The sequence below is a fragment of the Schistocerca serialis genome, unplaced genomic scaffold, assembly GCF_023864345.2.
Source record: "Schistocerca serialis cubense isolate TAMUIC-IGC-003099 unplaced genomic scaffold, iqSchSeri2.2 HiC_scaffold_1417, whole genome shotgun sequence".
NCBI classification, from domain to species: domain Eukaryota; kingdom Metazoa; phylum Arthropoda; class Insecta; order Orthoptera; family Acrididae; genus Schistocerca; species Schistocerca serialis.
In genome coordinates this window covers 17,681,486-17,753,574 of record NW_026047644.1, presented here as the reverse complement: position 1 = coordinate 17,753,574, position 72,089 = coordinate 17,681,486, and positions in this window count along the sequence as shown.

Below are 72,089 nucleotides of genomic sequence, written 5' to 3'. Positions count from 1 at the left end.
AGATTCCGATGCTTCACTCCAGGTTTACTGTATCCAGCTGACCTTCTTATTGACGATGAAACACAGAAATTGTATCGGAATTAAATACATAAGGCACAATGCCGACTTAAGTAAAAAAAACTGACTCTTCTTACTATCTAAGTTTTGAACCATTCCTGTGACACTAGTTATAGATTCCGATGCTTCACTTCAGGTTTACTGTATCCCTCTGAACTTCTTATTGACGATGAATCACAGAAATTGCATCGCAATTAAATATAAAAGGCACAATGCCGACTTAAGTACAGGAAGACTGACTCTTCCTACTGTCTATGCTTTGAACCATTCCTGTGACACTAGTTATAGATTCCGATGCTTCACTTCAGGTTTACTGTATCCCTCTGACCTTCTTATTGACGATGAAACTCAGAAATTGCATCGGAAGTAAATACAAAAGACAAAACCCGACTCAAGTACAAGAAGACTGGCTCTTCTTACTGTCTATGTTTTGAACCATTTCTGTGACACTAGTTATAGATTCCGATGCTTCACTTCAGGTTTACTGTAGCCCTCTGACCTTCCTATTGACGATGAAACACCGAAATTGCATCGGAATTAAATACAAAATGTAAAATGCCGACTTAAGTAGAAGAAGACTGACCCTTCTTACTGTCTATGTTTTGAACCATTCCTGTGACGCTAGTTATACATTGCGATGCTTCACTTCGGGTTTACTGTATCCCTCTGACCTTCTTATTGACGATGAAACACAGAAATTGCATCGGAATTATATACAAAAGGCACAATGCGGACTTAAGTACAAGAAGAAAGACTCTTCTTACTGTCAATGTTTTGTACCATTCCTGTGACACTAGTTGTAGATTCCGATGCTTCACTTCAGGTTTACTGAATCCCTCTGACCTTCTTGTTGACGATGAAACACAGAAAGTGCTTCGGAATTAAACTCAAATGGCACAATGCCGACTTAATTACAAGAAAACGGACTCTTCTTACTGTCTATGTTTTGAACCATTCCTGTGACACTAGTTATAGATTCCAATGCTTCACTTCAGGTTTACTGAATCCCACTGACCTTCTTATTGACGATGAAACACAGATATAACATCGGAATGAAATACAAAATGCACAATGCCGACTTAAGTTCAAGAAAACTGACTCTTCTTACTGTATATGTATTGAACCATTCCTGTGACACTAGTTATAGATTCCAATGCTTCACTTCAGGTTTACTGAATCCCACTGACCTTCTTATTGACGATGAAAACCAGGTATAACATCGGAATGAAATACAAAAGGCACAATGCCGACTCAAGTACAAGAAGACTGGCTCTTCTTACTGTCTATGTTTTGAACCATTCCTGTGACACTAGTTATAGATTCCGATGCTTGACTTCAGGTTTACTGAATCCCTCTGACCTACTTATTGACGATGAAACACAGAAGTAACATCGGAATTAAATACAAAGGGCACAATGCCGACTCAAGTACAAGAAGACTGGCTCTTCTTAATGTCTATGTCTTGAACCATTCCTGTGACACTAGTTATAGATTCCGATTCTTCACTTCAAGTTTACTGTATCCCTCTGACCTTCTTATTGACGAAGAAACACAGATATTGCATCGGAATTAAATACAAAAGGCAATATGCCGACTTAAGTACAAGAAGACTGACCCTTCTTACTGTCTATGTTTTGAACCATTCCTGTGACACTAGTTATAGATTCCTATGATTCACTTCATGTTTACTGTATCCCTCTGACCTTCTTATTGACGACGAAACACAGAAATTGCATCGGAATTATATACAAAAGGCTCAATGCCCACTTAAGTACAAGAAGACTGACTCTTCTTACTGTCTAAGTTTTGAACTATTCCTGTGACATTAGTTATTAATTCCGATGATCACTTCAGGTTTAGTGTATCCCTTTGACCTTCGTATTGACGATGAAACACAGAAATTGCATCTTAATTAAATACAACAGGCACAATGCCGACTCCAGTACAAGAAGAGTGACTCTTCTTACAGTCTATGATTTGAACCATTCCTGTGACACTAGTTATAGATTCCGATGCTTCACTTCAGGTTTTCTGTATCCCTCTGACCTTCTTATTGACGACCAAACACAGAAATTTCATCAGAATTAAATACAAAAGGCACAATGGCGACTCAAGTACAAGAAGACGGGCTCTTCTTACAGCCTATGTTTTGAACCATTCCTGTGACACTAGTTATAGATTCCAATGCTTCACTTCAGGTTTACTGTATCCGGCTGACCTTCTTATTGACGATGAAACAAAGAAATTGCATCGGAAGTATACACAAAATGCACAATTCCGACTTAAGTACAAGAAGACTGACTCTTCTTACTGACTATGTTTTGAACCATTCCTAAGACACTAGTTATAGATTCCGATACTTCACTTCAGGTTTACTGTATCCCTCTGACCTTATTATTGACGATGAAACACAGAAATTGCATCTTAATTAAATACGAAAGGCACAATGCCGACTTCAGTACAAGAACACTGAGTCGTCTTACTGTCTATGGTATGAACCATTCCTGTGACACTAGTTATAGATTTCGATGCTTCACTTCAGGTTTACTGTATCCCTCTGACCTTCTTATTGACGATCAAACACAGAAAATTCATAGGAATTAAATAGAAAAGGCACAATGCCGACTCAAGTACAAGAAGACTGACTCTTCTTACTGTCTATGTTTTGAACCATTCCTGTGACACTAGTTATAGATTTCGATGCTTCACTTTAGGTTTACTGTATCCCTCTGACCTTCTTATTGTCCACGAAACACAGAAATTGCTTCGGAATTAAATACAAAGGGCACAATGCCGACTCAAGTACAAGAAGACTGGCACTTCTTACTGTCTATGTTTTGAACCATTCCTGTGACACTAGTTATAGATTTCGATGCTTCACTTTAGGTTTACTGTATCCCTCTGAACTTCTTATTGACGAAGAAACACAGATATTGCATCGCAATTAAATACAAAAGGCAAAATGCCGACTTAAGTACAAGAAAAATGACCCTTCTTACTGTCTATGATTTGATCAATTCCTGTGACACCTGTTATAGATTCCGATGCTTCACTTCAGGTTTACTGTATCCCTCTGACCTTCTTATTGTCCATGAAACACAGAAATTGCTTCGGAATTAAATACAAAGGGCACAATGCCGACTCAAGTACAAGAAGACTGGCTCTTCTTACTGTCTATGATTTGAACCATTCCTGTGACACTAGTTATAGAATCCGATGCTTCACTTCAGGTTTACTGAATCCCTCTGACCCACTTATTGACGATGAAACACAGAAGTAACATCGGAAATAAATACAAAGGGCACAATGCCGAGTCAAGTACAAGAAGACTGGCTCTTCTTACTGTCTATGTTTTGAACCGTTCCTGTGAAACTAGTTATAGATTCCGATTCTTCACTACAAGTTTACTGTATCCCTCTGACCTTCTTATTGACGAAGAAACACAGATATTGCATCGGAATTAAATACAAAAGGCAATATGCCGACTTAAGTACAAGAAGACTGACCCTTCTTACTGTCTATGTTTTGAACCATTCATGTGACACTAGTTATAGATTCCTATGATTCACTTCAGGTTTACTGTATCCCTCTGACCTTCTTATTGACGATGAAACACAGAAATTGTATCGGAATTAATACAAAAGGTACAATGCCGACATAAGTACAAGAAGACTGACTCTTCTTACTGTCTAAGTTTGAACCATTCCTGTGACACTAGTTATAAATTCCGATGCTTCACTTCAGGTTTACTGAATCCCTCTGACCTACTTATTGACGATGAAACACAGAAATAACATCGGAATTAAATACAAAGGGCACAATGCCGACTCAAGTACAAGAAGAGTGGCTCTTCATACTGTCTATGTTTTGAACCATTCCTGTGACACTAGTTACAGATTCTGATGCTTCACTTCAGGTTTACTGCATCCCTCTGACTTCTTATTGACGATAAAACACAGAAATTGCATCGGAATTATATACAAAAGTCTCAATGCCCACTTAAGTACAAGAGGACTTACTCTTCTTACTGTCTATGTTTTGAACCATTCCTGTGACACTAGTTATAGATTCTGATGCTTCACTTCAGGTTTAGTGTATCCCTTTGACCTTCGTATTGACGATGAAACACAGAAATTGTATCTTAATTAAATACAAAAGGCACAATGCCGACTCCAGTACAAGAAGAGTGACTCTTCTTACTGTCTATGTTTTGAACCATTCCTGTGACACTAGTTATAGATTCCGATGCTTTACTTCAGGTTTACTGTATCACTCTGACCTTCTTATTGACGATGAAACACAGAAATTGCATCGGAATTAAATACAAAAGGCACAATGCTGACTCAAGTACAAGAAATCTGACTCTTCTTACTGTCTTTGTTTTGAACCATTCCTGTGACACTAGTTATAGATTCTCATGCTTCACTTCAAGTTTACTGTATCCCTCTGACTTCTTATTGACGATAAAACACAGAAATTGCATCGGAATTATATACAAAAGGCTGAATGCCCACTTAAGTAGAAGAGGACTTACTCTTCTTACTGTCTATGTTTTGAACCATTCCTGTGACATTAGTTATAGATTTCGATGCTTCACTTCAGGTTTAGTGTATCCCTTTGACCTTCGTATTGACGATGAAACACAGAAATTGTATCTTAATTAAATACAAAAGGCACAATGCCGACTTAAGTACAAGAAGACTGACTCTACTTACTGTTTATGTTTTGAACCATTCCTGTGACACTAGTTATAGATTCCGATGCTTCACTCCAGGTTTACTGTATCCAGCTGACCTTCTTATTGACGATGAAACACAGATATTGTATCGGAATTAAATACATAAGGCACAATGCCGACTTAAGTAAAAAAAACTGACTCTTCTTACTATCTAAGTTTTGAACCATTCCTGTGACACTAGTTATAGATTCCGATGCTTCACTTCAGGTTTACTGTATCCCTCTGAACTTCTTATTGACGATGAATCACTGAAATTGCATCGGAATTAAATATAAAAGGCACAATGCCGACTTAAGTACAGGAAGACTGACTCTTCCTACTGTCTATGCATTGAACCATTCCTGTGACACTAGTTATAGATTCCGATGCTTCACTTCAGGTTTACTGTATCCCTCTGACCTTCTTATTGACGATGAAACTCAGAAATTGCATCGGAAGTAAATACAAAAGACAAAACCCGACTCAAGTACAAGAAGACTGGCTCCTCTTACTGTCTATGTTTTGAACCATTTCTCTGACACTAGTTATAGATTCCGATGCTTCACTTCAGGTTTACTGTATCCCTCTGACCTTCCTATTGACGATGAAACACCGAAATTGCATCGGAATTAAATACAAAATGTAAAATGCCGACTTAAGTACAAGAAGACTGACCCTTCTTACTGTCTATGTTTTGAACCATTCCTGTGACACTAGTTATAGATTGCGATGCTTCACTTCGGGTTTACTGTATCCCTCTGACCTTCTTATTGACGATGAAACACAGAAATTGCATCGGAATTATATACAAAAGGCACAATGCGGACTTAAGTACAAGAAGAGTGACTCTTTTTACTGTCTATGTTTTGTACCATTCCTGTGACACTAGTAGTAGATTCCGCTGCTTCACTTCAGGTTTACTGCATCCCTCTGACCTTCTTGTGACGATGAAACACAGAAAGTGCATCGGAATTAAACTCAAATGGCACAATGCCGACTTAATTACAAGAAAACGGACTCTTCTTACTGTCTATGTTTGAACCATTCCTGTGACACTAGTTATAGATTCCGATGCTTCACTTCAGGTTTACTGTATCCCTCTGACCTTCTTATTGACGATGAAACACAGAAATTACATCGGAATTAAATACAAAATGCACAATGCCAACTTAAGTTCAAGAAAACTGACTCTTCTTACTGTATATGTATTGAACCATTCCTGTGACACTAGTTATAGATTCCAATGCTTCACTTCAGGTTTACTGAATCCCACTGACCTTCTTATTGACGATGAAACACAGATATAACATCGGAATGAAATACAAAAGGCACAATGCCGACTCAAGTACAAGAAGACTGGCTCTTCTTACTGTCTATGTTTTGAACCATTCCTGTGACACTAGTTATAGATTCCGATGCTTCACTTCAGGTTTACTGAATCCCTCTGACCTACTTATTGACGATGAAACACAGAAGTAACATCGGAATTAAATACAAATGGCACAATGCCGACTCAAGTACAAGAAGACTGGCTCTTCTTAATGTCTATGTCTTGAACCATTCCTGTGACACTAGTTATAGATTCCGATTCTTCACTTCAAGTTTACTGTATCCCTCTGACCTTCTTATTGACGAAGAAACACAGATATTGCATCGGAATTAAATACAAAAGGCAATATGCCGACTTAAGTACAAGAAGACTGACCCTTCTTACTGTCTATGTTTTGAACCATTCCTGTGACACTAGTTATAGATTCCTATGATTCACTTCATGTTTACTGTATCCCTCTGACCTTCTTATTGACGACGGAACACAGAAATTGCATCGGAATTATATACAAAAGGCTCAATGCCCACTTAAGTACAAGAAGACTGACTCTTCTTACTGTCTAAGTTTTGAACTATTCCTGTGACACTAGTTATTAATTCCGATGCTTCACTTCAGGTTTAGTGTATCCCTTTGACCTTCGTATTGACGATGAAACACAGAAATTGCATCTTAATTAAATACAAAAGGCACAATGCCGACTCCAATACAAGAAGAGTGACTCTTCTTACAGTCTATGATTTGAACCATTCCTGTGACACTAGTTATAGATTCCGATGCTTCACTTCAGGTTTCCTGTATCCCTCTGACCTTCTTATTGACGACCAAACACAGAAATTTCATCAGAATTATATACAAAAGGCACAATGGCGACTCTAGTACAAGAAGACGGGCTCTTCTTACAGCCTATGTTTTGAACCATTCCTGTGACACTAGTTATAGATTCCAATGCTTCACTTCAGGTTTACTGTATCCGGCTGACCTTCTTATTGACGATGAAACAAAGAAATTGCATCGGAAGTATACACAAAATGCACAATTCCGACTTAAGTACAAGAAGACTGACTCTTCTTACTGACTATGTTTTGAACCATTCCTAAGACACTAGTTATAGATTCCGATACTTCACTTCAGGTTTACTGTATCCCTCTGACCTTATTATTGACGATGAAACACAGAAATTGCATCTTAATTAAATACGAAAGGCACAATGCCGACTTCAGTACAAGAACACTGAGTCGTCTTACTGTCTATGGTTTGAACCATTCCTGTGACACTAGTTATAGATTTCGATGCTTCACTTCAGGTTTACTGTATCCCTCTGACCTTCTTATTGACGATCGAACACAGAAAATTCATAGGAATTAAATAGAAAAGGCACAATGCCGACTCAAGTACAAGAAGACTGACTCTTCTTACTGTCTATATTTTGAACCATTCCTGTGACACTAGTTATAGATTCCGATGCTTCACTTCAGGTTTACTGTATCCCTCTGACCTTCTTATTGACGATGAAACACAGAAATTACATCGGAATTAAATACAAAATGCACAATGCCGACTTAAGTTCAAGTAAACTGACTCTTCTTACTGTCTATGTATTGAACCAATACTGTGACACTACTTATACATTCCAATGCTACACTTCAGGTTTACTGAATCCCACTGACCTTCTTATTGACGATGAAACACAGATATAATATCGGAATGAAATACAAAAGGCACAATGCCAACTCAAGTACAAGAAGACTGGCTCTTCTTACTGTCTATGTTTTGAACCATTCCTGTGACACTAGTTATAGATTTCGATGCTTCACTTTAGGTTTACTGTATCCCTCTGACCTTCTTATTGACGAAGAAACACAGATATTGCATCGCAATTAAATACAAAAGGCAAAATGCCGACTTAAGTACAAGAAGAATGACCCTTCTTACTGTCTATGTTTTGATCAATTCCTGTGACACCTGTTATAGATTCCGATGCTTCACTTCAGGTTTACTGTATCCCTCTGACCTTCTTATTGTCCATGAAACACAGAAATTGCTTCGGAATTAAATACAAAGGGCACAATGCCGACTCAAGTACAAGAAAACTGGCTCTTCTTACTGTCTATGTTTTGAACCATTCCTGTGACACTAGTTATAGAATCCGATGCTTCACTTCAGGTTTACTGAATCCCTCTGACCTACTTATTGACGATGAAACACAGAAGTAACATCGGAAATAAATACAAAGGGCACAATGCCGAGTCAAGTACAAGAAGACTGGCTCTTCTTACTGTCTATGTTTTGAACCGTTCCTGTGAAACTAGTTATAGATTCCGATTCTTCACTTCAAGTTTACTGTATCCCTCTGACCTTCTTATTGACGAAGAAACACAGATATTGCATCGGAATTAAATACAAAAGGCAATATGCCGACTTAAGTACAAGAAGACTGACCCTTCTTACTGTCTATGTTTTGAACCATTCCTGTGACACTAGTTATAGATTCCTATGATTCACTTCAGGTTTACTGTATCCCTCTGACCTTCTTATTGACGATGAAACACAGAAATTGTATCGGAATTAATACAAAAGGTACAATGCCGACATAAGTACAAGAAGACTGACTCTTCTTACTGTCTAAGTTTGAACCATTCCTGTGACACTAGTTATAATTTCCGATGCTTCACTTCAGGTTTACTGAATCCCTCTGACCTACTTATTGACGATGAAACACAGAAATAACATCGGAATTAAATACAAAGGGCACAATGCCGACTCAAGTACAAGAAGAGTGGCTCTTCACACTGTCTATGTTTTGAACCATTCCTGTGACACTAGTTACAGATTCTGATGCTTCACTTCAGGTTTACTGCATCCCTCTGACTTCTTATTGACGATAAAACACAGAAATTGCCACGGAATTATATACAAAAGTCTCAATGCCCACTTAAGTACAAGAGGACTTACTCTTCTTACTGTCTATGTTTTGAACCATTCCTGTGACACTAGTTATAGATTCTGATGCTTCACTTCAGGTTTAGTGTATCCCTTTGACCTTCGTATTGACGATGAAACACAGAAATTGTATCTTAATTAAATACAAAAGGCACAATGCCGACTCCAGTACAAGAAGAGTGACTCTTCTTACTGTCTATGATTTGAACCATTCCTGTGACACTAGTTATAGATTCCGATGCTTCACTTCAGGTTTACTGTATCCCTCTCACTTTCTTATTGACGATCAAACACAGAAATTTCATCAGAATTAAATACAAAAGGCACAATGGCTCCTCAAGTACAAGAAGACGGGCTCTACTTACTGCCTATGTTTTGAACCATTCCTGTGACACTAGTTATAGATTCCAATGCTTCACTTCAGGTTTACTGTATCCGGCTGACTTTCTTATTGACGATGAAACACAGAAATTGCATCGGAAGTATATACAAAATGCACAATTCCGACTTAAGTACAAGAAGACTGACTCTTCTTACTGACTATGTTTTGAACCATTCCTATGACACTAGTTATAGATTCCGATACTTCACTTCAGGTTTACTGTATCCCTCTGACCTTATTATTGACGATGAAACACAGAAATTGTATCTTAATTAAATACGAAAGGCACAATGCCAACTTCAGTACAAGAACACTGAGTCGTCTTACTGTCTATGGTTTGAACCATTCCTGTGACGCTAGTTATAGATTCCGATGCTTCACTTCAGGTTTACTGTATCCCTCTGACCTTCTTATTGACGATCAATCACAGAAAATTCATCGGAATTAAATACAAAAGGCACAAGGCCGACTCAAGTACAAGAAGACTGACTCTTCTTACTGTCTATATTTTGAACCATTCCTGTTACACTAGTTATAGATTCCGATGCTTCACTTCAGGTTTACTGTATCCAGCTGACTTTCTTATTGACAATGAAGCACATAAATTGCATCGGAATTAAATACAAAAGGCACAATGCCGACTTAAGTACAAGAAGACTGACTCTACATACAGTTTATGTTTTGAACCATTCCTGTGACACTAGTTATAGATTCCGATGCTTCACTCCAGGTTTACTGTATCCAGCTGACCTTCTTATTGACGATGAAACACAGAAATTGTATCGGAATTAAATACATAACGCACAAAGCCGACTTAAGTAAAAAAAACTTACTCTTCTTACTATCTAAGTTTTGAACCATTCCTGTGACACTAGTTATAGATTCCGATGCTTCACTTCAGGTTTACTGTATCCCTCTGAACTTCTTATTGACGATGAATCACAGAAATTGCATCGGAATTAAATATAAAAGGCACAATGCCGACTTAAGTACAGGAAGACTGACTCTTCCTACTGTCTATGCTTTGAACCATTCCTGTGACACTAGTTATAGATTCCGATGCTTCACTTCAGGTTTACTGTATCCCTCTGACCTTCTTATTGACGATGAAACTCAGAAATTGCATCGGAAGTAAATACAAAAGGCACAATGCCGACTTAAGTACAAGAAGAGTGACTCTTCTTACTGTCTATGCTTTGTACCATTCCTGTGACACTAGTTGTAGATTCCGATGCTTCACTTCAGGTTTACTGCATCCCTCTGACCTTCTTGTTGACGATGAAACACAGAAAGTGCATCGGAATTAAACTCAAATGGCACAATGCCGACTTAATTACAAGAAAACGGACTCTTCTTACTGTCTATGTTTTGAACCATTCCTGTGACACTAGTTATAGATTCCGATGCTTCACTTCAGGTTTACTGTATCCCTCTGACCTTCTTATTGACGATGAAACACAGAAATTACATCGGAATTAAATACAAAATGCACAATGCCGACTTAAGTTCAAGAAAACTGACTCTTCTTACTGTCTATGTATTGAACCATTCCGGTGACACTAGTTATAGATTCCAATGCTTCACTTCAGGTTTACTGCATCCCACTGACCTTCTTATTGACGATGAAACACAGATATAACATCGGAATGAAATACAAAAGGCACAATGCCGACTCAAGTACAAGAAGACTGGCTCTTCTTACTGTCTATGTTTTGAACCCTTTCTGTGACACTAGTTATAGATTCCGATGCTTCACTTTAGGTTTAGTGTATCCCTCTGACCTTCTTATTGACGCAGAAACACAGATATTGCATCGGAATTAAATACAAAAGGCAATATGCCGACTTAAGTACAAGAAGACTGACCCTTCTTACTCTCTATGTTTTGATCCATTCCTGTGACACCTGTTATAGATTCCGATGCTTCACTTCAGGTTTACTGTATCCCTCTGACCTTCTTATTGACCATGAAAAACAGAAATTGCATCGGAATTAAATACAAAGGGCACAATGCCGACTCAAGTACGAGAACACTGGCTCTTCTTACTGTCTATGTTTTGAACGATTCCTGTGACACTAGTTATAGATTCCGATGCTTCACTTCAGGTTTACTGAATCCCTCTGACCTACTTATTGACGATGAAACACAGAAGTAACATCGGAATTAAATACAAAGGGCACAATGCCGACTCAAGTACAAGAAGACTGGCTCTCCTTAATGTCTATGTCTTGAAGCATTCCTGTGACACTAGTTATAGATTCCGATTCTTCACTTCAAGTTTACTGTATCCCTCTGACCTTCTTATTGACGAAAAAACACAGATATTGCATCGGAATTAAATACAAAAGGCAATATGCCGACTTAAGTACAAGAAGACTGACCCTTCTTACTGTCTATGTTTTGAACCATTCCTGTGACACTAGTTATAGATTCCTGTGATTCACTTCAGGTTTACTGTATCCCTCTGACCTTCTTATTGACGACGAAACACAGAAATTGCATCGGAATTATATACAAAAGGCTCAATGCCCACTTAAGTACAAGAAGACTGACTCTTCTTACTGTCTAAGTTTTGAACCATTCCTGTGACACTAGTTATTAATTCCGATGCTTCACTTCAGGTTTAGTGTATCCCTTTGACCTTCGTATTGACGATGAAACACAGAAATTGCATCTTAATTAAATACAAAAGGCACAATGCCGACTCCAGTACAAGAAGAGTGACTCTTCTTACTGTCTATGATTTGAACCATACCTGTGACAGTAGTTATAGATTCCGATGCTTCACTTCAGGTTTTCTGTATCCCTCTGACATTCTTATTGACGACCAAACACTGAAATTTCATCAGAATTAAATACAAAAGGCACAATGGCGACTCAAGTACAAGAAGACGGGCTCTTCTTACAGCCTATGTTTTGAACCATTCCTGTGACACTAGTTATAGATTCCAATGCTTCACTTCAGGTTTACTGTATCCGGCTGACCATCTTATTGACGATGAAACAAAGAAATTGCATCGGAAGTATACACAAAATGCACAATTCCGACTTAAGTACAAGAAGACTGACTCTTCTTACTGACTATGTTTTGAACCATTCCTAAGACACTAGTTATAGATTCCGATACTTCACTTCAGGTTTACTGTATCCCACTGACCTTATTATTGACGATGAAACACAGAAATTGCATCTTAATTAAATACGAAAGGCACAATCCCGACTTCAGTACAAGAACACTGAGTCGTCTTACTGTCTGTGGTTTGAACCATTCCTGTGACACTAGTTATAGATTTCGATGCTTCACTTCAGGTTTACTGTATCACTCTGACCTTCTTATTGACGATGAAACACAGAAATTACATCGGAATTAAATACAAAATGCACAATGCCGACTTAAGTTCAAGTAAACTGACTCTTCTTACTGTCTATGTATTGAACCAATACTGTGACACTAGTTATACATTCCAATGCTACACTTCAGGTTTACTGAATCCCACTGACCTTCTTGTTGACGATGAAACACAGATATAACATCGGAATGAAATACAAAAGGCACAATGCCAACTCAAGTACAAGAAGACTGGCTCTTCTTACTGTCTATGTTTTGAACCATTCCTGTGACACTAGTTATAGATTCCGATGCTTCACTTTAGGTTTACTGTATCCCTCTGAACTTCTTATTGGCGAAGAAACACAGATATTGCATCGCAATTAAATACAAAAGGCAAAATGCCGACTTAAGTACAAGAAGAATGACCCTTCTTACTGTCTATGTTTTGATCAATTCCTGTGACACCTGTTATAGATTCCGATGCTTCACTTCAGGTTTACTGTATCCCTCTGACCTTCTTATTGACCATGAAACACAGAAATTGCATCGGAATTAAATACAAAGGGCACAATGCCAACTCAAGTACAAGAAGACTGGCTCTTCTTACTGTCTATGTTTTGAACCATTCCTGTGACACTAGTTATAGATTCCGATGCTTCACTTCAGGTTTACTGAATCCCTCTGACCTACTTATTGACGATGAAACACAGAAGTAACATCGGAATTAAATACAAAGGGCACAATGCCGAGTCAAGTACAAGAAGACTGGCTCTTCTTACTGTCTAAGTTTGAACCATTCCTGTGACACTAGTTATAAATTCCGATGCTTCACTTCAGGTTTACTGAATCCCTCTGACCTACTTATTGACGATGAAACACAGAAATAACATCGGAATTAAATACAAAGGGCACAATGCCGACTCAAGTACAAGAAGAGTTGCTCTTCATACTGTCTATGTTTTGAACCATTCCTGTGACACTAGTTACAGATTCTGATGCTTCACTTCAGGTTTACTGCATCCCTCTGACTTCTTATTGACGATAAAACACAGAAATTGCATCGGAATTATATACAAAAGGCTCAATGCCCACTTAAGTACAAGAGGACTTACTCTTCTTACTGTCTATGTTTTGAACCATTCCTGTGACACTAGTTATAGATTCCGATGCTTCACTTCAGGTTTAGTGTATCCCTTTGACCTTCGTATTGACGATGAAACACTGAAATTGCATCTTAATTAAATACAAAAGGCACAATGCCGACTCCAGTACAAGAAGAGTGACTCTTCTTACTGTCTATGATTTGAACCATTCCTGTGACACTAGTTATAGATTCCGATGCTTCACTTCAGGTTTTCTGTATCCCTCTGACCTTCTTATTGACGACCATACACAGAAATTTCATCAGAATTAAATACAAAAGGCACAATGGCGACTCAAGTACAAGAAGACGGGCTCTTCTTACTACCTATGTTTAGAACCATTCCTGTGACACTCGTTATAGATTCCAATGCTTCACTTCAGGTTTACTGTATCCGGCTGACCTTCTTATTGACGATGAAACACAGAAATGGAATCGGAAGTATACACAAAATGCACAATTCCGACTTAAGTACAAGAAGACTGACTCTTCTTACTGACTATGTTTTGAACCATTCCTATGACACTAGTTATAGATTCCGATGCTTCACTTCAGGTTTACTGAATCCCTCTGACCTTCTTATTGACAATGAAGCACAGATGTAATATCGGAATGAAATACAAAAGGCACAATGCCGACTCAAGTACAAGAAGACTGGCTCTTCTTACTGTCTGTGTTTTGAACCATTCCTGTGACACTAGTTATAGATTCTGATGCTTCACTTCAGGTTTACTGAATCCCTCTAACCTACTTATGGACGATGAAACACAGAAGTAACATCGGAATTAAATACAAAGGGCACAATGCCGACTCAAGTACAAGAAGACTGGCTCATCTTACTGTCTATGTTTTGAACCATTCCTCTGACACTAGTTATAGATTCCGATGCTTCACTTCTGGTTTACTGTATCCCTCTGACCTTCTTATTGACGAAGAAACACAGATATTGCATCGGAATTAAATACAAAAGGCAATATGCCGACTTAAGTACAAGAAGACTGACCCTTCTTACTGTCTATGCTTTGAACCATTCCTGTGACACTAGTTATAGATTCCGATGCTTCACTTCAGGTTTACTGTATCCCTCTGACCTTCGTATTGACGATGAAACACAGAAATTGCATCGGAAATTAAATACAAAAGGCACAATGCCGACTTAAGTACTAAAAGAATGACTCTTCTTACTGTCTATGTTTTGAACCATTCCTGTGACACTAGTTAGAGATTCCGATGCTTTACTTCAGGTTTACGTATCCCTCTGACCTTCTTATTGACGATTAAACACAGAAATTGCATTGGAATTAAATACAAAAGGCACAATGCCGACTTAAGTACAAGAAAACAGATTCTTCTTACTGTCAATGTTTTGAACCTTTCCTGTGACACTAGTTATAGATTCCTATGATTCACTTCAGGTTTACTGTATCCCTCTGACCTCCTTATTGACGACGAAACACGTAAATTGCATCGGAATTAATACAAAAGGCACAATGCCGACATAAGTACAAGAAGACTGACTCTTCTTACTGTCTACGTTTTGAACCCTTCCTGTGACACTAGTTATAGATTCCGATGCTTCACTTCAGGTTTACTGAATCCCTCTGACCTACTTATTGACGATGAAACACAGAAATAACATCGGAATTAAATACAAAGGGCACAATGCCGACTCAAGTACAAGAAGACTGGCTCTTCTTACTGTCTATGTTTTGAACCATTCCTGTGACACTAGTTATAGATTCCGATGCTTCGCTTCAGGTTTACTGTATGTTTCTGACCTTCGTATTGACGTAGATACACAGATATTGCATTGGAATTAAATACAAAAGGCAATATGCCAACTTAAGTACAAGAAGACTGACCCTTCTTACTGTCTATGTTTTGAACCATTCCTGTGACACTAGTTATGGATTCCGATGCTTCACTTCAGGTTTACTGTATCCCTCTGACCTTCGTATTGACGATGAAACACAGAAATAACATCGGAATTAAATACAAAAGGCACAATGCCGACTTAAGTACAAGAAAACTGACTGTTCTTACTCTCTATGTTATGAACCATTCCTGTGACACTAGTTATGGATTCCGATGCTTCACTTCAGGTTTACTGTATCCCTTTGACCTTCTTATTGACGATGAAACACAGAAATTGCATCTTAATTAAATACAAAAGGCACAATGCCGACTCCAGTACAAGACGAGTGACTCTTCTTACTGTCTATGATTTGAACCATTCCGGTGACACTAGTTATAGATTCCGATGCTTCACTTCAGGTTTACTGTATCCCTCTGACCTTCTTATTGACGATGAAACTCAAAATTTCATCAGAATTAAATACAAAAGGCACAACGGCGACTCAAGTACAAGAAGACGGGCTCTTCTTACTGCCTATGTTTTGAACCATTCCTGTGACACTAGTTATAGATTCCAATGCTTCACTTCAGGTTTACTGTATCCGGCTGACCTTCTTATTGACGATGAAACACAGAAATTGCATCGGAAGTATATACAAAATGCACAATGCCGACTTAAGTACAAGAAGACTGACTCTTCTTACTGACTATGTTTTGAACCATTCCTATGATATTAGTTATAGATTCCGATACTTCACTTCAGGTTAACTGTATCCCTCTGACATTATTATTGACGATGAAACACAGAAATTGCATCTTAATAAAATACAAAAGGCACAATGCCGTCTTCAGTACAAAAACACTGAGTCGTCTTACTGTCTATCGTTTGAATCATTCCTGTGTCACTAGTTATAGATTCCGATGCTTCACTTCAGGTTTACTGTATCCCTCTGACCATCTTATTGACGATCAAACACAGAAAATACATCGGAATTAAATACAAATGGCACAATGCCGACTCAAGAACAAGAAGACTAACTCTTCTTACTGTCTATATTTTGAACCATTCCTGTGACACTAGTTATAGATTCCGATGCTTCACTTCAGGTTTACTGTATCCAGCTGACTTTCTTATTGACGATAAAACACAGAAATTGTATCGGAATTAAATACATAAGGCACAATGCCGACTTAATTACAAGAAAACTGTCTCCTCTTACTGTCTATGTTTTGAACCATTCCTGCGACACTACTTATAGATTCCGATGCTTCACTTCAGGTTTACTGAATCCCTCTGACCTTCTTATTGACGATGAAACACAGATATAACATCGGAATGAAATACAAAAGGCACAATGCCGACTCAAGTACAAGAAGACTGGCTCTTCTTATTGTCTATATTTGGAACCATTTCTGTGACACTAGTTATAGATTCCGATGCTTCACTTCAGGTTTACTGTATTACTCTGACCATCTTATTGACGAAGAAACACAGATATTGGATCGGAATTAAATACAATATGCAATATGCCGACTTTGGTACAAGAAGACTGACCCTTCTTACTGTCTATATTTTGATCCATTCCTGTGACACATGTTATAGATTCCGATGCTTCACTTCAGGTTTACTGTATCCCTCTGACCTTCTTATTGACGATGAAACACAGAAATTGCATCGGAATTAAATACAATAGTCACAATGCCGACTTAAGTACAAGAGATCTCATTCTTCTTACTGTCTATGGTTTGAACCATTCCTGTGACACTAGTTATAAATTCCTATGCATCACTACAGGTTTACTGTATCCCTCTGACCTTCTTATTGACGATGAAACACGTAAATTGCATCGGAATTAAATACAAAAGGCACAATGCCGACCCAAGTACAAGAAGACTGGCTCTTCTTACTGTCTATGTTTTGAACCATTTCTGTGACACTAGTTATAGATTCCGATGCTTCACTTCAGGTTTAGTGTATCACTCTGACCTTCTTACTGACGAAGAAACACAGATATTGCATCGGAATTAAATACAAAAGGCACAATGCCGACTTAAGTACAAGAAAACTAACACTTCTTCATGTCTATGTTTTGAACCAATCCTGTGACACTAGTTATAGATTCCTATACTTCACTTCAGGTTTACTGTATCCCTCCGAGCTTCTTATTGTCGATGAAACACAGTAATGACATCGGAAGTATATACAAAAGGCACATTGCCGACTTAAGTGCAAGAAGACTGACTCTTCTTACTGTCTATATTTTGAACAATTGATGTGACACTAGTTATAGATTCCGATGCTTCACCTCAGGTTTACTGTATCCCTCTGACATTTTTATTGACGATGAAACACAGAAATTGCATCGGAATTAAATACAAAAGGCACAATGCAGACTTAAGTACAAGAAAACTGACTCTTCTTACTGCCTATGATTTGAACCATTCCTGTGACACTAGTTATAGATTCCGATGCTTCACTTCAGGTTTACTGTATCCCTCTGACCTTCTTAATGACGATGAAACACAGAAATTGCATAGGAATTAAATAAAAAACGCACAATGTCACTTAAGTACAAGAAAACTGACTCTTCTTACTCTCTATGTTTTGAACCATTCATGTGACACTAATTATAGATTCCGATGCTTCACTTCTGGATTACTGTATCCCTCTGACCTTCTTATTGACGATGAAACACAGAAATTGCATCGGAATTATATACAAAAGGCACAATGCCACTTAAGTACAAGAAAACTGACTCTTCTTACTGTCTATTTTTGAACCATTCCTGTGACGATAGTTATAGATTCCGATGCTTCACTTCAGGTTTACTGTATCCCTCTGACCTTCTTATTGACGATGAAGCACAGAAATTGCATCGGAGTTAAATCCAAAAGGCACAATGCCGACTTAAGTACAAGAAAACTGACTCTTCTTACTGTCTATGCTTTGATCCGCTCCTGCGACACTAGTTATAGATTCCGATGCTTCACTTCAGGTTTACTGTATCCCTCTGACCTTCTTATTGACGATGAAACGTAGAAATTGCATCGGAATTAAATAGAAAAGGAACAATGCCGACTTAAGTACAAGAAAACTGACTCTTCTTACTGTCTATGTTTTGAACTATTCCTGTGACACTAGTTATAGATTCCGATGCTTCACTTCAGGTTTACTGTATGCCTCTGACCTTCTTATTGACGATGAATCACAGAAATTGCATCAGAATTAAATACAAAAGGCACAATGCCGACTTAAGTACAAGATAACTGACTCTTCTTACTGTCTACGTTTTGAACTATTCTTGTGACACTAGTTATAGATTCCGAAGTTTCACTTCAGGTTTACTGTATCCCTCTGACCTTCTTATTGACGATAAAACACTGAAATTGCATCGGAATTATATACAAAAGGCTCAATGCCCACTTAAGTACAAGAGGACTTACTCTTCTTACTGTCTATGCTTTGAACCATTCCTGTGACACTAGTTATAGATTCCGATGCTTCACTTCAGGTTTACTGTATGCCTCCGACCTTCTTATTGACGATAAAACACAGAAATTGCATCTTAATTACATACAAAAGGCACAATGCCGACTCCAGTACAAGAAGAGTGCCTCTTCTTACTGTCTATGATTTGAACCATTCCTGTGACACTAGTTATAGATTCCAATGCTTCACTTCAGGTTTACTGTATCCGGCTGACCTTCTTATTGACGATGAAACACAGAAATTACATCGGAAGTATATACAAAATGCACAATGCGGACTTAAGTACAAGAAGACTGACTCTTCTTACTGACTATGTTTTGAACCATTCCTATGACACTAGATATAGATTCCGAAACTTCACTTCAGGTTTACTGTATCCCTCTGACCTTATTATTGACGATGAAACACAGAAATTGCATCTTAATTAAATACAAAAGGCACAATGCCGACTTAAGTACAAGAACACTGAGTCGTCTTACTGTCTATGGTTTGAACCATTCCTGTGACACTAGTTACAGATTCCGATGCTTCACTTCAGGTTTACTGTATCCCTCTGTCCTTCTTATTGACGATCAAACACAGAAAATTCATCGGAATTAAATACAAAAGGCACAATGTCGACTCAAGTACAAGAAGACGGGCTCTTCTTACTGCCTATGTTTTGAACCATTCCTGTGACACTAGTTATAGATTCCAATGCTTCACTACAGGTTTACTGTATCCAACAGACTTTCTTATTGACGATGAAGCACATAAATTGCATCGGAATTAAATACAAAAGGCACAATGCCGACTTAAGTACAAGAGGACTGACTCTACTTACTGTTTATATTTGAACCATTCCTGTGACACTAGTTATAGATTCCTATGCATCACTTCAGGTTTACTGTATCCCTCTGACCTTCTTATTGACGGTGAAACACGTAAATTGCATCGGAATTAAAGACAAAAGGCACAATGGCGACTCAAGTACAAGAAGACTGGCTCTTCTTACTGTCTATGTTTTGAATCATTTCAGTGACAATAGTTATAGATTCCGATGCTTCACTTCAGGTTTACTGTATCACTCTGACCTTCTTATTGACGAAGAAACACAGATATTGGATCGGAATTAAATACAAAAGGCAATTTGCCGACTTAAGTACAAGAAGACTAACCCTTCTTACTGTCTATGTTTTGAACCACTCCTGTGACACTAGTTATAGATTCCTATACTTCACTTCAGGTTTACTATATCCCTCCGAGCTTCTTATTGACGATGAAACACAGTAATAACATCGGAAGTATATACAAAAGGCACATTGCCGACTTAAGTGCAAGAAGACTGACTCTTCTTACTGTCTATATTTTGAACAATTGATGTGACACTAGTTACAGATTCCGATGCTTCACCTCAGGTTTACTGTATCCCTCTGACATTTTTATTGACGATGAAACACAGAAATTGCATCGGAATTAAATAGAAAACGCACAATGCAGACTTAAGTACAAGAAAACTGACTCTTCTTACTGTCTCTGTTTTGAACCATTCCTGTGACACTAGTTATAGATTACGATGCTTCACTTCAGGTTTACTGTATCCCTCTGACCTTCTTATTGACGATGAAACACAGAAATTGCATCGGAATTAAATACAAAACGCACAATGTCGACTTAAGTACAAGAAAACTGACTCTTCTTACTCTCTATGTTTTGAACCATTCATGTGACACTAATTATAGATTCCGATGCTTCACTTCAGGATTACTGTATCCCTCTGACCTTCTTATTGACGATGAAACACAGAAATTGCAGCGGAATTAAATACAAAAGGCACAACGCCGACTTATGTACAAGAAAACTGACTCTTCTTACTGTCTATGTTTGAACCATTCATGTGACACTAGTTATAGATTCCGATGCTTCACTTCAGTTTTACTGTATCCCTCTGACCTTCTTATTGACGATGAAACACAGAAATTGCATCGGAATTATATACAAAAGGCACAATGCCGACTTAAGTACAAGAATACTGACTCTTCTTACTGTCTATGTTTGAACCATTCCTGTGACACTAGTTATAGATTCCGATGCTTCACTTCAGGTTTACTGTATCACTCTGACCTTCTTATTGACGATGAAACACAGAAATTGCATCGGAGTTAAATCCAAAAGGCACAATGCCGACTTAAGTACAAGAAAGCTGACTCTTCTTACTGTCTATGCTTTGATCCGCTCCTGTGCCACTAGTTATAGATTCTGATGCTTCACTTCAGGTTTACTGTATCCCTCTGACGTTCTTATTGACGATGAAACACGTAAATTGCATCGGAATTAAATACAAAAGGCACAATGCCGACTCAAGTACAAGAAGACTGGCTCCTCTTACTGTCTATGTTTTGAATCATTTCAGTGACACATGTTATAGATTCCGATGCTTCACTTCAGGTTTACTGTATTCTTATGAAATTCTTATTGACGATGAAACACAGAAATTGCATTGGAATTAAATACAAAAGTCACAATGCCGACTTAAGTACAAGAGATCTCTTTCTTCTTACTGTCTATGTTTTGAACCATTCCTGTGACACTAGTTATAAATTCCTATGCATCACTTCAGGTTTACTGTATCCCTCTGACCTTCTTATTGACGATGAAACACGTAAATTGAATCGGAATGAAATACAAAAGTCACAATGCCGACTTAAGTACAAGAAGACTGACCCTTCTTACTGTCTATGTTTTGAACCATTCCTGTGACACTAGTTATAGATTCCTATACTTCACTTCAGGTTTACTATATCCCTCCGAGCTTCTTATTGACGATGAAACACAGTAATTACATCGGAAGTATATACAAAAGGCACATTGCCGACTTAACTGCAAGAAGACTGACTCTTCTTACTGTCTATATTTTGAACAATTGATGTGACACTAGTTACAGATTCCGATGCTTCACCTCAGGTTTACTGTATCCCTCTGACCATCTTATTGACGATGAAACACAGAAATTGCATCGGAGTTAAATCCAAAAGGCACAATGCCGACTGAAGTACAAGAAAGCTCACTCTTCTTACTGTCTATGCTTTGATCCGCTCCTGTGCCACTAGTTATAGATTCTGATGCTTCACTTCCGGTTTACTGTATCCCTCCGACGTTCTTATTGACGATGAAACATAGAAATTGCATCGGAATTAAATAGAAAAGTAACAATGCCGACTTAAGTACAAGAAAACTGACTCTTCTTACTGTCTATGTTTTGAACTATTCGTGTGACACTAGTTATAGATTCCGATGCTTCACTTCAGGTTTACTGTATCCCTCTGACCTTCTTATTGACGATGAAACACAGAAATTGCATCGGAACTAAGTACAAAAGGCACAATGCCGACTTAAGTACAAGAAAACTGACTCTTCTTACTGTCTATGTTTGAACCATTCAGGTGACACTAGTTATAGATTCCGATGCTTCACTTCAGGTTTACGGTATCCCTCTGACCTTCTTATTGACGATGAAACACAGAAATTGCATCGGAGTTAAATCCAAAAGGCACAATGCTGACTTAAGTACAAGAAAACTGACTCTTCTTACTGTCTATGCTTTGATCCGCTCCTGTGACACTAGTTATAGATTCCGATGCTTCACTTCAGGTTTACTGTATGCCTCTGACCTTCTTATTGACGATGAATCACAGAAATTGCATCGGAATTAAATACAAAAGGCACAATGCCGACTTAAGTACAAGATAACTGACTCTTCTTACTGTCTATGATTTGAACTATTCCTGTGACACTAGTTATAGATTCCGAAGTTTCACTTCAGGTTTACTGTATCCCTCTGGCCTTCTTATAGACGATAAAACACAGAATTTGCATCGGAATTATATACAAAAGGCTCAATGCCCACTTAAGTACAAGAGGACTTACTCTTCTTACTGTCTATGCTTTGAACCATTCCTGTGACACTAGTTATAGATTCCGATGCTTCACTTCAGGTTTACTGTATCCCTTTGACCTTCTTATTGACGATGAAACACAGAAATTGCATCTTAATTAAATACAAAAGGCACAATGCCGACTCCAGTACAAGAAGAGTGACTCTTCTTACTGTCTATGATTTGAACCATTCCTGTGACACTAGTTATAGATTCCGATGCTTCACTTCAGGGTTACTGTATCCCTCTTACCTTCTCATTGACGATCAAACACAGAAATTTCATCAGAATTAAATACAAAAGGCACAATGGCGACTCAAGTACAAGAAGACGGGTTCTTCTTACTGCCTATGTTTTGAACCATTCCTGTGACACTAGTTATAGATTCCAATGCTTCACTTCAGGTTTACTGTATCCGGCTGACCTTCTTATTGACGATGAAACACAGAAATTACATCGGAAGTATATACAAAATGCACAATGCGGACTTAAGTACAAGAAGACTGACTCTTCTTACTGACTATGTTTTGAACCATTCCTATGACACTAGATATAGATTCCGATACTTCATTTCAGGTTTACTGTATCCCTCTGACCTTATTATTGACGATGAAACACAGAAATTGCATCTTAATTAAATACAAAAGGCACAATGCCGACTTAAGTACAAGAGCACTGAGTCGTCTTACTGTCTATGGTTTGAACCAATCCTGTGACACTAGTTATAGATTCCGATGCTTCACTTCAGGTTTACTGTATCCCTCTGACCTTCTTATTGACGATCAAACACAGAAAATTCATCGGAATTAAATACAAAAGGCACAATGCCGACTCAAGTACTAGACGACTGACTCTTCTTACTGTCTATATTTTGAACCATTTCTGTGACACTAGTTATAGATTCCGATGCTTCACTACAGGTTTACTGTATCCAGCTGACTTTCTTATTGACGATGAAGCACATAAATTGCATCGGAATTAAATACAAAAGGCACAATGCCGACTTAAGTACAAGAAGACTGACTCTACTTACTGTTTATGTTTGTACCATTCCTGTGACACTAGTTATAGATTCCTATGCATCACTTCAGGTTTACTGTATCCCTCTGACCTTCCTATTGACGGTGAAACACGTAAATTGCATCGGAATTAAATACAAAAGGCACAATGCCGACTTATGTACAAGAAAACTGACTCTTCTTACTGTCTATGTTTGAACCATTCATGTGACACTAGTTATAGATTCCGATGCTTCACTTCAGTTTTACTGTATCCCTCTGACCTTCTTATTGACGATGAAACACAGAAATTGCATCGGAATTATATACAAAAGGCACAATGCCGACTTAAGTACAAGAATACTGACTCTTCTTACTGTCTATGTTTGAACCATTCCTGTGACACTAGTTATAGATTCCGATGCTTCACTTCAGGTTTACTGTATCACTCTGACCTTCTTATTGACGATGAAACACAGAAATTGCATCGGAGTTAAATCCAAAAGGCACAATGCCGACTTAAGTACAAGAAAGCTGACTCTTCTTACTGTCTATGCTTTGATCCGCTCCTGTGCCACTAGTTATAGATTCTGATGCTTCACTTCAGGTTTACTGTATCCCTCTGACGTTCTTATTGACGATGAAACACGTAAATTGCATCGGAATTAAATACAAAAGGCACAATGCCGACTCAAGTACAAGAAGACTGGCTCCTCTTACTGTCTATGTTTTGAATCATTTCAGTGACACATGTTATAGATTCCGATGCTTCACTTGAGGTTTACTGTATTCTTATGAAATTCTTATTGACGATGAAACACAGAAATTGCATTGGAATTAAATACAAAAGTCACAATGCCGACTTAAGTACAAGAGATCTCTTTCTTCTTACTGTCTATGTTTTGAACCATTCCTGTGACACTAGTTATAAATTCCTATGCATCACTTCAGGTTTACTGTATCCCTCTGACCTTCTGATTGACGATGAAACACGTAAATTGAATCGGAATGAAATACAAAAGTCACAATGCCGACTTAAGTACAAGAAGACTGACCCTTCTTACTGTCTATGTTTTGAACCATTCCTGTGACACTAGTTATAGATTCCTATACTTCACTTCAGGTTTACTATATCCCTCCGAGCTTCTTATTGACGATGAAACACAGTAATTACATCGGAAGTATATACAAAAGGCACATTGCCGACTTAACTGCAAGAAGACTGACTCTTCTTACTGTCTATATTTTGAACAATTGATGTGACACTAGTTACAGATTCCGATGCTTCACCTCAGGTTTACTGTATCCCTCTGACCATCTTATTGACGATGAAACACAGAAATTGCATCGGAGTTAAATCCAAAAGGCACAATGCCGACTGAAGTACAAGAAAGCTCACTCTTCTTACTGTCTATGCTTTGATCCGCTCCTGTGCCACTAGTTATAGATTCTGATGCTTCACTTCCGGTTTACTGTATCCCTCCGACGTTCTTATTGACGATGAAACATAGAAATTGCATCGGAATTAAATAGAAAAGTAACAATGCCGACTTAAGTTCAAGAAAACTGACTCTTCTTACTGTCTATGTTTTGAACTATTCGTGTGACACTAGTTATAGATTCCGATGCTTCACTTCAGGTTTACTGTATCCCTCTGACCTTCTTATTGACGATGAAACACAGAAATTGCATCGGAACTAAATACAAAAGGCACAATGCCGACTTAAGTACAAGAAAACTGACTCTTCTTACTGTCTATGCTTTGATCCGCTCCTGTGACACTAGTTATAGATTCCGATGCTTCACTTCAGGTTTACTGTATGCCTCTGACCTTCTTATTGACGATGAATCACAGAAATTGCATCGGAATTAAATACAAAAGGCACAATGCCGACTTAAGTACAAGATAACTGACTCTTCTTACTGTCTATGTTTTGAACTATTCCTGTGACACTAGTTATAGATTCCGAAGTTTCACTTCAGGTTTACTGTATCCCTCTGGCCTTCTTATTGACGATAAAACACAGAATTTGCATCGGAATTATATACAAAAGGCTCAATGCCCACTTAAGTACAAGAGGACTTACTCTTCTTACTGTCTATGCTTTGAACCATTCCTGTGACACTAGTTATAGATTCCGATGCTTCACTTCAGGTTTACTGTATCCCTTTGACCTTCTTATTGACGATGAAACACAGAAATTGCATCTTAATTAAATACAAAAGGCACAATGCCGACTCCAGTACAAGAAGAGTGACTCTTCTTACTGTCTATGATTTGAACCATTCCTGTGACACTAGTTATAGATTCCGATGCTTCACTTCAGGGTTACTGTATCCCTCTTACCTTCTCATTGACGATCAAACACAGAAATTTCATCAGAATTAAATACAAAAGGCACAATGGCGACTCAAGTACAAGAAGACGGGTTCTTCTTACTGCCTATGTTTTGAACCATTCCTGTGTCACTAGTTATAGATTCCAATGCTTCACTTCAGGTTTACTGTATCCGGCTGACCTTCTTATTGACGATGAAACACAGAAATTACATCGGAAGTATATACAAAATGCACAATGCGGACTTAAGTACAAGAAGACTGACTCTTCTTACTGACTATGTTTTGAACCATTCCTATGACACTAGATATAGATTCCGATACTTCACTTCAGGTTTACTGTATCCCTCTGACCTTATTATTGACGATGAAACACAGAAATTGCATCTTAATTAAATACAAAAGGCACAATGCCGACTTAAGTACAAGAGCACTGAGTCGTCTTACTGACTATGTTTTGAACCATTTCTGTGACACTAGTTATAGATTCCGATGCTTCACTACAGGTTTACTGTATCCAGCTGACTTTCTTATTGACGATGAAGCACATAAATTGCATCGGAATTAAATACAAAAGGCACAATGCCGACTTAAGTACAAGAAGACTGACTCTACTTACTGTTTATGTTTGTACCATTCCTGTGACACTAGTTATAGATTCCTATGCATCACTTCAGGTTTACTGTATCCCTCTGACCTTCCTATTGACGGTGAAACACGTAAATTGCATCGGAATTAAATACAAAAGGCACAATGCCGACTCAAGTACAAGAAGACTGGCTCTTCTTACTGTCTATGTTTTGAACCATTTCAGTGACACTAGTCATATATTCCGATGCTTCACTTCAGGTTTACTGTATCACTCTGACCTTCTTATTGACGAAGAAACACAGATATTGGATCGGAATTAAATAAAAAAGGCAATATGCCAACTTAAGTACAAGAAGACTGACCCTTGTTACTGTCTATGTTTTGATCCATTCCTGTGACACATGTTATAGATTCCGATGCTTCACTTCAGGTTTACTGTATTCCTCTGACCTTCTTATTGACGATGAAACACAGAAATTCTATCGGAATTAAATACAAAAGGCACAATGCCGACTCAAGTACACGAAATCTGACTCTTCTTACTGTCTATATTTTGAACCATTCCTGTGACACTAGTTATAGATTCCTATACTTTACTTCAGGTTTACTATATCCCTCCGAGGTTCTTGTTGACGATGAAACACAGTAATTACATCGGAAGTATATACAAAAGGCACATTGCCGACTTAAGTGCAAGAAGACTGACTCTTCTTACTGTCTATATTTTGAACAATTGATGTGACACTAGTTACAGATTCCGATGCTTCACCTCAGGTTTACTGTATCCCTCTGACATTTTTATTGACGTTGAAACACAGAAATTGCATCGGAATTAAATACAAAAGGCACAATGCAGACTTAAGTACAAGAAAACTGACTCTTCTTACTGTCTATGCTTTGATCCGCTCCTGTGCCACTAGTTATAGATTCTGATGCTTCACTTCAGGTTTACTGTATCCCTCTGACGTTCTTATTGACGATGAAACATAGAAATTGCATCGGAATTAAATAGAAAAGTAACAATGCCGACTTAAGTACAAGAAAACTGACTCTTCTTACTGTCTGTGTTTTGAACTATTCCTGTGACACTAGTTATAGATTCCGATGCTTCACTTCAGGTTTAGTGTATCCCTCTGACCTTCTTATTGACGATGAAACACAGAAATTGCAACGTAACTAAATACAAAAGGCACAATGCCGACTTAAGTACAATAAAACTGACTCTTCTTACTGTCTATGTTTGAACCATTCATGTGACACTAGTTATAGATTTCGATGCTTCACTTCCGGTTTACGGTATCCCTCTGACCTTCTTATTGACGATGAGACACAGAAATTACATCGGAGTTAAATCCAAAAAGCACAATGCCGACTTAAGTACAAGAAAACTGACTCTTCTTACTGTCTATGCTTTGATACGCTCCTGTGACACTAGTTATAGATTCCGATGCTTCACTTCAGGTTTACTGTATCCCTCTGACCTTCTTATTGACGATGAAACATAGAAATTGCATCGGAATTAAATAGAAAAGGAACAATGCCGACTTAAGTACAAGAAAACTGACTCTTCTTACTGTCTATGTTTTGAACTATTCCTGTGACACTAGTTATAGATTCCGATGCTTCACTTCAGGTGTACTGTATGCCTCTGACCTTCTTATTGACGATGAATCACAGAAATTGCATCGGAATTAAATACAAAAGGCACAATGCCGACTTAAGTACAAGATAACTGACTCTTCTTACTGTCTATGTTTTGAACTATGCCTGTGACACTAGTTATAGATTCCGAAGTTTCACTTCAGGTTTACTGTATCCCTCTGACCTTCTTATTGACGATAAAACACAGAAATTGCATCGGAATTATATACAAAATGCTCAATGCCCACTTAAGTACAAGAGGACTTTCTCTTCTTACTGTCTATGCTTTGAACCATTCCTGTGACACTAGTTAAAGATTCCGATGCTTCACTTCAGGTTTACTGTATCCCTTTGACCTTCTTATTGACGATGAAACACAGAAATTGCATCTTAATTAAATACAAAAGGCACAATGCTGACTCCAGTACAAGAAGAGTAACTCTTCTTACTGTCTATGATTTGAACCATTCCTGTGACACTAGTTATAGATTCCTATGCTTCACTTCAGGGTTACTGTATCCCTCTTACCTTCTTGTTGACGATCAAACACAGAAATTTCATCAGAATTAAATACAAAAGGCACAATGGCGACTCAAGTACAAGAAGACGGGCTCTTCTTACTGCCTATGTTTTGAACCATTCCTGTGACACTAGTTATAGATTCCAATGCTTTACTTCAGGTTTACTGTATCCGGCTGACATTCTTATTGACGATGAAACACAGAAATTACATCGGAAGTATATACAAAATGCACAATGCGGACTTAAGTACAAGAAGACTGACTCTACTTACTGTTTATGTTTGAACCATTCCTGTGACACTAGTTATAGATTCCTATGCATCACTTCAGGTTTGCTGTATCCTTCTGACCTTCTTATTGACTGTGAAACACGTAAATAGCATCGGAATTAAATACAAAAGGCACAATGCCGACTGAAGTACAAGAAGACTGGCTCTTCTTACTGTCTATGTTTTGAACCATTCCTGTGACACTAGTTATAGATTCTGATGCTTCACTTCAGGTTTACTGTATCCCTCTGACCTTCTTATTGACGATGAAACACAGAAATTGCAGCGGAATTGAATACAAAAGGCACAATGCCGACTTAAGTAGAAGAAAACTGACTCTTCTTACTGTCTATGTTTGAACCATTCATGTGACACTAGTTATAGATTCCGATGCTTCACTTCAGGTTTACTGTATCCAGCTGACCTTCTTATTGACGATGAAACACAGAAATTGTATCGGAATTAAATACATAAGGCACAATGCCGACTTAAGTAAAAGAAAACTGACTCTTCTTACTATCTATGTTTGAACCATTCATGTGACACTAGTTATAGATTCCGATGCTTCACTTCAGGTTTACTGTATCCCTCTGACCTTCTTATTGACGATGAAACATAGAAATTGCATCGGAATTAAATAGAAAAGGAACAATGCCGACATAAGTACAGGAGAACTGACTCTTCTTACTGTCTATATTTTGAACTATTCCTGTGACACTAGTTATAGATTCCGATGCTTCACTTCAGGTTTACTGTATGCCTCTGACCTTCTTATTGACGATGAATCACAGAAATTGCATCGGAATTAAATACAAAAGGCACAATGCCGACTTAAGTACAAGATAACTGACTCTTCTTACTGTCTATGTTTTGAACTATTCCTGTGACACTAGTTATAGATTCCGATGTTTCACTTCAGGTTTACTGTATCCCTCTGACCTTCTTATTGACGATAAAACACAGAAATTGCATCGGAATTATATACAAAAGGCTCAATGCCCACTTAAGTACAAGAGGACTTACTGTTCTTACTGTCTATGCTTTGAACAATTCCTGTGACACTAGTTATAGATTCCGATGCTTCACTTCAGGTTTACTGTATCCGGCTGACCTTCGTATTGACGATGAAACACAGAAATTACATCGGAAGTATATACAAAATGCACAATGCGGACTTAAGTACAAGAAGACTGACTCTACTTACTGTTTATGTTTGAACCATTCCTGTCACACTAGTTATAGATTCCGATGCTTCACTTTAGGTTTACTGTATCCAGCTGACCTTCTTATTGACGATGAAACACAGAAATTGTATCGGAATTAAATACATGAGGCACAATGCCGACTTAAGTAAAAGAAAACTGACTCTTCTTACTGTCTATGTTTTGAACCAATCCTCTGCCACTAGTTATAGATTCCGATGCTTCACTTCAGGTTTACTGTATCCGTCTGACCTTCTTATTGACGATGAAACACAGAAATTGCATCGGAATTAAATATAAAAGGCACAATGCCGACTTAAGTACAAGATGACTGACTCTTCCTACTGTCTATGTTTTGAACCATTCCTGTGACACTAGTTATAGATTCCGATGCTTCACTTCAGGTTTACTGTATCCCTCTGACCTTCTTATTGACGATGAAACATCGAAATTGAATCCGAATTAAATACAAAATGCACAGTGCTGACTCAAGTACAAGAAGACTGGCTCTTCTTACTGTCTATGATTTGAACCATTACTGCGACACTAGTTATAGATTCCGATGCTTCACATCAGGTATACTGTAGCCCTCTGACCTTCCTATTGACGAAGAAACACAGAAATTGCATCGGAATTAAATACAAAAGGCAAATGCCGACTCAAGTACAAGAAGACTGGCTCTTCTTACTGTCTATGTTTTGAACCATCTCTGTGACACTAGTTATAGTTTCCGATGCTTCACTTCAGGTTTACTGTATCCCTCTGACCTTCCTATTGACGATGAAACACAGAAATTGCATCGGAATTAAATACAAATTGCAAAATGCCGACTTAAGTACAAGAAGCCTGACCCTTCTTACTGTCTATGTTTTGAACCATTCCTGTGACACTAGCTATAGATTCCGATGCTTCACTTCGGGTTTACTGTATCTCTCTGAGTTTCTTATTGACGATGAAACACAGAAATTGCATCGGAATTATATACAAAAGGCACAATGCCGACTTAAGTACAAGACGAGTGACTCTTCTTACTGTCTATGGTTTGAACCATTCCTGTGACACTAGTTATAGATTCCGATGCTTCACTTCAGGTTTACTGCATCCCTCTGACCTTCGTATTGACGATCAAACACAGATATTGCATCGGAATTAAATACAAAAGGCACAATGCCGACTTCAGTAAAAGAAAACCCATTCTTCTTACTGTCTAAGTTTTGAACCATTCCTGTGACACTAGTTATAAATTCCTATGCATCACCTCAGGTTTACTGTATCCCTCTGACCTTCTTATTGACGATGAAACACGTAAATTGCATCGGAATTAAATACAAAAGGCACAATGCCGACTTAAGTACATGAAGACTGACTCTTCTTACTGTCTATGTTTTGAACCATTCCTGTGACACTAGTTATAGATTCAGATGCTTCCCTTCAGGTTTACTGAATCCCTCTGACCTTCTTATTGACGATGAAACACAGATATAACATCGGAATTAAATACAAAAGGCACAATGCCGACTCAAGTACAAGAAGACTGGCTCTTCTTACTGTCTATGTTTTGAACCATTTCTGTGACACTAGTTATAGATTCCGATGCTTCACTTCAGGTTTAGTGTATCACTCTGACCTTCTTATTGACGAAGAAGCACAGATATTGCATCGGAATTAAATACAAAAGGCACAATGCCGACTAAAGTACAAGATAACTGACTCTTCTTACTGTCTATGTTTTGAACCATTCCTGTGACACTAGTTATAGATTCCTATACTTCACTTCAGGTTTACTGTATCCCTCCGAGCTTCTTATTGACGATGAAACACAGTAATTACATCGGAAGTATATACAAAAGGCACATTGCCGACTTAAGTGCAAGAAGACAGACCCTTCTTACTGTCTATATTTTGAACAATTGATGTGACACTAGTTATAGATTCCGATGCTTCACCTCAGGTATACTGTATCCCTCTGACATTTTTATTGACGATGAAACACAGAAATTGCATCGGAATTAAATACAAAAGGCGCAATGCAGACTTAAGTACAAGAAAACTGACTCTTCTTACTGTCATTGTTTTGAACCATTCCTGTGACACTAGTTATAGATTCCGATGCTTCACTTCAGGTTTACTGTATCCCTTTGACCTTCTAATTGACGATGAAACACAGAAATTGCAACTGAATGAAATACAAAAGGCACAATGCAGACTTATGTACGAGAAAACTGACTCTTCTTACTGTCTATGTTTGAACCATTCATGTGACACTAGTTATAGATTCCGATGCTTCACTTCAGTTTTACTGTATCCCTCTGACCTTCTTATTGACGATGAAACACAGAAATTGCATCGGAATTAAATACAAAAGGCACAATGCCGACTTAAGTAAAAGAAAACCCATTCATCTTACTGTCTATGTTTTGAACCATTCCTGTGACTCTAGTTATAAATTCCTATGCATCACCTCAGGTTTACTGTATCCCTCTGACCTTCTTATTGACGATGAAACACGTAAATTGCATCGGAATTAAATACAAAAGGCACAATGCCGACTTAAGTACAGGAAGACTGACTCTTCTTAATGTCTATGTTTTGCACCATTCCTGTGACACTACTTATAGATTCAGATGCTTCCCTTCAGGTTTACTGAATCCCTCTGACCTTCTTATTGACGATGAAACACAGATATAACATCGGAATTAAATACAAAAGGCACAATGCCGACTCAAGTACAAGAAGACTGGCTCTTCTTACTGTCTATGTATTGAACCATTTCTGTGACACTTGTTATAGATTCCGATGCTTCACTTCAGGTTTAGTGTATCACTCTGACCTTCTTATTGACGAAGAAGTACAGATATTGCATCGGAATTAAATACAAAAGGCACAATGCCGACCTAAGTACAAGATAACTGACACTTCTTACTGTCTATGTTTTGAACCATTCCTGTGACACTAGTTATAGATTCCTATACTTCACTTCAGGTTTACTGTATCCCTCCGAGCTTCTTATTGACGATGAAACACAGTAATTACATCGGAAGTATATACAAAAGGCACATTGCCGACTTAAGTGCAAGAAGACTGACTCTTCTTACTGTCTATATTTTGAACAATTGATGTGACACTAGTTCCGATGCTTCACCTCAGGTTTAGTGTATCCCTCTGACATTTTTATTGACGATGAAACACAGATATTGCATCGGAATTAAATATAAAAGGCACAATGCCGACTTAAGTACAAGATGACTGACTCTTCCTACTGTCTATGTTTTGAACCATTCCTGTGACACTAGTTATAGATTCCGATGCTTCACTTCAGGTTTACTGTATCCCTCTGACCTTCTTATTGACGATGAAACATCGAAATTGAATCCGAATTAAATACAAAATGCACAGTGCTGACTCAGGTACAAGAAGACTGGCTCTTCTTACTGTCTATGTTTTGAACCATTACTGCGACACTAGTTATAGATTCCGATGCTTCACATCAGGTATGCTGTAGCCCTCTGACCTTCCTATTGACGAAGAAACACAGAAATTGCATCGGAATTAAATACAAAAGGCAAATGCCGACTCAAGTACAAGAAGACTGGCTCTTCTTACTGTCTATGTTTTGAACCATCTCTGTGACACTAGTTATAGTTTCCGATGCTTCACTTCAGGTTTACTGTATCCCTCTGACCTTCCTATTGACGATGAAACACAGAAATTGCATCGGAATTAAATACAAATTGCAAAATGCCGACTTAAGTACAAGAAGCCTGACCCTTCTTACTGTCTATGTTTTGAACCATTCCTGTGACACTAGCTATAGATTCCGATGCTTCACTTCGGGTTTACTGTATCTCTCTGAGTTTCTTATTGACGATGAAACACAGAAATTGCATCGGAATTATATACAAAAGGCACAATGCCGACTTAAGTACAAGACGAGTGACTCTTCTTACTGTCTATGATTTGAACCATTCCTGTGACACTAGTTATAGATTCCGATGCTTCACTTCAGGTTTACTGCATCCCTCTGACCTTCGTATTGACGATCAAACACAGAAATTGCATCGGAATTAAATACAAAAGGCACAATGCCGACTTAAGTAAAAGAAAACCCATTCTTCTTACTGTCTATGTTTTGAACCATTCCTGTGACACTAGTTATAAATTCCTATGCATCACCTCAGGTTTACTGTATCCCTCTGACCTTCTTATTGACGATGAAACACGTAAATTGCATCGGAATTAAATACAAAAGGCACAATGCCGACTTAAGTACATGAAGACTGACTCTTCTTACTGTCTATGTTTTGAACCATTCCTGTGACACTAGTTATAGATTCAGATGCTTCCCTTCAGGTTTACTGAATCCCTCTGACCTTCTTATTGACGATGAAACACAGATATAACATCGGAATTAAATACAAAAGGCACAATGCCGACTCAAGTACAAGAAGACTGGCTCTTCTTACTGTCTATGTTTTGAACCAGTTCTGTGACACTAGTTATAGATTCCGATGCTTCACTTCAGGTTTAGTGTATCACTCTGACCTTCTTATTGACGAAGAAGCACAGATATTGCATCGGAATTAAATACAAAAGGCACAATGCCGACTAAAGTACAAGATAACTGACTCTTCTTACTGTCTATGTTTTGAACCATTCCTGTGACACTAGTTATAGATTCCTATACTTCACTTCAGGTTTACTGTATCCCTCCGAGCTTCTTATTGACGATGAAACACAGTAATTACATCGGAAGTATATACAATAGGCACATTGCCGACTTAAGTGCAAGAAGACAGACCCTTCTTACTGTCTATATTTTGAACAATTGATGTGACACTAGTTATAGATTCCGATGCTTCACCTCAGGTATACTGTATCCCTCTGACATTTTTACTGACGATGAAACACAGAAATTGCATCGGAATTAAATACAAAAGGCGCAATGCAGACTTAAGTACACGAAAACTGACTCTTCTTACTGTCATTGTTTTGAACCATTCCTGTGACACTAGTTATAGATTCCGATGCTTCACTTCAGGTTTACTGTATCCCTTTGACCTTCTAATTGACGATGAAACACAGAAATTGCAACGGAATTAAATACAAAAGGCACAATGCAGACTTATGTACGAGAAAACTGACTCTTCTTACTGTCTATGTTTGAACCATTCATGTGACACTAGTTATAGATTCCGATGCTTCACTTCAGTTTTACTGTATCTCTCTGACCTTCTTATTGACGATGAAACACAGAAATTGCATCGGAATTAAATACAAAAGGCACAATGCCGACTTAAGTACAGGAAGACTGACTCTTCTTAATGTCTATGTTTTGCACCATTCCTGTGACACTACTTATAGATTCAGATGCTTCCCTTCAGGTTTACTGAATCCCTCTGACCTTCTTATTGACGATGAAACACAGATATAACATCGGAATTAAATACAAAAGGCACAATGCCGACTCAAGTACAAGAAGACTGGCTCTTCTTACTGTCTATGTATTGAACCATTTCTGTGACACTAGTTATAGATTCCGATGCTTCACTTCAGGTTTAGTGTATCACTCTGACCTTCTTATTGACGAAGAAGTACAGATATTGCATCGGAATTAAATACAAAAGGCACAATGCCGACCTAAGTACAAGATAACTGACACTTCTTACTGTCTATGTTTTGAACCATTCCTGTGACACTAGTTATAGATTCCTATACTTCACTTCAGGTTTACTGTATCCCTCCGAGCTTCTTATTGACGATGAAACACAGTAATTACATCGGAAGTATATACAAAAGGCACATTGCCGACTTAAGTGCAAGAAGACTGACTCTTCTTACTGTCTATATTTTGAACAATTGATGTGACAGTAGTTCCGATGCTTCACCTCAGGTTTAGTGTATCCCTCTGACATTTTTATTGACGATGAAACACAGATATTGCATCGGAATTAAAAACAAAAGGCGCAATGCAGACTTAAGTACAAGAAAACAAACTCTTCTTACTGTCATTGTTTTGAACCATTCCTGTGACACTAGTTATAGATTCCGATGCTTCACATCAGGTTTACTGTATCCCTCTGACCTTCTTATTGACGATGAAACACAGAAATTGCATCGGAATTAAATACAAAAGTCACAATGCTGACTTAAGTACAAGAGATCTCATTCTTCTTACTGTCTATGTTTTGAACCATTCCTGTGACACTAGTTATAAAATCCTATGCATCACTTCAGGTTTACTGTATCCCTCTGACCTTGTTATTGACGATGAAGCACGTAAATTGCATCGGAATTAAATACAAAAGGCACAATGCCGACTCAAGTACAAGAAATCTGACTCTTCTTACTGTCTATGTTTTGATCCATTCCTGTGACACTCGTTATAGATTCCTATACTTCACTTCAGGTTTACTATATCCCTCTGAGCTTCTTATTGACGATGAAACACAGTAATTACATTGGAAGTATATACAAAAGGCACATTGCCGACTTAAGTGCAAGAAGACTGACTCTTCTTGCTGTCTATATTTTGAACAATTGATGTGACACTACTTACAGATTCCGATGCTTCACCTCAGGTTTACTGTTTCCCTCTGACATTTTTATTGACGATGAAACACAGAAATTGCATCGGAATTAAATACAAAAGGCACAATGCAGACTTAAGTACAAGAAAACTGACTCTTCTTACTGTCTATGTTTTGAACCATTCCTGTGACACTAGTTATAGATTCCGATGCTTCACTTCAGGTTTACTGTATCCCTCTGACCTTCTTATTGACGATGAAACACAGAAATTGCATCGGAATTAAATACAAAACGCACAATGTCGACTTTAGTACAAGAAAACTGACTCTTCTTACTCTCTATGTTTTGAACCATTCATGTGACACTAATTATAGATTCCGATGCTTCACTTCAGGATTACTGTATCCCTCTGACCTTCTTATTGACGATGAAACACAGAAATTGCAACGGAATGAAATACAAAAGGCACAATGCCGACTTATGTACAAGAAAACTGACTCTTCTTACTGTCTATGTTTGAACAATTCATGTGACACTAGTTATAGATTTCGATGCTTCACTTCAGTTTTAATGTACCCCTCTGACCTTGTTATTGACGATGAAACACAGAAATTGCATCGGAATTATATACAAAAGGCACAATGCCGACTTAAGTACAAGAAAACTGACTCTTCGTACTGTCTATGCTTGAACCATTCCTGTGACACTAGTTATAGATTCCGATGCTTCACTTCAGGTTTACTGTATCCCTCTGACCTTCTTATTGACGATGAAACACAGAAATTGCATCGGAATTAAATACAAAACGCACAATGTCGACTTTAGTACAAGAAAACTGACTCTTCTTACTCTCTATGTTTTGAACCATTCATGTGACACTAATTATACATTCCGATGCTTCACTTCAGGATTACTGTATCCCTCTGACCTTCTTATTGACGATGAAACACAGAAATTGCAGCGGAGTTGAATACAAAAGGCACAATGCCGACTTAAGTAGAAGAAAACTTACTCTTCTTACTGTCTATGTTTGAACCATTCATGTGACACTAGTTATAGATTCCGATGCTTCACTTCAGGTTTACTGTATCCAGCTGACCTTCTTATTGACGATGAAACACAGAAATTCTATCGGAATTAAATACATAAGGCACAATGCCGACTTAAGTAAAAGAAAACTGACTCTTCTTACTGTCTATGTTTGAACCATTCATGTGACACTAGTTATAGATTCCGATGCTTCACTTCAGGTTTACTGTATCCCTCTGACCTTCTTATTGACGATGAAACATAGAAATTGCATCGGAATTAAATAGAAAAGGAACAATGCCGACATAAGTACAAGAAAACTGACTCTTGTTACTGTCTATGTTTTGAACTATTCCTGTGACACTAGTTATAGATTCCGATGCTTCACATCAGGTATACTGTATCCCTCTGACCTTCTTATTGACGAAGAAACACAGAAATTGCATCGGAATTAAATACAAAAGGCAAATGCCGACTCAAGTACAAGAAGACTGGCTCTTCTTACTGTCTATGTTTTGAACCATCTCTGTGACAATAGTTATAGATTCCGATGCTTCACTTCAGGTTTACTGTATCCCTCTGACCTTCTTATTGACGATGAAACACAGAAATTGCATCGGAATTAAATATAAAAGGCACAATGCCGACTTAAGTACAAGATGACTGACTCTTCCTACTGTCCATGTTTTTAACCATTCCTGTGACACTAGTTATAGATTCCGATGCTTCACTTCAGGTTTACTGTATCCCTCTGACCTTCTTATTGACGATGAAACATAGAAATTGAATCCGAATTAAATACAAAAGGCACAATGCCGACTCAGGTACAAGAAGACTGGCTCTTCTTACTGTCTATGTTTTGAACCATTACTGCGACACTAGTTATAGATTCCGATGCTTCACATCAGGTATAGTGTATCCCTCTGACCATCTTATTGACGAAGAAACACAGAAATTGCATTGGAATTAAATACAAAAGGCAAATGCCGACTCAAGTACAAGAAGACTGGCTCTTCTTACTGTCTATGTTTTGAACCATCTCTGTGACACTAGTTATAGATTCCGATGCTTCACTTCAGGTTTACTGTATCCCTCTGACCTTCCTATTGACGATGAAACACAGAAATTGCATCGGAAATTAATACAAATTGCAAAATGCCGACTTAAGTATTAGAAGACTGACCCTTCTTACTGTCTATGTTTTGAACCATTCCTGTGACACTAGCTATAGATTCCGATGCTTCACTTCGGGTTTACTGTATCCCTCTGAGTTTCTTATTGACGATGAAACACAGAAATTGCATCGGAATTATATACAAAAGGCACAATGCCGACTTAAGTACAAGAGGAGTGACTCTTCTTACTGTCTATGATTTGAACCATTCCTGTGACACTAGTTATAGATTCCGATGCTTCACTTCAGGTTTACTGCATCCCTCTGACCTTCGTATTGACGATGAAACACAGAAATTGCATCGGAATTAAATACAAAAGGCACAATGCCGACTTAAGTAAAAGAAAACCCATTCTTCTTACTGTCTATGTTTTGAACCATTCCTGTGACACTAGTTATAAATTCCTATGCATCACCTCAGGTTTACTGTATCCCTCTGACATTCTTATTGACGATGAAACACGTAAATTGCATCGGAATTAAATACAAAAAGCACAATGCCGACTTAAGTACAGGAAGACTGACTCTTCTTACTGTCTATGTTTTCAACCATTCCTGTGACACTAGTTATAGATTCAGATGCTTCCCTACAGGTTTACTGAATACCTCTGATCTTCTTATTGACGATGAAACACAGATATAACATCGGAATTAAATACAAAAGGCACAATGCCGACTCAAGTACAAGAAGACTGGCTCTTCTTACTGTCTATGTTTTTAACCATTTCTGTGACCCTAGTTACAGATTCCGATGCTTCACTTCAGGTTTAGTGTATCACTCTGACCTTCTTATTGACGAAGAAGCACAGATATTGCATCGGAATTAAATACAAAATGCACAATGCCGACTTAAGTACAAGATAACTGACTCTTCTTACTGTCTATGTTTTGAACCATTCCTGTGACACTAGTTATAGATTCCTATACTTCACTTCAGGTTTACTGTATCCCTCCGAGCTTCTTATTGACGATGAAACACAGTAATTACATCGGAAGTATATACAAAAGGCACATTGCCGACTTAAGTGCAAGAAGACTGACTCTTCTTACTGTCTATATTTTGAACAATTGATGTGACACTAGTTATAGATTCCGATGCTTCACCTCAGGTTTACTGTATCCCTCTGACATTTTATTGACGATGAGACACAGAAATTGCATCGGAATTAAATACAAAAGGCGCAATGCTGACTTAAGTACAAGAAAACTGACTCTTCTTACTGTCATTGTTTTGAACCATTCCTGTGACACTAGTTATAGATTCCGATGCTTCACTTCAGGTTTACTGTATCCCTCTGACCTTCTTATTGACGATGAAACACGTAAATTGCATCGGAAATAAATACAAAAGGCACAATGCCGACTTAAGTACAGGAAGACTGACTCTTCTTAATGTCTATGTTTTGCACCATTCCTGTGACACTACTTATAGATTCAGATGCTTCCCTTCAGGTTTACTGAATCCCTCTGACCTTCTTATTGACGATGAAACACAGATATAACATCGGAATTAAATACAAAAGGCACAATGCCGACTCAAGTACAAGAAAACGGGCTCTTCTTACTGCCTATGTTTTGAACCATTCCTGTGGCACTAGTTATAGATTCCGATGCCTCACTTCAGGTTTACTGTATCCCTCTGACCTTCTTATTGACGATGAAACACAGAAATTGCATCGGAATTAAATATAAAAGGCACAATGCCGACTTAAGTACAAGATGACTAACTCTTCCTACTGTCTATGTTTTGAACCATTCCTGTGACACTAGTTATAGATTCCGATGCTTCACTTCAGGTTTACTGTATCCCACTGACCTTCTTATTGACGATGAAACACAGAAATTGAATCCGAATTAAATACAAAAGGCACAATGCCGACTCAGGTACAAGAAGACTGGCTCTTCTTACTGTCTATGCTTTTGAACCATTCCTGCGACACTAGTTATAGATTCCGATGCTTCACATCAGGTATACTGTATCCCTCTGACCTTCTTATTGGCGAAGAAACACACAAATTGCATCGGAATTAAATGCAAAAGGCAAGTGCCGACTCAAGTACAAGAAGACTGGCTCTTCTTATTGTCTATGTTTTGAACCATCTCTGTGACACTAGTTATAGATTCCGATGCTTCACTTCAGGTTTACTGTATCCCTCTGACCTTCCTGTTGACGATGAAACACAGATATTGCATCGGAATTAAATACAATAGGCACAATGCCGACTTAAGTAAAAGAAAACCCATTCTTCTTACTGTATATGTTTTGAACCATTCCTGTGACACTAGTTATAAATTCCTTTGCATCACCTCAGGTTTACTGTATCCCTCTGACCTTCTTATTGACGATGAAACACGTAAATTGCATCGGAATTAAATACAAAAGGCACAATGCCGACTTAAGTACAGGAAGACTGACTCTTCTTACTGTCTATGTTTTGCACCATTCCTGTGACACTAGTTATAGATTCAGATGCTTCCCTTCAGGTTCACTGAATCCCTCTGACTTTCTTATTGACGATGAAACACAGATATAACATCGGAATTAAATACAAAAGGCACAATGCCGACTCAAGTACAAGAAGACTGGCTCTTCTTACTGTCTATGTCTTGAACCATTTCTATGACACTAGTTATAGATTCCGATGCTTCACTTCAGGTTTAGTGTATCACTCTGACCTTCTTATTGACGAAGAAGCACAGATATTGCATCGGAATTAAATACAAAAGGCACAATGTCGACTTAAGTACAAGATAACTGACTCTTCTTACTGTCTATGTTTTGAACCATTCCTGTGACACTAGTTATAGATTCAGATGCTTCACTTCAGGTTTACTGCATCCCTCTGACCTTCGTATTGACGATGAAACACAGAAATTGCATCGGAATTAAATACAAAAGGCACAATGCCGACTTAAGTAAAAGAAAACCCATTCTTCTTACTGTATATGTTTTGAACCATTCCTGTGACACTAGTTATAAATTCCTTTGCATCACCTCAGGTTTACTGTATCCCTCTGACCTTCTTATTGACGATGAAACACGTAAATTGCATCGGAATTAAATACAAAAGGCACAATGCCGACTTAAGTACAGGAAGACTGACTCTTCTTACTGTCTATGCTTTTGAACCATTCCTGCGACACTAGTTATAGATTCCGATGCTTCACATCAGGTTTACTGTATCCCTCTGACCTTCTTATTGACGAAGAAACACAGAAATTGCATCGGAATTAAATGCAAAAGGCAAGTGCCGACTCAAGTACAAGAAGACTGGCTCTTCTTATTGTCTATGTTTTGAACCATCTCTGTGACACTAGTTATAGATTCCGATGCTTCACTTCAGGTTTACTGTATCCCTCTGACCTTCCTGTTGACGATGAAACACAGATATTGCATCGGAATTAAATACAAATTGCAAAATGCCGACTTAAGTACAAGAAGAATGACTCTTCTGACTGTCTATGTTTTGAACCATTCCTGTGACACTAGTTATAGATTCCGATGCTTCACTTCAGGTTTACTGCATCCCTCTGACCTTCGTATTGACGATGAAACACAGAAATTGCATCGGAATTAAATACAAAAGGCACAATGCCGACTTAAGTAAAAGAAAACCCATTCTTCTTACTGTATATGTTTTGAACCATTCCTGTGACACTAGTTATAAATTCCTTTGCATCACCTCAGGTTTACTGTATCCCTCTGACCTTCTTATTGACGATGAAACACGTAAATTGCATCGGAATTAAATACAAAAGGCACAATGCCGACTTAAGTACAGGAAGACTGACTCTTCTTACTGTCTATGTTTTGCACCATTCCTGTGACACTAGTTATAGATTCAGATGCTTCCCTTCAGGTTTACTGAATCCCTCTGACTTTCTTATTGACGATGAAACACAGATATAACATCGGAATTAAATACAAAAGGCACAATGCCGACTCAAGTACAAGAAGACTGGCTCTTCTTAATGTCTATGTCTTGAACCATTTCTATGACACTAGTTATAGATTCCGATGCTTCACTTCAGGTTTAGTGTATCACTCTGACCTTCTTATTGACGAAGAAGCACAGATATTGCATCGGAATTAAATACAAAAGGCACAATGTCGACTTAAGTACAAGATAACTGACTCTTCTTACTGTCTATGTTTTGAACCATTCCTGTGACACTAGTTATAGATTCCTATACTTCACTTCAGGTTTACTGTATCCCTCCGAGCTTCGTATTGACGATGAAACACAGTAATTACATCGGAAGTATATACAAAAGGCACATTGCCGACTTAAGTGCAAGAAGACTGACTCTTCTTACTGTCTATATTTTGAACAATTGATGTAACACTAGTTATAGATTCCGATGCTTCACCTCAGGTTTACTGTATCCCTATGACATTTTTATTGACGATGAAACACAGAAATTGCATCGGAATTAAATACAATAGGCACAATGCCGACTTAAGTACAAGAAAACTGACTCTTCTTACTGTCTATGTTTGAACCATTCCTGTGACACTAGTTATAGATTCCGATGCTTCACTTCAGGTTTACTGTATCCCTCTGACCCTCTTATTGACGATGAAACACAGAAATTGCATCGGAATTAAATACAAAAGGCACAATGCCGACTTAAGTAAAAGAAAACCCATTCTTCTTACTGTATATGTTTTGAACCATTCCTGTGACACTAGTTATAAATTCCTTTGCATCACCTCAGGTTTACTGTATCCCTCTGACCTTCTTATTGACGATGAAACACGTAAATTGCATCGGAATTAAATACAAAAGGCACAATGCCGACTTAAGTACAGGAAGACTGACTCTTCTTACTGTCTATGTTTTGCACCATTCCTGTGACACTAGTTATAGATTCAGATGCTTCCCTTCAGGTTCACTGAATCCCTCTGACTTTCTTATTGACGATGAAACACAGATATAACATCGGAATTAAATACAAAAGGCACAATGCCGACTCAAGTACAAGAAGACTGGCTCTTCTTACTGTCTATGTCTTGAACCATTTCTATGACACTAGTTATAGATTCCGATGCTTCACTTCAGGTTTAGTGTATCACTCTGACCTTCTTATTGACGAAGAAGCACAGATATTGCATCGGAATTAAATACAAAAGGCACAATGTCGACTTAAGTACAAGATAACTGACTCTTCTTACTGTCTATGTTTTGAACCATTCCTGTGACACTAGTTATAGATTCCTATACTTCACTTCAGGTTTACTGTATCCCTCCGAGCTTCGTATTGACGATGAAACACAGTAATTACATCGGAAGTATATACAAAAGGCACATTGCCGACTTAAGTGCAAGAAGACTGACTCTTCTTACTGTCTATATTTTGAACAATTGATGTAACACTAGTTATAGATTCCGATGCTTCACCTCAGGTTTACTGTATCCCTATGACATTTTTATTGACGATGAAACACAGAAATTGCATCGGAATTAAATACAATAGGCACAATGCCGACTTAAGTACAAGAAAACTGACTCTTCTTACTGTCTATCTTTGAACCATTCCTGTGACACTAGTTATAGATTCCGATGCTTCACTTCAGGTTTACTGTATCCCTCTGACCTTCTTATTGACGATGAAACACAGAAATTGCATCGGAATTAAATACAATAGGCACAATGCCGACTTAAGTAGAAGAAAACTGACTCTTCTTACTGGCTATGTTTGAACCATTCATGTGACACTAGTTATAGATTCCGATGCTTCACTTCAGGTTTACTGTATCCCTCTGACCATCTTATTGACGATGAAACACAGAAATTGCATCGGAGTTAAATCCAAAAGGCACAATGCCGACATAAGTACAAGAAAACTGACTCTTCTTACTGTCTATGCTTTGATCCGCTCCTGTGCCACTAGTTATAGATTCCGATGCTTCACTTCAGGTTTACTGTATACCTCTGACGTTCTTATTGACGATGAAACACAGATATAACATCGGAATTAAATAGAAAAGTAACAATGCCGAATTAAGTACAAGAAAACTGACTCTTCTTACTGTCTATGCTTTGATCCGCTCGTGTGACACTAGTTATAGATTCCGATGCTTCACTTCAGGTTTACTGTATCCCTCTGACCTTCTTATTGACGATGAAACATAGAAATTGCATCGGAATTAAATAGAAAAGGAACAATGCCGACTTAAGTACAAGAAAACTTTCTCTTCTTACTGTCTATGTTTTGAACTATTCCTGTGACACTAGTTATAGATTCCGATGCTTCACTTCGGGTTTACTGTATGCCTCTGACCTTCTTATTGACGATGAATCACAGAAATTGCATCGGAATTAAATACAAAAGGCATAATGCCGTCTTAAGTACAGGATAACTGACTCTTCTTACTGTCTATGTTTTGAACTATTCCTGTGACACTAGTTATAGATTCCGATGTTTCACTTCAGGTTTACTGTATTCCTCTGACCTTCTTATTGACGATAAAACACAGAAATTGCATCGGAATTATATACAAAAGGCTCAATGCCCACTTAAGTACAAGAGGACTTACTCTTCTTACTGTCTATGCTTTGAACAATTCCTGTGACACTAGTTATAGATTCCGAAGCTTCACTTCAGGTTTACTGTATCCCTTTGACCTTCATATTGACGATGAAACACAGAAATTGCATCTTAATTAAATACAAAAGGCACAATGCCGACTCCAGTACAAGAAGAGTGACTCTTCTTACTGTCTATGATTTTAACCATTCCTGTGACACAAGTTATAGATTCCGATGCTTCATGTCAGGGTTACTGTATCCCTCTGACCTTGTTATTGACGATCAAAGACAGAAAATTCATCGGAATTAAATACAAAAGGCACAATGCTGACTCAAGTTCAAGAAGACTGACTCTTCTTACTGTCTATATTTTGAACCATTTCTGTGACACTAGTTATAGATTCCGATGCTTCACTACAGGTTTACTGTATCCAGCTGACTTTCTTATTGACGATGAAGCACATAAATTGCATCGGAATTAAATACAAAAGGCACAATGCCGACTTAAGTACAAGAAGACTGACTCTACTTACTGTTTATGTTTGAACCATTCCTGTGACACTAGTTATAGATTCCGATGCTTCACTTCAGGTTTACTGTATCCAGCTGACCTTCTTGTTGACGATGAAACACAGAAATTGTATCGGAATTAAATACATAAGGCACAATGCCGACTTAAGTAAAAGAAAACGGACTCTTCCTACTGTCTATGATTTGAACCATTCCTGTGACACTAGTTATAAATTCCTATGCATCACCTCAGGTTTACTGTATCCCTCTGACATTCTTATTGACGATGAAACACGTAAATTGCATCGGAATTAAATACAAAAAGCACAATGCCGACTTAAGTACAGGAAGACTGACTCTTCTTACTGTCTATGTTTTCAACCATTCCTGTGACACTAGTTATAGATTCAGATGCTTCCCTACAGGTTTACTGAATACCTCTGATCTTCTTATTGACGATGAAACACAGATATAACATCGGAATTAAATACAAAAGGCACAATGCCGACTCAAGTACAAGAAGACTGGCTCTTCTTACTGTCTATGTTTTTAACCATTTCTGTGACCCTAGTTACAGATTCCGATGCTTCACTTCAGGTTTAGTGTATCACTCTGACCTTCTTATTGACGAAGAAGCACAGATATTGCATCGGAATTAAATACAAAATGCACAATGCCGACTTAAGTACAAGATAACTGACTCTTCTTACTGTCTATGTTTTGAACCATTCCTGTGACACTAGTTATAGATTCCTATACTTCACTTCAGGTTTACTGTATCCCTCCGAGCTTCTTATTGACGATGAAACACAGTAATTACATCGGAAGTATATACAAAAGGCACATTGCCGACTTAAGTGCAAGAAGACTGACTCTTCTTACTGTCTATATTTTGAACAATTGATGTGACACTAGTTATAGATTCCGATGCTTCACCTCAGGTTTACTGTATCCCTCTGACATTTTATTGACGATGAAACACAGAAATTGCATCGGAATTAAATACAAAAGGCGCAATGCTGACTTAAGTACAAGAAAACTGACTCTTCTTACTGTCATTGTTTTGAACCATTCCTGTGACACTAGTTATAGATTCCGATGCTTCACTTCAGGTTTACTGTATCCCTCTGACCTTCTTATTGACGATGAAACACGTAAATTGCATCGGAAATAAATACAAAAGGCACAATGCCGACTTAAGTACAGGAAGACTGACTCTTCTTAATGTCTATGTTTTGCACCATTCCTGTGACACTACTTATAGATTCAGATGCTTCCCTTCAGGTTTACTGAATCCCTCTGACCTTCTTATTGACGATGAAACACAGATATAACATCGGAATTAAATACAAAAGGCACAATGCCGACTCAAGTACAAGAAAACGGGCTCTTCTTACTGCCTATGTTTTGAACCATTCCTGTGGCACTAGTTATAGATTCCGATGCCTCACTTCAGGTTTACTGTATCCCTCTGACCTTCTTATTGACGATGAAACACAGAAATTGCATCGGAATTAAATATAAAAGGCACAATGCCGACTTAAGTACAAGATGACTAACTCTTCCTACTGTCTATGTTTTGAACCATTCCTGTGACACTAGTTATAGATTCCGATGCTTCACTTCAGGTTTACTGTATCCCACTGACCTTCTTATTGACGATGAAACACAGAAATTGAATCCGAATTAAATACAAAAGGCACAATGCCGACTCAGGTACAAGAAGACTGGCTCTTCTTACTGTCTATGCTTTTGAACCATTCCTGCGACACTAGTTATAGATTCCGATGCTTCACATCAGGTATACTGTATCCCTCTGACCTTCTTATTGGCGAAGAAACACACAAATTGCATCGGAATTAAATGCAAAAGGCAAGTGCCGACTCAAGTACAAGAAGACTGGCTCTTCTTATTGTCTATGTTTTGAACCATCTCTGTGACACTAGTTATAGATTCCGATGCTTCACTTCAGGTTTACTGTATCCCTCTGACCTTCCTGTTGACGATGAAACACAGATATTGCATCGGAATTAAATACAATAGGCACAATGCCGACTTAAGTAAAAGAAAACCCATTCTTCTTACTGTATATGTTTTGAACCATTCCTGTGACACTAGTTATAAATTCCTTTGCATCACCTCAGGTTTACTGTATCCCTCTGACCTTCTTATTGACGATGAAACACGTAAATTGCATCGGAATTAAATACAAAAGGCACAATGCCGACTTAAGTACAGGAAGACTGACTCTTCTTACTGTCTATGTTTTGCACCATTCCTGTGACACTAGTTATAGATTCAGATGCTTCCCTTCAGGTTCACTGAATCCCTCTGACTTTCTTATTGACGATGAAACACAGATATAACATCGGAATTAAATACAAAAGGCACAATGCCGACTCAAGTACAAGAAGACTGGCTCTTCTTACTGTCTATGTCTTGAACCATTTCTATGACACTAGTTATAGATTCCGATGCTTCACTTCAGGTTTAGTGTATCACTCTGACCTTCTTATTGACGAAGAAGCACAGATATTGCATCGGAATTAAATACAAAAGGCACAATGTCGACTTAAGTACAAGATAACTGACTCTTCTTACTGTCTATGTTTTGAACCATTCCTGTGACACTAGTTATAGATTCAGATGCTTCACTTCAGGTTTACTGCATCCCTCTGACCTTCGTATTGACGATGAAACACAGAAATTGCATCGGAATTAAATACAAAAGGCACAATGCCGACTTAAGTAAAAGAAAACCCATTCTTCTTACTGTATATGTTTTGAACCATTCCTGTGACACTAGTTATAAATTCCTTTGCATCACCTCAGGTTTACTGTATCCCTCTGACCTTCTTATTGACGATGAAACACGTAAATTGCATCGGAATTAAATACAAAAGGCACAATGCCGACTTAAGTACAGGAAGACTGACTCTTCTTACTGTCTATGCTTTTGAACCATTCCTGCGACACTAGTTATAGATTCCGATGCTTCACATCAGGTTTACTGTATCCCTCTGACCTTCTTATTGACGAAGAAACACAGAAATTGCATCGGAATTAAATGCAAAAGGCAAGTGCCGACTCAAGTACAAGAAGACTGGCTCTTCTTATTGTCTATGTTTTGAACCATCTCTGTGACACTAGTTATAGATTCCGATGCTTCACTTCAGGTTTACTGTATCCCTCTGACCTTCCTGTTGACGATGAAACACAGATATTGCATCGGAATTAAATACAAATTGCAAAATGCCGACTTAAGTACAAGAAGAATGACTCTTCTGACTGTCTATGTTTTGAACCATTCCTGTGACACTAGTTATAGATTCCGATGCTTCACTTCAGGTTTACTGCATCCCTCTGACCTTCGTATTGACGATGAAACACAGAAATTGCATCGGAATTAAATACAAAAGGCACAATGCCGACTTAAGTAAAAGAAAACCCATTCTTCTTACTGTATATGTTTTGAACCATTCCTGTGACACTAGTTATAAATTCCTTTGCATCACCTCAGGTTTACTGTATCCCTCTGACCTTCTTATTGACGATGAAACACGTAAATTGCATCGGAATTAAATACAAAAGGCACAATGCCGACTTAAGTACAGGAAGACTGACTCTTCTTACTGTCTATGTTTTGCACCATTCCTGTGACACTAGTTATAGATTCAGATGCTTCCCTTCAGGTTTACTGAATCCCTCTGACTTTCTTATTGACGATGAAACACAGATATAACATCGGAATTAAATACAAAAGGCACAATGCCGACTCAAGTACAAGAAGACTGGCTCTTCTTAATGTCTATGTCTTGAACCATTTCTATGACACTAGTTATAGATTCCGATGCTTCACTTCAGGTTTAGTGTATCACTCTGACCTTCTTATTGACGAAGAAGCACAGATATTGCATCGGAATTAAATACAAAAGGCACAATGTCGACTTAAGTACAAGATAACTGACTCTTCTTACTGTCTATATTTTGAACCATTCCTGTGACACTAGTTATAGATTCCTATACTTCACTTCAGGTTTACTGTATCCCTCCGAGCTTCGTATTGACGATGAAACACAGTAATTACATCGGAAGTATATACAAAAGGCACATTGCCGACTTAAGTGCAAGAAGACTGACTCTTCTTACTGTCTATATTTTGAACAATTGATGTAACACTAGTTATAGATTCCGATGCTTCACCTCAGGTTTACTGTATCCCTATGACATTTTTATTGACGATGAAACACAGAAATTGCATCGGAATTAAATACAATAGGCACAATGCCGACTTAAGTACAAGAAAACTGACTCTTCTTACTGTCTATGTTTGAACCATTCCTGTGACACTAGTTATAGATTCCGATGCTTCACTTCAGGTTTACTGTATCCCTCTGACCCTCTTATTGACGATGAAACACAGAAATTGCATCGGAATTAAATACAAAAGGCACAATGCCGACTTAAGTAAAAGAAAACCCATTCTTCTTACTGTATATGTTTTGAACCATTCCTGTGACACTAGTTATAAATTCCTTTGCATCACCTCAGGTTTACTGTATCCCTCTGACCTTCTTATTGACGATGAAACACGTAAATTGCATCGGAATTAAATACAAAAGGCACAATGCCGACTTAAGTACAGGAAGACTGACTCTTCTTACTGTCTATGTTTTGCACCATTCCTGTGACACTAGTTATAGATTCAGATGCTTCCCTTCAGGTTCACTGAATCCCTCTGACTTTCTTATTGACGATGAAACACAGATATAACATCGGAATTAAATACAAAAGGCACAATGCCGACTCAAGTACAAGAAGACTGGCTCTTCTTACTGTCTATGTCTTGAACCATTTCTATGACACTAGTTATAGATTCCGATGCTTCACTTCAGGTTTAGTGTATCACTCTGACCTTCTTATTGACGAAGAAGCACAGATATTGCATCGGAATTAAATACAAAAGGCACAATGTCGACTTAAGTACAAGATAACTGACTCTTCTTACTGTCTATGTTTTGAACCATTCCTGTGACACTAGTTATAGATTCCTATACTTCACTTCAGGTTTACTGTATCCCTCCGAGCTTCGTATTGACGATGAAACACAGTAATTACATCGGAAGTATATACAAAAGGCACATTGCCGACTTAAGTGCAAGAAGACTGACTCTTCTTACTGTCTATATTTTGAACAATTGATGTAACACTAGTTATAGATTCCGATGCTTCACCTCAGGTTTACTGTATCCCTATGACATTTTTATTGACGATGAAACACAGAAATTGCATCGGAATTAAATACAATAGGCACAATGCCGACTTAAGTACAAGAAAACTGACTCTTCTTACTGTCTATCTTTGAACCATTCCTGTGACACTAGTTATAGATTCCGATGCTTCACTTCAGGTTTACTGTATCCCTCTGACCTTCTTATTGACGATGAAACACAGAAATTGCATCGGAATTAAATACAATAGGCACAATGCCGACTTAAGTAGAAGAAAACTGACTCTTCTTACTGGCTATGTTTGAACCATTCATGTGACACTAGTTATAGATTCCGATGCTTCACTTCAGGTTTACTGTATCCCTCTGACCATCTTATTGACGATGAAACACAGAAATTGCATCGGAGTTAAATCCAAAAGGCACAATGCCGACATAAGTACAAGAAAACTGACTCTTCTTACTGTCTATGCTTTGATCCGCTCCTGTGCCACTAGTTATAGATTCCGATGCTTCACTTCAGGTTTACTGTATACCTCTGACGTTCTTATTGACGATGAAACACAGATATAACATCGGAATTAAATAGAAAAGTAACAATGCCGAATTAAGTACAAGAAAACTGACTCTTCTTACTGTCTATGCTTTGATCCGCTCGTGTGACACTAGTTATAGATTCCGATGCTTCACTTCAGGTTTACTGTATCCCTCTGACCTTCTTATTGACGATGAAACATAGAAATTGCATCGGAATTAAATAGAAAAGGAACAATGCCGACTTAAGTACAAGAAAACTTTCTCTTCTTACTGTCTATGTTTTGAACTATTCCTGTGACACTAGTTATAGATTCCGATGCTTCACTTCGGGTTTACTGTATGCCTCTGACCTTCTTATTGACGATGAATCACAGAAATTGCATCGGAATTAAATACAAAAGGCATAATGCCGTCTTAAGTACAGGATAACTGACTCTTCTTACTGTCTATGTTTTGAACTATTCCTGTGACACTAGTTATAGATTCCGATGTTTCACTTCAGGTTTACTGTATTCCTCTGACCTTCTTATTGACGATAAAACACAGAAATTGCATCGGAATTATATACAAAAGGCTCAATGCCCACTTAAGTACAAGAGGACTTACTCTTCTTACTGTCTATGCTTTGAACAATTCCTGTGACACTAGTTATAGATTCCGAAGCTTCACTTCAGGTTTACTGTATCCCTTTGACCTTCATATTGACGATGAAACACAGAAATTGCATCTTAATTAAATACAAAAGGCACAATGCCGACTCCAGTACAAGAAGAGTGACTCTTCTTACTGTCTATGATTTTAACCATTCCTGTGACACAAGTTATAGATTCCGATGCTTCATGTCAGGGTTACTGTATCCCTCTGACCTTGTTATTGACGATCAAAGACAGAAAATTCATCGGAATTAAATACAAAAGGCACAATGCTGACTCAAGTTCAAGAAGACTGACTCTTCTTACTGTCTATATTTTGAACCATTTCTGTGACACTAGTTATAGATTCCGATGCTTCACTACAGGTTTACTGTATCCAGCTGACTTTCTTATTGACGATGAAGCACATAAATTGCATCGGAATTAAATACAAAAGGCACAATGCCGACTTAAGTACAAGAAGACTGACTCTACTTACTGTTTATGTTTGAACCATTCCTGTGACACTAGTTATAGATTCCGATGCTTCACTTCAGGTTTACTGTATCCAGCTGACCTTCTTGTTGACGATGAAACACAGAAATTGTATCGGAATTAAATACATAAGGCACAATGCCGACTTAAGTAAAAGAAAACGGACTCTTCCTACTGTCTATGATTTGAACCATTCCTGTGACACTAGTTATAGATTCCGATGCTTCACTTCAGGTTTACTGTATCCCTCTGACCTTCTTATTGACGATGAAACACAGAAATTGCATCGGAATTAAATATAAAAGGAACAATGCCGACTTAAGTACAAGATGACTGACTCTTCCTACTGTCTATGTTTTGAACCATTCCTGTGAGACTAGTTATAGATTCCGATGCTTCACTTCAGGTTTACTGTATCCCTCTGACCTTCTTACTGACGATGAAACACAGAAATTGAATCCGAATTAAATACAAAATTCACAATGCCGACTCAGGTACAAGAAGACTGGCTCTTCTTACTGTCTATGTTTTGAACCATTCCTGCGACACTAGTTATAGATTCCGATGCTTCACATCAGGTATACTGTATCCCTCTGACCTTCTTACTGACGGAGAATCACAGAAATTGCATCAGAATTAAATACAAAAGGCAAATGCCGACTCAAGTACAAGAACACTAGCTCTTCTTACTGTCTATGTTTTGAACCATCTCTGTGACACTAGTTGTAGATTCCAATGCTTCACTTCAGGTTTACTGTATCCCTCTGACCTTCCTATTGACGATGAAACACAGAAATTGCATCGGAATAAATACAAAATGCAAAATACCAACTTAAGTACAAGAAGACAGACCCTTCTTACTGTCTATGTTTTGAACCATTCCTGTGACACTAGCTATAGATTCCGATGCTTCACTTCGGGTTTACTGTATCCCTCTGAGCTTCTTATTGACGAAGAAACACAGAAATTGCATCGGAATTATATACAAAAGGCACAATGCCGACTTAAGTACAAGAAGAGTGACTCTTCTTACAGTCTATGATTTGAACCATTCCTGTGACACTAGTTATAGATTCCGATGCTTCACTTCAGGTTTACTGCATCCCTCTGACCTTCTTATTGACGATGAAACACAGAAAGTGCATCGGAATTAAACTCAAAAGGCACAATGCCGACTTAATTACAAGAAAACGGACTCTTCTTACTGTCTATGTTTTGAACCATTCCTGTGACACTAGTTATAAATTCCTATGCATCACTTCAGGTTTACTGTATCCCTCTGACCTTCTTATTGACGATGAAACACGTAAATTGCATCGGAATTAAATACAAAAAGCACAATGCCGACTTAAGTACAGGAAGACTGACTCCCCTTACTGTCTATGTTTTGCACCATTCCTGTGACACTACTTATAGATTCAAATGCTTCACTTCAGGTTTACTGAATCCCTCTGACCTTCTTATTGACGATGACACACAGATATAACATCGGAATTAAATACAAAAGGCACAATGCCGACTCAAGTACAAGCAGACTGGCTCTTCTTACTGTCTATGTTTTGAACCACTCCTGTGACACTAGTTATAGATTGCGGTGCTTCACTTCAGGTTTAGTGTATCACTCTGACCTTCTTATTGATGAAGAAACACAGATATTGCATCTTAATTAAATACAAAAGGCACAATGCCGACTTAAGTACAAGAAAACTGACTCTTCTTACTGTCTATGTTTTGAACCATTCCTGTGACACTACTTATAGATTCCTATACTTCACTTCGGGTTTACTGTATCCCTCTGAGCTTCTTATTGACGATGAAACACAGTAATTACATCGGAAGTATATACAAAAGGCACATTGCCGACTTAAGTGGACGAAGACTGACTCTTCTTACTGTCTAAATTTTGAACAATTGATGTGACACTAGTTATATATTCCGATGCTTTACTTCAGGTTTACTGTATCCCTCTGACCTTCTTATTGACGATGAAACACAGAAATTGGATCGGAATTAAATACAAAAGGCACAATGTCGACCTAAGTACAAAAAAACTGACACTTCTTACTCTCTATCTTTTGAACCATTCATGTGAAACTAATTATAGATTCCGATGCTTCACTTCAGGTTTACTGTATCCCTCTGACCTTCTTATTGACGATGAAACACAGAAATTGCATCGGAGTTAAATCCAAAAGGCACAATGCCGACTTAAGTACAAGAAAACTGACTCTTCTTACTGTCTATGCTTTGATCCGCTCCTGTGACACTAGTTATAAATTCCGATGCTTCTCCTCAGGTTTACTGTATCCCTCTGACCTTCTTATTGACGATGAAGCACAGAAATTGCATCGGAATTAAATACAAAAGGCACAATGCAGACTTAAGTACAAGATAACTGACTCTTCTTACTGTCTATGTTCTAAACCATTCATGTGACACTAGTTATAGATTCCGATGCATCACTTCAGGTTTACTGTATCCCTCTGACCTTCGTATTGAAGATGATACACAGAAATTGCATAGGAATTTAATACAAAAGGCACAATGCCGACTTAAGTACAAGAAAACTGTCTCTTCTTACTGTCTATGATTTGAACCATTCATGTGACACTAGTTATAGATTCCGATGCTTCACTTCAGGTTTACTGTATCCCCCTGACCTTCGTATTGACGATGAAACAAAGAAATTGCATCGGAATTAAATACAAAAGGCACAATGCCGAATTAAGTACAAGAAAACTATTTCTTCTTACTGTCTATGTTTTGAACCATTCCTGTGACACTAGTTATAAATTCCTATGCATCACTTCAGATTTACTGTATCCCTCTGACCTTCTTATTGACGATGAAAAACGTAAATTGCATCGGAATTAAATACAAAAGGCACAATGCCGACTTAAGTACAGGAAGACTGACTCTTCTTACTGCCTATGTTTTCAACCATTCCTGTGACACTAGTTATAGATTCAGATGCTTCCCTACAGGTTTACTGAATCCCTCTGACCTTCTTATTGACGATGAAACACAGATATAACATCGGAATTAAATACAAAAGGCACAATGCCGACTTAAGTACAAGAAGACTGACTCTACTTACTGTTTATGTTTGAACCATTCCTGTGACACTAGTTATAGATTCCGATGCTTCACTTCAGGTTTACTGTATCCAGCTGACCTTCTTGTTGACGATGAAACACAGAAATTGTATCGGAATTAAATACATAAGGCACAATGCCGACTTAAGTAAAAGAAAACGGACTCTTCCTACTGTCTATGATTTGAACCATTCCTGTGACACTAGTTATAGATTCCGATGCTTCACTTCAGGTTTACTGTAACCCTCTGACCTTCTTATTGACGATGAAACACAGAAATTGCATCGGAATTAAATATAAAAGGAACAATGCCGACTTAAGTACAAGATGACTGACTCTTCCTACTGTCTATGTTTTGAACCATTCCTGTGAGACTAGTTATAGATTCCGATGCTTCACTTCAGGTTTACTGTATCCCTCTGACCTTCTTACTGACGATGAAACACAGAAATTGAATCCGAATTAAATACAAAATTCACAATGCCGACTCAGGTACAAGAAGACTGGCTCTTCTTACTGTCTATGTTTTGAACCATTCCTGCGACACTAGTTATAGATTCCGATGCTTCACATCAGGTATACTGTATCCCTCTGACCTTCTTACTGACGGAGAATCACAGAAATTGCATCAGAATTAAATACAAAAGGCAAATGCCGACTCAAGTACAAGAACACTAGCTCTTCTTACTGTCTATGTTTTGAACCATCTCTGTGACACTAGTTGTAGATTCCAATGCTTCACTTCAGGTTTACTGTATCCCTCTGACCTTCCTATTGACGATGAAACACAGAAATTGCATCGGAATAAATACAAAATGCAAAATACCAACTTAAGTACAAGAAGACAGACCCTTCTTACTGTCTATGTTTTGAACCATTCCTGTGACACTAGCTATAGATTCCGATGCTTCACTTCGGGTTTACTGTATCCCTCTGAGCTTCTTATTGACGAAGAAACACAGAAATTGCATCGGAATTATATACAAAAGGCACAATGCCGACTTAAGTACAAGAAGAGTGACTCTTCTTACAGTCTATGATTTGAACCATTCCTGTGACACTAGTTATAGATTCCGATGCTTCACTTCAGGTTTACTGCATCCCTCTGACCTTCTTATTGACGATGAAACACAGAAAGTGCATCGGAATTAAACTCAAAAGGCACAATGCCGACTTAATTACAAGAAAACGGACTCTTCTTACTGTCTATGTTTTGAACCATTCCTGTGACACTAGTTATAAATTCCTATGCATCACTTCAGGTTTACTGTATCCCTCTGACCTTCTTATTGACGATGAAACACGTAAATTGCATCGGAATTAAATACAAAAAGCACAATGCCGACTTAAGTACAGGAAGACTGACTCCCCTTACTGTCTATGTTTTGCACCATTCCTGTGACACTACTTATAGATTCAAATGCTTCACTTCAGGTTTACTGAATCCCTCTGACCTTCTTATTGACGATGACACACAGATATAACATCGGAATTAAATACAAAAGGCACAATGCCGACTCAAGTACAAGCAGACTGGCTCTTCTTACTGTCTATGTTTTGAACCACTCCTGTGACACTAGTTATAGATTGCGGTGCTTCACTTCAGGTTTAGTGTATCACTCTGACCTTCTTATTGATGAAGAAACACAGATATTGCATCTTAATTAAATACAAAAGGCACAATGCCGACTTAAGTACAAGAAAACTGACTCTTCTTACTGTCTATGTTTTGAACCATTCCTGTGACACTACTTATAGATTCCTATACTTCACTTCGGGTTTACTGTATCCCTCTGAGCTTCTTATTGACGATGAAACACAGTAATTACATCGGAAGTATATACAAAAGGCACATTGCCGACTTAAGTGGACGAAGACTGACTCTTCTTACTGTCTAAATTTTGAACAATTGATGTGACACTAGTTATATATTCCGATGCTTTACTTCAGGTTTACTGTATCCCTCTGACCTTCTTATTGACGATGAAACACAGAAATTGGATCGGAATTAAATACAAAAGGCACAATGTCGACCTAAGTACAAAAAAACTGACACTTCTTACTCTCTATCTTTTGAACCATTCATGTGAAACTAATTATAGATTCCGATGCTTCACTTCAGGTTTACTGTATCCCTCTGACCTTCTTATTGACGATGAAACACAGAAATTGCATCGGAGTTAAATCCAAAAGGCACAATGCCGACTTAAGTACAAGAAAACTGACTCTTCTTACTGTCTATGCTTTGATCCGCTCCTGTGACACTAGTTATAGATTCCGATGCTTCTCCTCAGGTTTACTGTATCCCTCTGACCTTCTTATTGACGATGAAGCACAGAAATTGCATCGGAATTAAATACAAAAGGCACAATGCAGACTTAAGTACAAGATAACTGACTCTTCTTACTGTCTATGTTCTAAACCATTCATGTGACACTAGTTATAGATTCCGATGCATCACTTCAGGTTTACTGTATCCCTCTGACCTTCGTATTGAAGATGATACACAGAAATTGCATAGGAATTTAATACAAAAGGCACAATGCCGACTTAAGTACAAGAAAACTGTCTCTTCTTACTGTCTATGATTTGAACCATTCATGTGACACTAGTTATAGATTCCGATGCTTCACTTCAGGTTTACTGTATCCCCCTGACCTTCGTATTGACGATGAAACAAAGAAATTGCATCGGAATTAAATACAAAAGGCACAATGCCGAATTAAGTACAAGAAAACTATTTCTTCTTACTGTCTATGTTTTGAACCATTCCTGTGACACTAGTTATAAATTCCTATGCATCACTTCAGATTTACTGTATCCCTCTGACCTTCTTATTGACGATGAAAAACGTAAATTGCATCGGAATTAAATACAAAAGGCACAATGCCGACTTAAGTACAGGAAGACTGACTCTTCTTACTGCCTATGTTTTCAACCGTTCCTGTGACACTAGTTATAGATTCAGATGCTTCCCTACAGGTTTACTGAATCCCTCTGACCTTCTTATTGACGATGAAACACAGATATAACATCGGAATTAAATACAAAAGGCACAATGCCGACTCAAGTACAAGAAGACTGGCTCTTCTTACTGTCTATGTTTTTAACCATTTCTGTGACCCTAGTTACAGATTCCGATGCTTCACTTCAGGTTTAGTGTATCACTCTGACCTTCTTATTGACGAAGAAGCACAGATATTGCATCGGAATTAAATACAAAATGCACAATGCCGACTTAAGTACAAGATAACTGACTCTTCTTACTGTCTATGTTTTGAACCATTCCTGTGACACTAGTTATAGATTCCTATACTTCACTTCAGGTTTACTGTATCCCTCCGAGCTTCTTATTGACGATGAAACACAGTAATTACATCGGAAGTATATACAAAAGGCACATTGCCGACTTAAGTGCAAGAAGACTGACTCTTCTTACTGTCTATATTTTGAACAATTGATGTGACACTAGTTATAGATTCAGATGCTTCACCTCAGGTTTACTGTATCCCTCTGACATTTTTATTGACGATGAAACACAGAAATTGCATCGGAATTAAATACAAAAGGCGCAATGCAGACTTAAGTACAAGAAAACTGACTCTTCTTACTGTCATTGTTTTGAACCATTCCTGTGACACTAGTTATAGATTCCGATGCTTCACTTCAGGTTTACTGTATCCCTCTGACCTTCTTATTGACGATGAAACACAGAAATTGCAACGGAATTAAATACAAAAGGCACAATGCAGACTTATGTACGAGAAAACTGACTATTCCTACTGTCTATGTTTGAACCATTCATGTGACACTAGTTATAGATTGCTATACTTCACTTCAGGTTTACTGTATCCCTCCGAGCTTCTTAAGGACGATGAAACACAGTAATTACATCGGAAGTATATACAAAAGGCACATTGCCGACTTAAGTGCAAGAAGACTGACTCTTCTTACTGTCTATATTTTGAACAATTGATGTGACACTAGTTATAGATTCCGATGCTTCACCTCAGGTTTACTGTATCCCTCTGACATTTTATTGACGATGAAACACAGAAATTGCATCGGAATTAAATACAAAAGGCGCAATGTTGACTTAAGTACAAGAAAACTGACTCTTCTTACTGTCATTGTTTTGAACCATTCCTGTGACACTAGTTATAGATTCCGATGCTTCACTTCAGGTTTACTGTATCCCTCTGACCTTCTTATTGACGATGAAACACGTAAATTGCATCGGAAATAAATACAAAAGGCACAATGCCGACTTAAGTACAGGAAGACTGACTCTTCTTAATGTCTATGTTTTGCACCATTCCTGTGACACTACTTATAGATTCAGATGCTTCCCTTCAGGTTTACTGAATCCCTCTGACCTTCTTATTGACGATGAAACACAGATATAACATCGGAATTAAATACAAAAGGCACAATGCCGACTCAAGTACAAGAAGACTGGCTCTTCTTACTGTCTATGTATTGAACCATTTCTGTGACACTAGTTATAGATTCCGATGCTTCACTTCAGGTTTAGTGTATCACTCTGACCTTCTTATTGACGAAGAAGTACAGATATTGCATCGGAATTAAATACAAAAGGCAAAATGCCGACCTAAGTACAAGATAACTGATACTTCTTACTGTCTATGTTTTGAACCATTCCTGTGACACTAGTTATAGATTATTATACTTCACTTCAGGTTTACTGTATCCCTCCGAGCTTCTTATTGACGATGAAACACGGTAATTACATCGGAAGTATATACAAAAGGCACATTGCCGACTTAAGTGCAAGAAGACTGACACTTCTTACTGTCTATATTTTGAACAATTGATGTGACACTAGTTCCGATGCTTCACATCAGGTTTACTGTATCCCTCTGACATTTTTATTGACGATGAAACACAGAAATTGCATCGGAATTAAAAACAAAAGGCGCAATGCAGACTTAAGTACAAAAAAACAAACTCTTCTTACTGTCATTGTTTTGAACCATTCCTGTGACACTAGTTATAGATTCCGATGCTTCACTTCAGGTTTACTGTATCCCTCTGACCTTCTTATTGACGATGAAACACAGAAATTGCATCGGAATTAAATACAAAACGCACAATGTCGACTTAAGTACAAGAAAACTGACTCTTCTTACTCTCTATGTTTTGAACCATTCATGTGACACTAATTATAGATTCCGATGCTTCACTTCAGGATTACTGTATCCCTCTGACCTTCTTACTGACGATGAAACACAGAAATTGCAACGGAATTAAATACAAAAGGCACAATGCCGACTTATGTACAAGAAAACTGACTCTTCTTACTGTCTATGTTTGAACCATTCATGTGACACTAGTTATAGATTCCGATGCTTCACTTCTGTTTTACTGTATCCCTATGACCTTCTTATTGACGTTGAAAAACAGAAATTGCATCGGAATTATAAACAAAAGGCTCAATGCCCACTTAAGTACAAGAGGACTTACTCTTCTTACTGTCTATGCTTTCAACAATTCCTGTGACACTAATTATAGATTCCGATGCTTCACTTCAGGGTTACTGTATCCCTCTGACCTTCTTATTGACGATCAAACACAGAAATTTCATCAGAATAAAATACAAAAGGCACAATGGCGACTCAAGTACAAGAAAACGGGCTCTTCTTACTGCCTATGTTTTGAACCATTCCTGTGGCACTAGTTATAGATTCCGATGCCTCACTTCTGGTTTACTGTATCCCTCTGACCTTCTTATTGACGATGAAACACAGAAATTGCATCGGAATTAAATATAAAAGGCACAATGCCGACTTAAGTACAAGATGACTAACTCTTCCTACTGTCTATGTTTTGAACCATTCCTGTGACACTAGTTATAGATTCCGATGCTTCACTTCAGGTTTACTGTATCCCACTGACCTTCTTATTGACGATGAAACACAGAAATTGAATCCGAATTAAATACAAAAGGCACAATGCCGACTCAGGTACAAGAAGACTGGCTCTTCTTACTGTCTATGCTTTTGAACCATTCCTGCGACACTAGTTATAGATTCCGATGCTTCACATCAGGTTTACTGTATCCCTCTGACCTTCTTATTGACGAAGAAACACAGAAATTGCATCGGAATTAAATGCAAAAGGCAAGTGCCGACTCAAGTACAAGAAGACTGGCTCTTCTTATTGTCTATGTTTTGAACCATCTCTGTGACACTAGTTATAGATTCCGATGCTTCACTTCAGGTTTACTGTATCCCTCTGACCTTCCTGTTGACGATGAAACACAGATATTGCATCGGAATTAAATACAAATTGCAAAATGCCGACTTAAGTACAAGAAGAATGACTCTTCTTACTGTCTATGTTTTGAACCATTCCTGTGACACTAGTTATAGATTCCGATGCTTCACTTCAGGTTTACTGCATCCCTCTGACCTTCGTATTGACGATGAAACACAGAAATTGCATCGGAATTAAATACAAAAGGCACAATGCCGACTTAAGTAAAAGAAAACCCATTCTTCTTACTGTATATGTTTTGAACCATTCCTGTGACACTAGTTATAAATTCCTTTGCATCACCTCAGGTTTACTGTATCCCTCTGACCTTCTTATTGACGATGAAACACGTAAATTGCATCGGAATTAAATACAAAAGGCACAATGCCGACTTAAGTACAGGAAGGCTGACTCTTCTTACTGTCTATGTTTTGCACCATTCCTGTGACACTAGTTATAGATTCAGATGCTTCCCTTCAGGTTTACTGAATCCCTCTGACTTTCTTATTGACGATGAAACACAGATATAACATCGGAATTAAATACAAAAGGCACAATGCCGACTCAAGTACAAGAAGACTGGCTCTTCTTAATGTCTATGTCTTGAACCATTTCTATGACACTAGTTATAGATTCCGATGCTTCACTTCAGGTTTAGTGTATCACTCTGACCTTCTTATTGACGAAGAAGCACAGATATTGCATCGGAATTAAATACAAAAGGCACAATGTCGACTTAAGTACAAGATAACTGACTCTTCTTACTGTCTATGTTTTGAACCATTCCTGTGACACTAGTTATAGATTCCTATACTTCACTTCAGGTTTACTGTATCCCTCCGAGCTTCGTATTGACGATGAAACACAGTAATTACATCGGAAGTATATACAAAAGGCACATTGCCGACTTAAGTGCAAGAAGACTGACTCTTCTTACTGTCTATATTTTGAACAATTGATGTAACACTAGTTATAGATTCCGATGCTTCACCTCAGGTTTACTGTATCCCTATGACATTTTTATTGACGATGAAACACAGAAATTGCATCGGAATTAAATACAATAGGCACAATGCCGACTTAAGTACAAGAAAACTGACTCTTCTTACTGTCTATGTTTGAACCATTCCTGTGACACTAGTTATAGATTCCGATGCTTCACTTCAGGTTTACTGTATCCCTCTGACCTTCTTATTGACGATGAAACACAGAAATTGCATCGGAGTTAAATCCAAAAGGCACAATGCCGACATAAGTACAAGAAAACTGACTCTTCTTACTGTCTATGCTTTGATCCGCTCCTGTGCCACTAGTTATAGATTCCGATGCTTCACTTCAGATTTACTGTATACCTCTGACGTTCTTATTGACGATGAAACACAGATATAACATCGGAATTAAATAGAAAAGTAACAATGCCGAATTAAGTACAAGAAAACTGACTCTTCTTACTGTCTATGCTTTGATCCGCTCGTGTGACACTAGTTATAGATTCCGATGCTTCACTTCAGGTTTACTGTATCCCTCTGACCTTCTTATTGACGATGAAACATAGAAATTGCATCGGAATTAAATAGAAAAGGAACAATGCCGACTTAAGTACAAGAAAACTTTCTCTTCTTACTGTCTATGTTTTGAACTATTCCTGTGACACTAGTTATAGATTCCGATGCTTCACTTCGGGTTTACTGTATGCCTCTGACCTTCTTATTGACGATGAATCACAGAAATTGCATCGGAATTAAATACAAAAGGCATAATGCCGTCTTACGTACAGGATAACTGACTCTTCTTACTGTCTATGTTTTGAACTATTCCTGTGACACTAGTTATAGATTCCGATGTTTCACTTCAGGTTTACTGTATTCCTCTGACCTTCTTATTGACGATAAAACACAGAAATTGCATCGGAATTATATACAAAAGGCTCAATGCCCACTTAAGTACAAGAGGACTTACTCTTCTTACTGTCTATGCTTTGAACAATTCCTGTGACACTAGTTATAGATTCCGAAGCTTCACTTCAGGTTTACTGTATCCCTTTGACCTTCATATTGACGATGAAACACAGAAATTGCATCTTAATTAAATACAAAAGGCACAATGCCGACTCCAGTACAAGAAGAGTGACTCTTCTTACTGTCTATGATTTTAACCATTCCTGTGACACAAGTTATAGATTCCGATGCTTCATGTCAGGGTTACTGTATCCCTCTGACCTTGTTATTGACGATCAAAGACAGAAAATTCATCGGAATTAATTACAAAAGGCACAATGCTGACTCAAGTTCAAGAAGACTGACTCTTCTTACTGTCTATATTTTGAACCATTTCTGTGACACTAGTTATAGATTCCGATGCTTCACTACAGGTTTACTGTATCCAGCTGACTTTCTTATTGACGATGAAGCACATAAATTGCATCGGAATTAAATACAAAAGGCACAATGCCGACTTAAGTACAAGAAGACTGACTCTACTTACTGTTTATGTTTGAACCATTCCTGTGACACTAGTTATAGATTCCGATGCTTCACTTCAGGTTTACTGTATCCAGCTGACCTTCTTGTTGACGATGAAACACAGAAATTGTATCGGAATTAAATACATAAGGCACAATGCCGACTTAAGTAAAAGAAAACGGACTCTTCCTACTGTCTATGATTTGAACCATTCCTGTGACACTAGTTATAGATTCCGATGCTTCACTTCAGGTTTACTGTATCCCTCTGACCTTCTTATTGACGATGAAACACAGAAATTGCATCGGAATTAAATATAAAAGGAATAATGCCGACTTAAGTACAAGATGACTGACTCTTCCTACTGTCTATGTTTTGAACCATTCCTGTGAGACTAGTTATAGATTCCGATGCTTCACTTCAGGTTTACTGTATCCCTCTGACCTTCTTACTGACGATGAAACACAGAAATTGAATCCGAATTAAATACAAAATTCACAATGCCGACTCAGGTACAAGAAGACTGGCTCTTCTTACTGTCTATGTTTTGAACCATTCCTGCGACACTAGTTATAGATTCCGATGCTTCACATCAGGTATACTGTATCCCTCTGACCTTCTTACTGACGGAGAATCACAGAAATTGCATCAGAATTAAATACAAAAGGCAAATGCCGACTCAAGTACAAGAACACTAGCTCTTCTTACTGTCTATGTTTTGAACCATCTCTGTGACACTAGTTATAGATTCCGATGCTTCACTTCAGGTTTACTGTATCCCTCTGACCTTCCTATTGACGATGAAACACAGAAATTGCATCGGAATAAATACAAAATGCAAAATACCAACTTAAGTACAAGAAGACTGACCCTTCTTACTGTCTATGTTTTGAACCATTCCTGTGACACTAGCTATAGATTCCGATGCTTCACTTCGGGTTTACTGTATCCCTCTGAGCTTCTTATTGACGAAGAAACACAGAAATTGCATCGGAATTATATACAAAAGGCACAATGCCGACTTAAGTACAAGAAGAGTGACTCTTCTTACAGTCTATGATTTGAACCATTCCTGTGACACTAGTTATAGATTCCGATGCTTCACTTCAGGTTTACTGCATCCCTCTGACCTTCTTATTGACGATGAAACACAGAAAGTGCATCGGAATTAAACTCAAAAGGCACAATGCCGACTTAATTACAAGAAAACGGACTCTTCTTACTGTCTATGTTTTGAACCATTCCTGTGACACTAGTTATAAATTCCTATGCATCACTTCAGGTTTACTGTATCCCTCTGACCTTCTTATTGACGATGAAACACGTAAATAGCATCGGAATTAAATACAAAAGGCACAAGGCCGACTTAAGTACAGGAAGACTGACTCCCCTTACTGTCTATGTTTTGCACCATTCCTGTGACACTACTTATAGATTCAAATGCTTCACTTCAGGTTTACTGAATCCCTCTGACCTTCTTATTGACGATGACACACAGATATAACATCGGAATTAAATACAAAAGGCACAATGCCGACTCAAGTACAAGCAGACTGGCTCTTCTTACTGTCTATGTTTTGAACCACTCCTGTGACACTAGTTATAGATTGCGGTGCTTCACTTCAGGTTTAGTGTATCACTCTGACCTTCTTATTGATGAAGAAACATAGATATTGCATCTTAATTAAATACAAAAGGCTCAATGCCCACTTAAGTACAAGAAAACTGACTCTTCTTACTGTCTATGTTTTCAACCATTCCTGTGACACTACTTATAGATTCCTATACTTCACTTCGGGTTTACTGTATCCCTCTGAGCTTCTTATTGACGATGAAACACAGTAATTACATCGGAAGTATATACAAAAGGCACATTGCCGACTTAAGTGGACGAAGACTGACTCTTCTTACTGTCTAAATTTTGAACAATTGATGTGACACTAGTTATATATTCCGATGCTTTACTTCAGGTTTACTGTATCCCTCTGACCTTCTTATTGACGATGAAACACAGAAATTGGATCGGAATTAAATACAAAAGGCACAATGTCGACCTAAGTACAAAAAAACTGACACTTCTTACTCTCTATCTTTTGAACCATTCATGTGACACTAATTATAGATTCCGATGCTTCACTTCAGGTTTACTGTATCCCTCTGACCTTCTTATTGACGATGAAACACAGAAATTGCATCGGAGTTAAATCCAAAAGGCACAATGCCGACTTAAGTACAAGAAAACTGACTCTTCTTACTGTCTATGCTTTGATCCGCTCCTGTGACACTAGTTATAGATTCCGATGCTTCTCCTCAGGTTTACTGTATCCCTCTGACCTTCTTATTGACGATGAAGCACAGAAATTGCATCGGAATTAAATACAAAAGGCACAATGCAGACTTAAGTACAAGATAACTGACTCTTCTTACTGTCTATGTTCTGAACCATTCATGTGACACTAGTTATAGATTCCGATGCATCACTTCAGGTTTACTGTATCCCTCTGACCTTCGTATTGAAGATGATACACAGAAATTGCATAGGAATTTAATACAAAAGGCACAATGCCGACTTAAGTACAAGAAAACTGTCTCTTCTTACTGTCTATGATTTGAACCATTCATGTGACACTAGTTATAGATTCCGATGCTTCACTTCAGGTTTACTGTATCCCCCTGACCTTCGTATTGACGATGAAACAAAGAAATTGCATCGGAATTAAATACAAAAGGCACAATGCCGAATTAAGTACAAGAAAACTATTTCTTCTTACTGTCTATGTTTTGAACCATTCCTGTGACACTAGTTATAAATTCCTATGCATCACTTCAGATTTACTGTATCCCTCTGACCTTCTTATTGACGATGAAAAACGTAAATTGCATCGGAATTAAATACAAAAGGCACAATGCCGACTTAAGTACAGGAACACTGACTCTTCTTACTGTCTATGTTTTTTACCATTCCTGTGACACTACTTATAGATTCAGATGCTTCACTTCAGGTTTACTGAATCCCTCTGACCTTCTTATTGACGATGAAACACAGATATAACATCGGAATTAAATACAAAAGGCACAATGCTGACTCAAGTTCAAGAAGACTGACTCTTCTTACTGTCTATATTTTGAACCATTTCTGTGACACTAGTTATAGATTCCGATGCTTCACTACAGGTTTACTGTATCCAGCTGACTTTCTTATTGACGATGATGCACATAAATTGCATCGGAATTAAATACAAAAGGCACAATGCCGACTTAAGTACAAGAAGACTGACTCTACTTACTGTTTATGTTTGAACCATTCCTGTGACACTAGTTATAGATTCCGATGCTTCACTTCAGGTTTACTGTATCCAGCTGACCTTCTTGTTGACGATGAAACACAGAAATTGTATCGGAATTAAATACATATGGCACAATGCCGACTTAAGTAAAAGAAAACGGACTCTTCCTACTGTCTATGATTTGAACCATTCCTGTGACACTAGTTATAGATTCCGATGCTTCACTTCAGGTTTACTGTATCCCTCTGACCTTCTTATTGACGATGAAACACAGAAATTGCATCGGAATTAAATATAAAAGGAACAATGCCGACTTAAGTACAAGATGACTGACTCTTCCTACTGTCTATGTTTTGAACCATTCCTGTGAGACTAGTTATAGATTCCGATGCTTCACTTCAGGTTTACTGTATCCCTCTGACCTTCTTACTGACGATGAAACACAGAAATTGAATCCGAATTAAATACAAAATTCACAATGCCGACTCAGGTACAAGAAGACTGGCTCTTCTTACTGTCTATGTTTTGAACCATTCCTGCGACACTAGTTATAGATTCCGATGCTTCACATCAGGTATACTGTATCCCTCTGACCTTCTTACTGACGGAGAATCACAGAAATTGCATCAGAATTAAATACAAAAGGCAAATGCCGACTCAAGTACAGGAACACTAGCTCTTCTTACTGTCTATGTTTTGAACCATCTCTGTGACACTAGTTATAGATTCCGATGCTTCACTTCAGGTTTACTGTATCCCTCTGACCTTCCTATTGACGATGAAACACAGAAATTGCATCGGAATAAATACAAAATGCAAAATACCAACTTAAGTACAAGAAGACTGACCCTTCTTACTGTCTATGTTTTGAACCGTTCCTGTGACACTAGCTATAGATTCCGATGCTTCACTTCGGGTTTACTGTATCCCTCTGAGCTTCTTATTGACGAAGAAACACAGAAATTGCATCGGAATTATATACAAAAGGCACAATGCCGACTTAAGTACAAGAAGAGTGACTCTTCTTACAGTCTATGATTTGAACCATTCCTGTGACACTAGTTATAGATTCCGATGCTTCACTTCAGGTTTACTGCATCCCTCTGACCTTCTTATTGACGATGAAACACAGAAAGTGCATCGGAATTAAACTCAAAAGGCACAATGCCGACTTAATTACAAGAAAACGGACTCTTCTTACTGTCTATGTTTTGAACCATTCCTGTGACACTAGTTATAAATTCCTATGCATCACTTCAGGTTTACTGTATCCCTCTGACCTTCTCATTGACGATGAAACACGTAAATTGCATCGGAATTAAATACAAAAGGCACAATGCCGACTTAAGTACAGGAAGACTGACTCCCCTTACTGTCTATGTTTTGCACCATTCCTGTGACACTACTTATAGATTCAAATGCTTCACTTCAGGTTTACTGAATCCCTCTGACCTTCTTATTGACGATGACACACAGATATAACATCGGAATTAAATACAAAAGGCACAATGCCGACTCAAGTACAAGCAGACTGTCTCTTCTTACTGTCTATGTTTTGAACCACTCCTGTGACACTAGTTATAGATTGCGGTGCTTCACTTCAGGTCTAGTGTATCACTCTGACCTTCTTATTGATGAAGAAACACAGATATTGCATCTTAATTAAATACAAAAGGCACAATGCCGACTTAAGTACAAGAAAACTGACTCTTCTTACTGTCTATGTTTTGAACCATTCCTGTGACACTACTTATAGATTCCTATACTTCACTTCGGGTTTACTGTATCCCTCTGAGCTTCTTATTGACGATGAAACACAGTAATTACATGGGAAGTATATACAAAAGGCACATTGCCGACTTAAGTGGACGAAGACTGACTCTTCTTACTGTCTAAATTTTGAACAATTGATGTGACACTAGTTATATATTCCGATGCTTTACTTCAGGTTTACTGTATCCCTCTGACCTTCTTATTGACGATGAAACACAGAAATTGGATCGGAATTAAATACAAAAGGCACAATGTCGACCTAAGTACAAAAAAACTGACACTTCTTACTCTCTATCTTTTGAACCATTCATGTGACACTAATTATAGATTCCGATGCTTCACTTCAGGTTTACTGTATCCCTCTGACCTTCTTATTGACGATGAAACACAGATATTGCATCGGAGTTAAATCCAAAAGGCACAATGCCGACTTAAGTACAAGAAAACTGACTCTTCTTACTTTCTATGCTTTGATCCGCTCCTGTGACACTAGTTATAGATTCCGATGCTTCTCCTCAGGTTTACTGTATCCCTCTGACCTTCTTATTGACGATGAAGCACAGAAATTGCATCGGAACTAAATACAAAAGGCACAATGCAGACTTAAGTACAAGATAACTGACTCTTCTTACTGTCTATGTTCTGAACCATTCATGTGACACTAGTTATAGATTCCGATGCATCACTTCAGGTTTACTGTATCCCTCTGACCTTCGTATTGAAGATGATACACAGAAATTGCATAGGAATTTAATACAAAAGGCACAATGCCGACTTAAGTACAAGAAAACTGTCTCTTCTTACTGTCTATGATTTGAACCATTCATGTGACACTAGTTATAGATTCCGATGCTTCACTTCAGGTTTACTGTATCCCCCTGACCTTCGTATTGACGATGAAACAAAGAAATTGCATCGGAATTAAATACAAAAGGCACAATGCCGAATTAAGTACAAGAAAACTATTTCTTCTTACTGTCTATGTTTTGAACCATTCCTGTGACACTAGTTATAAATTCCTATGCATCACTTCAGATTTACTGTATCCCTCTGACCTTCTTAATGACGATGAAAAACGTAAATTGCATCGGAATTAAATACAAAAGGCACAATGCCGACTTAAGTACAGGAACACTGACTCTTCTTACTGTCTATGTTTTGTACCATTCCTGTGACACTACTTATAGATTCAGATGCTTCACTTCAGGTTTACTGAATCCCTCTGACCTTCTTATTGACGATGAAACACAGATATAACATCGGAATTAAATACAAAAGGCACAATGCCGACTCAGGTACAAGAAGACTGGCTCTTCTTACTGTCTATGTTTTGAACCATTCCTGCGGCACTAGTTTTAGATTCCGATGCTTCACATCAGGTATACTGCATCCCTCTGACCTTCTTATTGACGAAGAAACACAGAAATTGCATCGGAATTAAATACAAAAGGCAAATGCCGACTCAAGTACAAGAAGACTGGCTCTTCTTACTGTCTATGTTTTGAACCATTTCTGTGACACTAGTTATAGAATCCGATGCTTCAGTTCAGGTTTACTGTATCCCTCTGAACTTCGTATTGACGATGAAAAACAGAAACTGCATCAGAATTAAATACAAAATGCAAAATGCCGACTTAAGTACAAGAAGACTGACCCTTCTTACTGTCTATGTTTTGAACCATTCCTGTAACACTAGTTATAGATTCCGATGCTTCACCTCGGGTTTACTGTATCCCTCTGAGCTTCTTATTGACGATGAAACACAGAAATTGCATCGGAATTATATACAAAAGGCACAATGCCGACTTAAGTA